Below are 72,089 nucleotides of genomic sequence, written 5' to 3'. Positions count from 1 at the left end.
CCAACCAAACTGAGAATTCCATGCATCCCACCTACACATGGAAATTGTAGAGATATTTATTGGAATGGAATGCGAACTCTCTTCCTGGAGGAACGCATCCTGCTTAACAAATTCCAGAAAGTATTAGACACAGGTTGGCAAGAACCAAGGCTTGGGGACCCCAGAATGTGCATTGGGTTACTGCTGGAGTCTAACTAGCCAACCTCAGTTTGTCATTGAGTGCACTGCTTGGCAAGCTTTCCTGCTGCTTTTCCAGCTAGGACCACCCTACCCATTAGGTCTTTGGCTCGATTCTGACATTCTGTTGCCAAACAAAAAATTTCACCTAAGAAATCCCCTAAATTTACTATTTTTGCCTTTTCCCTACCCCCATAGGATGTTGGAGAATTCTGGAGTTTGATTATGAAATGAAACTCTTGAATCACGTGACCCAGCTGGTAGATTCAGAATCGTGGTCATTCAGTAAAGTTCCTCTAAAGGATTGCCTACAAGAACTGGAGGCTTTGGAACCACGGTGAGTGATTCAGACTGAGTGAAAGACTATGCATAACAAACCAGCTCCATTTCCTATTCTAGAGCATCCGTTAAAGATTCCGCAAAATGCTCTGAGTGCGTTTTGTAAATGATTGACTTTCCATTGTAATTTGCTGGATATTTTCTAGTTAACTGGAAGTGAAGTCCTGTGGGGTCAGTGTGGTGGTACATGATGCACAATGGAGCGGCCAGACTTGGATCTGTGCCCATGCTGAATTCTTGCTCTCGGTGCTGTCTCTGGAGAAATGAGAAATGAATGGCAGGTGTTTCCCCATAGGAAACTTGTGTCAGCTGAGTCATCTTCTCCCATCAGCTAATTTCACACCAACCCTGATGGAAGCCTGGAAGCAGGTCATCCATCGAGTTCCTGTCAGTAGATTTAAATAACTGAAGATTAAGCAGTGTTCTTCCTACTTGATAGCTGAACCTCCTATATGTGTGTCAGCCTGGCACGACCTAGACACGACTCTTGTTTCTGAGTCAGGATGTGGGTTAAAGTTCCATATCAACTTTGAACACGTATATTCTAGGCTGATCCTCCATTGCAGTGCTGGGGTACGGGGGAGAGTTGCATCATCGGAGGTGCCTTCCTTGGGATGAGATGTTATACCATGGTCCGATCTGCCTTTTCAGGTGGACATTAAAAGTGCCTATGGCACTATTCGAAAAGAGAAAGGAGTTTCTCCTAGTATCCTGGCCAACAATCCTCCAAATAAAATTGGTCATTGACTGTTTGTGTGACATTGTTGTGCAAAAATGAACTGATGTTCCGGGACCACATCACTCCCACCCTCGCTCTCCTCCACTGGCTCCCCATCCCCCAGAGGATCGATTTCAAGATCATCATCCTCACCTACAAGGCCATTCACGGCCTTGCTCCCTCCTACCTCTCTGACCTTCTCTCCCCCTACCTACCTGCCCGTACCCTCCGTTCCTCTGGCTCCGGTCTGCTCCACATCCCCCGCCCCAACCGCCCTACCATCGGTGGCCGGGCCTTCAGCCTCTCAGCCCCTAAGCTCTCGAACTCTATCCCCCAGTGCCTTTGCCTTGCCTCCTCCCTTTCCTCCTTCAAGGCCGGTCTCAAGACCTTTCTCTTTGACCGTGCCTTCAGCTCCCCTCTCGAATCTCTACCCCCTCCTCACTCCCTCCCTTCCCTCCCCTCACCCTGACCATTTCCCCCCTGCTCGGGTCCTGACCCAACTGTACAGCGCCTTGGGATGTCCTCCCGACGTGAAAGGCGCTCTATAAATGGAATCTTGTTGTTGTTGTTGATGTGTTCACCTATACATACACAGTCACTACACTTCACAGTGTATCCTATGAAGTACTTTGAGACTTCTTCCTGACATGAAAGGTGTTATACCAAATGAAAGTATTATTATGTGGCATAGAGACTAAAAAGCAATTAGAGGTAGTGAAAACGCCTTAAAACGAAGGCCCTTGCTTGAAGTGAGAAACTATTAGTCCTGTAGCTCAGTAGTTAGAGCACTCGCTTTGCAAGTGAGTTCAATTCCAGACAGGGCGAAACCTTGGGCAAGTTTCCTTACTCCACACGCCTAATAATAATCCCTCCAAAAACCAAAAACAATAATAAATTGGTCATTTTCAATCTACGACTGTTCGTGGGACATTGCTGTGCGCAATTGGCTGCCGTGTTCGCCCACAAATATACAGTCAATTCACTTTACAGTGTGTTCTGTGAAGCGCTTTGGGATGTCCTCCCGACGTGAAAAGCGCTATATCAAATGCAAGGATTATTATTATTAAGAACGTATGTTCTTTGGTTGCATATGTTGGGAGATACTACATTTGAACCAGCTGTACCAGAAATCTTACTTCACTTCAAAACTGCTTCAGTTTTAGCTCAATGGCTTCGTTGAGCAGAATTAATGAAACCATGGATTAATATTTATTTGATTCCCACAATGTCATTTGTTCTAAATTTCTATCTACATACAATACCTTCCTGTAAGCTAAAGATTCATTTCCATCTATTCCGTGCCTATTTGGCTATTGAGATCTTGTGCTCTCCACGTGTGGCATGACAGACTCAAAGCTGTTTCCTACCAATCTGAAACAATCTGTTTCATCGTCAGTGAGGCACAGAAGATTTGAGGCGTATGCATATCAAAACAAGGGAGTTACAAACTGTGCTAAATGGATTTGTTTGAATCATACAAATTATGAACAATTAAATTACTGCATCTAAACTGAGTTTGGAGTGGGAGTTTAAAGATTTGTGATTGTAATGGTATGCATCTATCTAAAATCTTATGATTTCTCACATAAATTCTTAAGGACTCAAGTCTCGAATGGGGACTCCTTCTGGTTGCCAGAAGTGATACCTACCCACAAGATTTCTGCTTCTGGAGCAGAATCGGCTATACTTACTTCTGGTTACTGGAAGCCGTCCCTATTTATGAATTGGAATCTTTATTGAGAAATATTCCATTAGAATTCACCTCGGTTTTAGCCCCTTTTGTAAGCAAGAGTGAGTCCATAATTCAGCACGTTACATATTAAGTTTTAGAAGGCTCTATTTTTCGTTATTCACTTTTGCAAATTGAAAGATATTGAAGGACTGATAAGTCTAATCATCAAAGCTCCTGTGGTGGTTAGATTTTGTCAACCAATGTGAAGGTAAATAATCTATGACTTTCTAAAAAAATATTTTTGAACAATAGGAGAGATAAATTTGATGCAATGTAATTGAGTGCTCCAAGCATCAAAGAGTGGAGCTTTGTGAGAATCTTCCAGTGTTGGATAATCTGAAACCGAAGATGGGAAAGAAATCCTGGTCTGTTTAAACCTGCTTGTGAATGACAGCTTTTCCTGAAATCATCTTTCCGTCTCTTGCACAACGATGTGTGGTTCTTGTGTAGAATGAGCCTTTTGTTACCCCCTCTGAGATTACATGTTTCGTGTCAGTTGCCGAGGTGATGGTAGTAAAGCCCAGAAATAAATGTCAGTGTTTAGCACAGTGCCAAATCTTCTCCACAAAGTAGGATTTGAATAATAGTGTGAAGTTCGATCATCTGTTAAAAGTGTGCCATTTTATTATATGTTTAATTGCTGCATGCTCAAATGTTTAAAGTGCTTTTTTTTAAAAAAAAGCTTTTATTTCAAATACTTGTTAATGGGAACTAGGAGAAAATTGAAGCAAACATCTTGATAATGCCATTATTATCACATTCATTATCACATTCATTCTAGTTGGATGTTGTGCAGCATGATCTGAGTCATTGAGTAAAAATAAAGTTTAAGCTTTGAGGTACACTTATTGCGTTAACCAGTTGTTCCTGCCAATTGTTCCTCTTTTCCTGGCCCCTCCATCATCTTCCACATAGCGGAATACTTTTGAGAGTTGAATAACCTGGGTCCAAATTGTATCAAAATGGTCAGGATTAGCTGTGATGCCCCACAGTTAAATTGTCTTCCAATTTCGCTATTAAGGCTCACACACATGAATAATAGCCACTCAGTCAAGGCTTTTACGAGGATGTCACCAGAGATAAGTGGATATTTGTATCAAAAAACAGTGGACAAGTTGGAGCTTTTAAATCTGGTGATGATTGAAAATGATCTGATGTATGTGTTTAAATGTATGAAACAATTAATAAGGTGGATGAATTCTAGTGGGAGAGCTGGGGGAAATGAGAAAGAAAAAAGCCACTGAGGGGAGGGGACAAAATTGTTAGAATCATAGACGTTTACCGCACAGAAGGAGGTCATTTGGACCATCAAATCTGCACTAGCTCTCAGAGCAAGGTGTTCATTCAATTGCCCTGCCCTATACCCATATCCCTTCAAGCCTCAAGCTTTCATAAACTGAGGGGAAAAAGCCTTTTGCACAAGGCAAACAATAATAATAATAATCCTTGCATTTGATATAGCGCTCTTCACGTTGGGAGGACGTCCCAAAGCGCTTCACAGAACACACTGTAAAGTGAATTGACTGTGTATTTGTGGGCGAACGCGGCAGCCAATTGCGCACAGCAATGTCCCACAAACAGTCGTAGATTGAAAATGACCAATTTTTATTATTGTTTTGGAGGGATTATTATTAGGCTCTGTGTGGAGTAAGGAAACTTGCCCAAGGTTTCGCCCTCTGCCTGGAATTGAACTCAGGTCTCTCACTTGCAAAGCGAGTGCTCTAACCACTGAGCTACAGGACTCCACAATACAAGGCAAGAACCTTGAGGAAGGAACTATGCTTCCAGTAAGACCATCCGGGTTTGAGTACTAATCTGACATTGTCCAACACTGTTTGTCCTCTGTGGATTCCTTCTCTGTAATCGGGAAGAGCTAACGTTTCTCCTAACAGCGAGCTATGGCATCAGGAGCTAAGCCAGGAACAGACTAGGGCATTAATGTGAGTTTCATTATAAGTATGTATGTAGTATGTATGCTTTTTTATTTAATATTGTTAAGTTTAAATAGCACGTTTATGTTAAAAGATCAGTATAGGGTTTCATAGGTTGCAGCAATTTTAAAGTGAAAGAATTTCCATTCTAGTCCTATTTTTATTATTATTATGACTGCATTTAAATAAGGGATCTATGAAAGAGGAAACTGCAGTGTAGTGTATTCTTATTTGAGGTTACTTGTGGCTTTTTGTTTGTGTGAGGCGCAATTTCCAAAAAAACTTCTGGAGAGTCAGAGCATTAGATGATTCACTAATTGAGCTCGTGTTACCCTGTGTGGGCCGCCCTATATCAGGCCACATGCTTCCACGCTGGAGAACAGCACCATGGGCTTCGTCCAGTTGCTTTGGCAGGGAGCCAGGGTGGCTGCATACGCTTAATCACAGTACATTATGGAGAAGTGAGAACCTGCAACTGAGGGGTAAGAGGAAGTAAGAGCAAGTGGGAGGAGTCGTATGTATGAAATGCTACAAAGTGGGACTGTCTACTTGAAGCTATAAACTTTGTTTTACTCTTGGTTGGCCAACAAAAGGTTAAACCAATGAAACATTTTTATGTAACTGATTCTCTGTCTCCAAAAGGGACGCGTTTTGTTAAACTTTGTGGCCCTCTTGTCTTTTTCCCACAGGGAGATGATAGAACATTGTCTCAATTGTTATGGCAAAAGATACACAGATGAAGGTATTTGCTTCATACTTCATACTTCAGTTACTAGAATTTTGAATTACAAGAATCATCCTTATATTTGATATTGTGCCTTTTACATCAGGAGAACTTTTCAAAGCGTTTCATAGGATTTACTATAAAATGTAGTGACTGTATTTTTTTAAGCAAACACAGTAACCGATTTGCAAACAGCAGCCAGCCCTGATATAAATTACAATTTTATCTGGGGAGATATTGGCCACTACATTAGGAGAATCTTTAAACTTTTTGAATAATGCCATGAGATCTTTAATGTCTGTCCAACTAAACAGGCAAACAGGATCTTGTTTAACATCTCATCTCCCAAAGGATGGATGACTGCAGACAACAGGGAGACAGAGTTTATTAAAGTGCAGAGTTTGATCAGAAAGACCTTGTCAAAAACAAAAAAAAATTGATTTTTCTCCCCAGGTGAAAAGGTGCAAATTTTAGACCAGCAAGAATTTATTTTACACAGAGCTCAATGAATATAGTGGTTCTCATTGTATGGTGGTATTTAGGATCCACATAATCCCAACCTGTGCTATAACAAGGCGTAATAGTGGATTTCACTGCATACGCTGACAACTGGTCGGCTCACTTGCTTCCTTCAAACCACTGTGCTGATTAAAATGATCAAGTTCCAGGTCATTGGGACACCACTCCTGTTTGCTGAGCGTGCGGCAGCAAACTAATGACCTGGAATCTGGAGATCAGCAGGCTGGCTACGTACATGCACAGTGAATGGGGTCCACAGTGCAAACACTGTAACCAAATTCGAACTATAAATAGATGTAACAGAGATACACTTTTAACTGGATTGGATTATCAGAAACGAAGTTAAGGCAATTTTTTGTTTTGATGTTCCACCCAGGTTCATCTTAGATGTTTCACTGTGATTTCATATAATTTGTAGTATCAATTTGCATAAATAAGAGTAAATAGGAAACTCTGGAAATCTTAATAGTAATAACCCTTGCATTTGATATAGCGCCTTACCATGTCTTCGAGACGTCTCAAAACACTTCACAGAATATAATGTAAAGAGAATTGACTATTTTGTGGGAAAAACGCAGCAGCCAATTGTGCACAGCTGTCGATAAAACTGGTCGATGAGTATCTCAAAGGGAATCAGATTTCTGCTTGTGTGCAAGCGTGTTTGTGTGTGTGTTTGGGGGGGGGGGGAGAGGGGGTTGTGCGTGTGTTGGAGCAGTTGTTCAAAATTTCCAGAATTTTACTTGTCTTTTCAGCAGAAGAGGTTTTTTATGATCTGAATGAGGATGAGGTCTGCAAGGCAACCGCACTGATGCTGTTACAGAATGCTGTTAAATTCAATCTGTCTGAGTTTCAGGAGCTCTGGCAGCAGAGCGTCCCTGAGGGCATGTCAACAAGACTAGATCAGCTCAAGGTACAAAATGTTACTTGCAGTTCTGTTTATTTTATTGTCGGTCTTTTATATTGGCACTGGATTCCTACTGTCTGACTTTTACCCCACCCTCCTACATATTCTATTTTGTTTTGTCTTAAAATCCTCTTGCTCTGATAGTTTGGTACTGAACCACACATACGAGAAAGAATCCTAGGTTCAATTTCTGGGCTGCACTGATTTAGTTCACTTCAGTCAGGACAGCCTCAGCACTCCCTGGGTTAGCAATCAGATGAAACCCTGGCTTTTTCTCCTCACTATCAGCAGTTTTCCCTCTTCCTCCTCCCTTGCTAGATAGGTGCAACTGCACCTGAACCTGTCTGAACACCAGGTGTACCTTGGTCAAAAATGCCTTTTTTTGCAGCCATTTTCTTTCTATGAGAGAGATTTGTTTCACCAAAGGAGAAACCAAGTGCAGTCACATTTGCAGAATGGACAACTGCACGAAGAACATTATTATTACTCCAACCAGAGCATGGAAGCTTCACAAATCCTCTGCTAAGGTGGACACATTTAGTATCCATTTAGCAATCTAACTGCTTGCTCAAGTTAGGAAATGGATTGCCATGTGCTGGTTTGGGATTTGTGTGCTTTTCTAATGAGTTACTCCATTGTGCAGGGCGCAGCTCTTGTGGATAGAAATTCAAGGCCACAAGTGATTTCTCCTCTTAAGGTGGAGGATCTGTCAGAGAACACCCAAGAGCGTTTCAACACCCTCTTTAACATCAGGACAAAGTGGACAGAGGAAGACATTTCTCCATACATTCAGTGAGTATTTTCTCAGATCATTCCCAGGGGCTCTAGTGTAAAGCTGGCATCTGTGTCTGGAGCTACCACATATTACGTGGCTTAACAAGTGGTGGACATTCAACCTTTTTGTTATCCACCCGCTTCTCTATACAGAGCAAGGGACTTGTGTCACTTGTTTTGGAAGCTTGGGCTTGTAGACTGAACCACCCGAGGGCACTTCCTGCGAAGTGGCAGAATGTCTTGGTTTCTGCACAAGTGGAATGATACAACAACAACATTACATTTGTATAGCGCCTTTCACGTCGGGAGGACGTCCCAAGGTGCTGGACAGTGTACAGCGTTTCAGACCCGAGCTGGGGTCATGGGGAGAGAGGGGAGGGGAAGGGGGGTGACCACTGGCATGGTCGAAGAGGAGGGTTTTGAGGCGGAACTTACAGACACATACACACACAGACACTGAGCTAGGCTAACACACAAACACACATACAATGAGCCGGGCTGACACACGCACAGACACTCTCTCTCAGTATTTCAGGGCAGGTCACTTTCTGTCTGTGTGTCAGCCCGGGTCAGAGCATGTGTGTGTGTATGCGTGTGTTTGTGTGTCAGCCTAGCTGAGTGTGTTTGTGTGTCTGCAGCAGCTCTGTCTGTGTGTTTGTTTGTGTGTGTGTGTGTGTGTGTGTGTTTGTCAGCCCAGCTGAGTGTGTCTGTATGTCTGAGACACAGGCACACACAACAACAACAAAATTACATTTATAGAGCGCCTTTCATTCCAGGAGGATGTCCCAAAGCGCTGAATAGTCAGGTGTCGGGGCCCGAGCATGGGGGAGGGGTGGTGTAGGGGTGAGGGAAGGTGGAGAGGTGGGAGGGATGCCAAAGGCACAGTCGAAGAGAAGGGTCTTGAGACCGGCCTTGAAGGAGGCAAGGGAGGAAGAGAGGTGAAGGGAGGTAGTGGCGGAATCTGGCAATGTTGCAGAGGTGGTGGTAGGCAGTGCCGGTCATGGCACGGATGTGGGGGAGAAAGGACAGTTCAGGGTCAAACAAGATACCCAGGTTCCTGACTGGCTTAGTGAGGTTGAGTGTACAGGCATGGAGGCTGATGCTGCCAGTGCCCGAGGTGCCCGAGGGACGTCCTCCTGACGTGAAAGGCGCTTTATAAATGGAATCTTGTTGTTGTTGTTGTTGTGCAGAGGCGCTGGCGTGAGCCAATCAGGAGGGCCTCAGTCTTGCTGACATTGAGTTGGAGAAAGTTGGCCCTCGTCCAGGACTTGATGTCAGACAGGCAGTCGGTCAGGACGCCAGTAGTCCTGGAGTTCAGGGTGGAGGCAGAGAGATAGAGTTGGGTGTCATCCACTTACATGTGGAAATTTACCCCATGTCTGCGGATGATGTCACCAAGGGGGAGCATGTAGAGGGTGAAGAGGAGGGGACCGAGGTCAGAGCCCTGAGGAACAATACACGAGACAGTGCGGCGGCTGGAGGAAAGGCCGTTTGCCGCGACGAAGTGGAGGCAGTGTGAAAGGTAGGACCTGAACCAGTCCAGGACAGAACCTTAAAGGTTGAGGTGGGAGGACAAGCGGTGGAGGAGGATTAAGTGGTCCACGGTATCAAAGACGGTGGCGAGGACGGGAAAGCAGAGGGAGCCCTGGTCACACATGGTCAGGATGTCGTTTGTGACCTTGACCAGAGCAGTTTCCTTGCTGCGGGCAGCACGGAAACCCGATTATACAATATACAAAAGTTATAAGTGCTTAAAATGCAATGGTAAGTTTCAGTTGTCATTTTAAGAGGAATGCATTTACCAGTTCACAAATTATTGATAAATATATTAAATGAGGAGAAACCTCAAAGCAAAGACTTCAGTGAGTCTTGAAAAATCCAGCTTGATGTTGCATATTGCTTTAAGGCTAAATTGTCAATTAGACATTGACAATGAGAAGCAAGAAGGAAGCATAAAAGAATTTGGGGAAAGTTACTGGGCAGAGTGGTAAAGAGAGTGGAAGTATAAGGTTGAAATAAGGGGGCTATTGAATCTAAACTGTTGTAGATTGACAAATATTGCACTTGCTTTCTGACTCCTCAAAATCCAATCTAGAAATAATCCACAACACAACAGAGGAATTGCTTGTTGTTTATGGGTCGGTCTGAAAGTAGAACCACCAGGAAGTATAACTAGGAAGGGGATGAGCTCAAACAGAAACATGTCTGTGTCACCATTCCCCTTGGTAACTTCATACCCTGAGGGTACCACACAGAGTTCCTTTCCAAACATAGGATTTTTTTTGTGCAAGGAATTCTGTTTATAATAATAATAATAATACTTGCATTTGATATAGCGCTTTTCACGTCGGGAGGATGTCCCAAAGCGCTTCACAGTACACACTGTAAAGTGAATTGACTGTATATTTGTGGGCGAACGCGGCAGCCAATTGCGCACAGCAATGTCCCACAAACAGTCGTAGATTGAAAATGACCAATTTTATTATTGTTTTTGGTTTTGGAGGGATTATTATTAGGCTCTGTGTGGAGTAAGGAAACTTGCCCAAGGTTTCCCCTGCCTGGAATTGAACTCAGGTCTCTCACTTGCAAAGCGAGTGCTCTAACCACTGAGCTACAGGACTCCACTGTTTGGTTTGGACACTCTTAAGTATGCTGATGGGTATGTGACAGACACCAAGGTGACCTCCCCCCACCCCTCAAGAAAACTGCAGGGACTCTTAAATTTATTATTTCTTGTTTGCTGATTTTCTCCATAGTATGAAAAGGTATGAGAAGTGCCCTCTTCAGGTTAATAGTGGCTGTTGCAAGAGGCAGAAATAACCTGTATTTTTATAGAGCATTAACAAGTTGAAATGTCTCAAAACTCTTCATGGTGCATAGTGTTAAGTGTAATGAATGTTTTTTGTAGACAAATGTGGCAGCAATTTTGCATGGAACAATTTTGCAAGTGCCACAAACAGCCTTCCTTGTTTAATGTTCAAATTTATCTGGAGGATTGTTCTCCAGGATACAGGGGGAAAACTCCTTTCTCCTTACGAATAGCTTCATGGGATCATTCACGTCTACTTAAACAAGCGAACAGGATGTTTGTTTAACGTCTTGTCTGAAGGATGGCATTTAATAATAATCCTTGCATTTGATATAGCACCTTATCACGTCTTCGAGGACTCTCAAAGTGCTTCATCGAATATACGATAAAGTGAATTGACTGCACTGTTCAACTCAGCAGGAACTGGTTTCTCAAAAAGATCACTTGCAGTATTTCTGTCATGTGAGAGATACTTCTGATGGAGTAATACTAATTATCGCGCATCTCTCTGCCCCTCTTCTCTCCCTTCCCGCCTGGCCCTTTCCCCACTTTCCTGTAGAGAATCTGGGGGTCCACTTACATTGGAAGCTACTTTGCTGGCGTCAGTTACAGCAGTATTTCCAAATGGAACTCTGTATTGACATCAAGGATCCGACATTTCTCTTGTTCAACTGTTTGTGTTGAATCTCCTCCGGTGCTTAACTATATGAATTTTAAAAAAAAGCTTTATATAAAAATTGGAGTGTGAAGATTGCTGAATTGCAACCATTTAAGTAATTTTTTTATGGTTAAATTTCTTGTGTGTTTTAACAGGGATTTATGTGGAGAGAAACAGACCATTGGAGCTCTACTGACAAAATATGCCCGTTCTTCCATGCAGAATGGAGTGAAAGTCTTTAATTCCAGAAGGCCATTCTGATGGTGTAATCCCAAGTTATTTGAAACCTAACAGAAAAATGGAAATCAAAAAAGTTCAATGAGCTTCTGTTCTTACCACCTACTTTTTGAGTCCCCGGAAAACCAGCATTGTATGTGTGTGTATATATATGATATATATATGTGTGTGTGTATTTGTGTTTAATATTCCAAGTGATAAACAGGCTAAATAAATGTTGAAAATTCATAGCTCTTTAAAAGTATTAAAAAGAAAAGCGATTTTTTGACAACTGGAATGTAAAACTATGCTAAGTTATTGTCTTGGGTAGCCTGAATGATGGTGTACTTCTTGAGAGTCGCAAACTTTCCCCGATACTTCAGAGGACTGATATTCCTGTGGGTGTTTTTAATGTTAGTGCTGTTGATGATGTTCTGACAGGATTTCCCCATTATAATTGCACATCGTCAGTGTCATATATAACATTGTAGAATTTCAGCCTTTGAAATATGACTTGTTGGCTTATATCTTCAGGCTGATTCAGAGTTTGCCTTGAGAAAATCTAGCTGGGGAGACAATTGCATAAATATATATATAATACTAGCTGTACCTATTGCGGCTATGCTTGCAACTAAATGATCCAGTATGGAATGCAATTGCAGTGAAACCCCTCACAAGCCATTTAACATGCCATAAACACTGTGTGTTAACCAAAATGATTGCAGACACTAACTCCATAATTTTTGTATGCTCGTTTTTAGAGCTGGCGTTTTCAGTGATACCATTCAAACACAGACCATGTTACATGCCATAAACCCCGTATGCACACCTTAAGCAAAACTGGCATACATGTGTGATGAGCTTGTTTTCAGCGCCTTGGGAAGTCCTCCCGACATGAAAGGCGCTATACAAATGTAATCTTGTTGTTGTTAGGTCATAGCTCATCAACGATAGGTGATTCTCCCCCACAATATGCCATGACACTCCCCCCAATCAAGATCTTTCTGATGAGGTATAAATCATACCTCTGTCAATCGGTTATTGAGTTCTTGGCTGACAGACAGACATTACCTCTTTATTAGTATATGAAAGAAGAGATAGAGATGGAATATATATATATACACACATATTCAATACAAAATTACATTTGTAGAGCGCCTTTCAAGTCGAGAGAACGTTCTAAGGTTTTGAACTGTCAGGGATTAGGACACGAGTTGAGGGGGAGGGCAGAGAGGGTAGGTAGGTGGAAGGTAGGAGGGTGGCAAAGGCACAGTCGAAGAGAAGGGTCTTGAGGTGTGTCTTGAAGGAGGCAAGGGAGGGAACAAGGTGAAGGGAATGTGGGATGGAGTTCCAGAGGGTGGGGGCAGAGAGGCTGAAGGTCTGCCTGCCAATGGTAGGGCGGACCAGGCGGGGTACGTAGAGCAGACTTGAGATGCTGTACAGAGGGAGCAGACAGGTTGATAAGGAGTTAGCCGGTAGGAGGGAGCAAGGCCATGGAGGGCCTTGAAGGTGAGGACTAGAATTTTGAACTCGATCCTCTGAGGGTTGGGGAGCCAGTGGAGCCGGGCAAGGGTAGGTGTGATGGGGTCACGGAGCCTGGTGTGGAAGAGGACATGAGCTGCAGAGTTCTGGATGATCTGCAGCTTGTGGAGGGAAGAGTTGGGAAGGCCGACAAGTAGGGCATTGGCATAGTCGAGCCTGGTTGTAATGAAGGCATGCATGGTTTCAGCGGCCTGAGGAGTGAGGCAGTTGCGGAGGTGGAAGGCAGAGCAGCTCATGGCACAGATGTGGGGGAGAAAGGAAAGTTGAGGGTCGAACAAGACGCCCAGGTTCCTGACAGGCTTGGTAAAATGGAGTGTGTATCCATGGATGCTGATGCTGCCGATGCCTGAGGTGCGGAGGCGCTAGCACGAGCCAATCGAGAGCCTCGGTCTTGCTGACATTTAACTAGAAAGTTGGCTCTCATCCAGGACTTGATGTCTAACAGCATTCTGTCAGAACGGCAGTGGTCCAGGAGTCGAATCCTCGACCTCTGGTTTGGGGTTGTCGGGGCATGTTAAAAAAGTCAGGAGGAGTGTCTTGGTGAGGAGGAAACTGGTGATGTGGCGCTCGCTGTCCATCACCAGGAAAAATCTGGTGATAAAGTGTGAGGCCGTCTCGGTGTTACTGTACTTGGCCCAGGTTGCCCACAGATATCCGGTCAATTCACTTTACAGCAATTCTGTGAAGCGCTTTGAGACATCGAGAAGACGTGAAAAGCGCTATATCAAATGCAAGGATTATTTATTATTATAGGTCTGGCCTTTGACCAGGAACAACGCCACTGCAGTCACCAGAGAGGTCTTCCAACTGAAGTGGGAGTCCAAGATGGATCATGTCCGCTGAGACACGATGCACAAAACCCCAGAAAATGGGGGGAAAGTGCTCCCTAACGCCTGATCCTCATGGCCACCTTTGTGTGTAGCTGCCTGAGGCTGTGCTTGATTTGATTTCAAGATCCTCATCCTCACCTACAAGGCCATTCACGGCCTTGCTCCCTCCTACCTCTCCAACCTACTATCCCCCTACCTACCTGCCCGTACCCTCCGTTCCTCTGGCTCCGGTCTGCTCCACGTCCCCCGCCCCAACCGCCCTACTATCGGTGGTCGGGCCTTCAGCCTCTCAGCCCCGAGGCTCTGGAACTCCATCCCCCAGTGCCTTCGCCTTGCTTCCTCCCTTTCCTCCTTCAAGGCCGGTCTCAAAACCTTTCTCTTTGACCGAGCCTTCAGCTCCCCTCTCGACTCTCTTCCTCCTCCTCGCTCCCTCCCTTCCCTCCCCTCACCCTGACCATTTCCCCCCTCCTCTCTCCCTCCCTTCCCTCCCCTCACCCTGACCATTTCCCCCCTGCTCGGGTCATGACCCTACTGTGCAGCGCCTTGGGACGTCCTCCTGACGTGAAAGGCGCTCTATAAATGGAATCTTGTTGTTGTTGTTGTTGTTGTGCCTGGAGCCCCGCTACGCCGGCAACAAATACCGCTATGTACTGGGTTTCTACCTGTGCTCGGTGCTAAGAAAGGGTCTTGGGACGTCTTCCCAACTTGAAAGGCGCTATACAAATGTAATTTTGTTGTTGTTTTTGGGTCTGGCAGAACTGCCTTGAAACGTTCCACACAGTTGAAGAGTGCTGAACCACCAATCCTATGTTGAGAAATTCCTGAAGAGCACCATCCCAGACCCCTGTGCAATCACCAAGTGGTGCGTGCGGCAGGCAGTCAAAACAGTTTGAAAGGGGGAGAGGACAGACCTGATCGGGAGGTACCCTGTGATGACAGCCAGCTACGCCTGGCAAAACCCCTCATCACCGGCCCTGACCAACAACCATCAGGACATGGCCTGGCTGGCGATAAAAGGGGCCTCCCCCTCGGGGCTTTCATGCACAGTTGAGGTCTGGGCCAGTCAGCACACTGCCCTGGGGCCGGCTCCAGAGGCCAGGAGACCCTGGACCACCTCTTCCTGGAGTGTTGTTTCGCAAAGGCAGTTCATAAAAAGATGGAATGGATTCTCTCGCGGTTCGTCCCTGGGGACCCGCTGTCATGGCACTCGGTGCTGTACGGCTTGTTCCCGGGCACTCACAGCGAAACGCATATCGAGTTTGCCTGGAGAATCATGAACTCAGTAAAGGAGCCCCTTTGGCACTCCCAAAACCAGGTGTTCTTCTGGCAGAATGAGGGGACGATGAGGGCCTGTCTCAGGCTCGTGCACGCTAGGATCAGGGACTATATACTGAGGGACAAGCTGAAGTTCGGCTTAATCGTGGAAAAGGCCAGGTGGAGCCTGACTACGGCAGGAGCCGCACCGGGACAAACCGCTCAGGGCGCACCCACTGGGTAGCCCATGAGTGCACCCAAAACTGACTGAAATAAACATAGGGTACAGAAGGACACTTGAGATGTAACCAAAGAGCATCCCGAAAATGTATGTACGGTAAACATGTGCACGTATGGTGCCCAGTGCGCCTTATCGGGGTGTGCTGTGGGCACATGGATGTGGTGCACACAGGGGCGACTCCTGACTGTTAAAGGGAGCGTCCCAAAAGACGTGCACAACCTATGTGCAGTGAAGGAAAGTACCGTAAACAACTGAATACTTTTTTGTATCGGGAGAAAGGGAAAAATTGTAACAGAAGATGTTGTTTGTTTTGGATTTCTGTTGTACTAAATATTATATTTATAAATAAATAAATATATATTTTTAAAAAAGCTGATGCTGCCTGAGGTGCGGAAGCGCTGTGTGAATCAATCCGGAGAGCCTCGATGTTGTTAACGCTTAACTGTAGAAAGTTGGCTTTCATCCAGGACTTGATATCTGACAGGCAGTCTATCAGGATGTCAGTGGTCCTGGAGTCCAGGGTGGAGACAGAGAGGTAGTGGGTGTCATACGCATACATATGGAAGTTGATCCCATGTCTGCAGATGATGTCACCAAGAGGGAGCATATAGAGGTTGAAGAGGACAGGACCGAGTTCAGAGCCCTGAGGCACATGAGACAGTGCAGGGTCCAGAGGAGAAACCGTTTGTGGAGACAAAGCGGAGCCGGTGTGAGAGATAGGATCTGATATACACACACATATATATAATATATATATGTAAAGAAGATAGAAGAAGATTGTCGTGGGCACGAGTGGGTTGGAAAAGAAGCAGTCATCACCAACCACAATTGAACAAATCAACTGCATCTCAAGGGGACCTAAAGAGAAATGCTCCTTTACCTGCTCATCTCCGGAGACTCAATTCTCAGATGTGGGTAAACCTCTTGTACTCCATTTAGGCTTCTCCCAAAGGCATCCACATGCTTCCCCATTCAGGTAGGAGAGTGCTAATTCAGTCCACAGGAGGGTGCTGTGCTGGAGATCTGATTGATTCCCAGTTTTTCCACAAGGATAACGTGGAAGGAAAGGCAGGACGAGCAAATAAAGTGTTTAATGTTTAATGAAAATTGTTTTGTAATCTGAAGTCGATAATAAAGGAATAAAGCTGTTCCATATGATGGAAGAAATGTCATCCCACCCTACCTCGGCAACCTCCTTCAACTCTACTGTCCCTTTGCTTAGCAAGCACTCCTGTAGCTCAGTGGTTAGAGCACTCCCTTTGCAAGCGAGAGACCTGGGTTCGATCCCCGGCAGGGTGAAACCTTGGGCAAGTTTCCTTACTCCATACGCCTGATAATAATCCCTCAGGAAAAAAACACAATACATTGGTCATTTCAATCCATGACTGTTTGTGGGACGCTGCTGTGCGCAATTGGCCGCCGCAATTCGCCCACAAATACACAGTCAATTCACTTTACTCTTATTTTGTGAAGCGCTTTGAGACATCGAGAAGACGTGAAAAAGCGCTGTATCAAATGCAAGCATTATTATTAAGCACCGGCCTGCTGCGCGGCCCCCCCCCCCCCACCGTGTTTGCCGGTTGTGGCACGTGGGCTTTTAGCCGTTAAGCCTTGGAAGCAGGAACTTCACCTTGAAGTCCCTCTGACTCGCTCCCCAATCCTCTTTCGACGCACGGCTCGAGATGTACCTCTTCGGCTGCGCTTTGGCTCATCGCTCCCCTCCCCAGCCCCAAGGCTTGCGCTCCGCCCTCGGCACTCGGGTGCCCACTGGCGTGACTGTAGCTTGTCCGCGTGCCCCTGATGTGAAAGGTGCTGTGTAAAGGTGAGAGGCTGTGGTAGTGGCCAAAAGGGTTTACCAGAAATTAAAGCACATTTGTAGCCCAAAGTCCGCTGAACAGTAGCCCAATATCATACGTTGCCTCCCACGGGGAAGTGGCTCATTTGGGTCAGAGCTTTCGAAACCAAGATGAGGCCCCTTCAAAGGAAAGTTTAAATTACACACGGCTTTAAATTGGGGACCGGCCCCAAGACCTTTTTTTTTAAGAAAAAAGAAGCCTCAGTGATGCCCAACGAAAAGCCGCCCAATCGGGCGTGAAGCCGCCCACGTCGGCGCTGGCGAGCGCGGGGCACGTGACCGCCGGTTGGCACGGAAACGGTGACGTTGCCGCGCTGCGAACCGTCGCGAGGCGGTCAGAGGTCACGAGCATCATGGCTGCCACGGGTGGCGGTTGGGGGGGAGAAAAGGGCGGCGTGAGGAGAGCCTGAGCTCGGCCCCCGGCCCCCGGCTACCGGCCCCCGGCAACCGCCGCTCTCCCCCCCTCCCCCCGCCCCTCTGTACCGGCCGGGGGTGAGCAGCGGGCGCGCGGGGAGCGGATCGCAGTGAAGCGCGAGCGGCGACATGAACAGGAAGAAGAGCGATAAGGGGTTTGAGAGTCCGCGGCCTTATAAACTATAAGTATTTTAATATAATTACAATTCAGTGATCCGCGCGCGGGCGGTGGGTGGGGGGGGAGTGGGAGAGAGGTCTCTCTGTGTTTTTCTTCGGCTCGTCTCTTGGTGCCTTCACTCGCGCGACAACCGTCATCCCAAACGCTTCAAGAGGAATAATACTAATAACAATAATAATAGTAATCCTTGCATTTCCTTGCAATAACCCTTTCCTCCTACAAGGCCGGTCTCAAGACCTTTCTGTTCAACCGTGCCTTCAGCTCCCCTCTCGACTCTCTACCCCCTCCTCGCTCCCTCCCTTCCCTCCCCTCACCCTGACCATTTCCCCACTGCTCGGGTCCTGTCCCAACTGTGCAGCGCCTTGGGACGTCCTCCTGACGTGAAGGCGCTTTATAAATGCAATCTTGTTGTTGTTGATATTGCAGGTTATCATGTCGTTGAGACGTCTCAAAGCCCTTCACAGGATAAACTGCAAAGTCCATTGATTGTGTGTTTTTGCGAGCTCTTTGCGATCTAATCCGGAGTATCCGGAGTAGACTGTGTCCCGGAGCTCCAGTTATATCTCTACTTACAATAATCCTTGCATTTGATATAGCGCCTCATCACGTCTTCGACACACCTCAAAGCGCTTCACAGGATACACTGTAAAGTGTAGCGACTGTATATTTTGTCCACAAAATATACTTACCACTGAGAGCTCAGCTCAGATGCAGCGTAGATAACAATAAGAGTTTCCTTTTTGATACCTTAACATCCCCCATCCCCTCACTCCAAACTATGTGGTTTTAGCTGGTTAGACTCCAACTGTATTCCCAATGCACACTTTAGGTCCGCCAACCGGCACGTTCGGATTTAGGTAAGCAGGGTGAGTCCCTCCAGGGAGACAGAAGGGCAACTTTGCAGTTTCTCTAAACCGGACACAAGGGTTCATTCCCACATATCACAAAAACAGAAGTTGCTGGGAACACTCAGCAGGTCAGGCAGTTTCCATGGAGAAAGGAAAGTGAGTCAATGTTTCGGGTCCACGACCCTTCGTCAGAACGGGGGCATGTTTGAAGGGAGAAGCTTTTAAGGGCTAACAGAGAGGGGGGAGGTAAGGCAAGGAATGCAAAGGAGAAAATGGGGTAGAGGACAGGGGATGATGGGATAGGGAGGTGTTAATGACGCAAAGCAAAGAGGGGGGATTGCGGCAAAACGTGAATAGAGGTGTTGATAATGCAAAATAAAGGTGGGGGTGGGTGGAATTGCAACAAAACGGGCAGACCGGAGAGAGAAAAGGTATGTCTGGGACCCAGATGTTGTGTTAATGGCTACAGAAGAGAGAGAGAGAGAGAAGGTAAGCTGTTATGATCTGCTATTATGACCATGAACAGCGAGCATAACGAGGAAGGTGAGCTATTATGACCATAGCAGCTCACCTTCCCCCCCTCCCCATCTTCTGTGACCATTACCGCATCATCTAGATCCCAGGCACACCTTTTCGCTATTTGGTCTGCCTGTTTTGTTGCAATTTTCCCCTGCCTTTTTGCATTATTAACATCTCTATTCCCCTGTTTTGTTGCAATTCCCCCCCTTTGTTTTGCATTATTAACACCTCTTTAACCCATCATCCCCTGTCCTCTACCCCATTTTCTCCTTTGTCTTCCTTCCTCTACTCCCCTCTCTCTGGTAGTCTGTTAAAAGCCTCTCCTTCCCAACGTGCCCCAGTTCTGACAAAGGGTCATGGACCTGAAACATCGACTACCTTGCCTTTCTCCATAGATGCTGCCTGACCTGCTGAGCTTTCCCAGCGAACTTCTGTTTTTCTTTAAGATTTCCAGCATCTGCAGTATTTTGCATTTTACAGTTCAAGATCCTGGTCCTCACCTTCAAAGCCCTCCACGGTCTTGCTCCCCCCTACTTCTGCGACCTTCTCACCCCCTACCATCCTGTTCGCTCTTTCCGCGCAGCGGGCTCCAGCCTGCTTCATATACCCTGGCTTGCTCGCCCCACTATTGGCAGGCGGGCCTTTTGCCGCTCTGCCCCCACCCTCTGGAACTCCATCTCGCAGACCCTCCATCTCGCCCCCTCCCTTGCCACCTTCAAGACCCATCTCAAGACCTCTCTTTGACCGTGCTTTCGATCTCCCTGCTTCCCCCCCGGCCCTCCACCCTCCCGCACCCCTACCCCTTGGGTTCATAACTGTCTGTCCAGTGCCTTGCAACGTCTTCCCGACGTGAAAGGTGCTATACAAATGTAATTTTGTTGTTTTGTTTAACGTGTTTCTATACCTGGAGTTCTAGTTCCATCATCAGTTTCTCCCTCCGCAAACAGCTGCCACCTGTGGGTAAATAACCCGACTGGTGTCCGGTTAATGCGTCTGATCAGACGCTGTACAATTTCCATTAAAACCGGACATTTTGGTCCAAAACCGGACAGTTGGTAACCACAGGAGAGAGAGTGCAATCAATTCCAGATATGGAAATTTCTGTATGTAGGTTGGCTTACATAAGTAGAATTCTCAGTCTGGTTTGGATACTCTTAAACATGGTGATGGGTTTTTGCATATGACAATATAATGTAGATAATACTCATCCTGCTTACCTAAATCTGAAGAGTATTTGTGAACAAATTGGCTAATCTGCTGCTTGCCTTCAAATACACGGTTGTTACATTTTACAGTAGATCCTGTATTGTGCTTTCAGAAGTTTTGTTAATAATAAGGTGCTATATCAAATGCAAGATACTATTATAAGTGATATATAAATCTATTTCCCACACTTGCAACAAAATGCTAATAGCACTTGTGATAAATGTTTGCTCTTTTTAGGTCATTAGTGTAAAAGAGAACTATTTTCACTGCAGAGTTGATGAGTGATTTTTATTATTAACTGTTTGTGTATGGAAGCTGATGGTGATCCACTATTAATTGGTGGTATTGCACCAGTTATCACCAGGATTTCAGCAATCTTAATGCACTAGGTTTAAGAATAGGATTTGAGTAGTGCAGCAATGTACATATGAAATGTCATACCATATGGATTTTATTTGTGGGTGGGGGGGAAAATCTTGCAAAATACAAAAGTTGTGTCTGGAGAATTTTTTTTAAAGTATGTAACTGTTAGAAAAGCACCGGCTGCTATAGGTCTCTCACGAGTGCTGTATTTGGGAAAGCAATGTTTTTAAGTTATGTTTGTGAATCGCCACAAAAAAGTGCAGTATAATTGGGAGTGAATGACATTGAAGAGCAGATCATATTGGAGCCCTGATTCTGAAACCGCCTGAGGAGGTGGTTCAACAGTACTTTGGTTCATGCCACTGTTAATGCACCAAGTATCAATTTATTCAGGTGTTTGGATGGCCCAGATGTATTAATGGATTATTTTTAACTAGCTGTATCCGTTGCATCTTCACTTGCAACCAAAGGATACATTATTGGAATGTAGATTGATATACAGACAGACACACAGACAGATAGCACCTTATCACGTCTTTGAGAGGTCTCAAAGCGCTTCACAGAATATGTAAAGTGAATTGATTTTGTATTTTGTGGGTGAAACATGGCAGCCAATTGTACATAGCAGTGTCCAACAAACAGTCATGGATTGAGTGACCAAATTATTATTATTATTAAGAAATTATGCCTGATAATAATCTCTTAAGAAAAAATAATAATAAATAAAAATAATTCTGTCACTCAATCCACGACTTTTTGTTCAACGCTGCTCTGCGCAATTGGCTGCCGCTTTCGCCCACAAATATACAGTCACTATACTTTACAGTATATTCTGTAAAGCGCTTTGAGAAGTCTGGAAGACGTGAGAAGCTCTATATCAAATGCAAGGATTATTATTATTACCCCCGGAAAAGCGATCCGCCAGTCGACTTCCAGCCGGCTTCCTTCTCATTGCTAGGTAAACACAGGAGTGTGGAGTCAGGAAACTTGCCCAACATTTCACCATGCCAGAAATCAAACACAAGGTCCTCTCACTTGAGAGGAGAGTGTTCAAATCACTAAGTTACAGGACTCTCACAATAAATGTTTTGGCACAATACAGTATTCAACCATGTTTGTTAAGTCGATTGGTGGATCGCTTTCTGGGGGTAATAATCCTTTTTTTAAAATAATAATAATTTGGTCACTCAATCCACGACTTTGGGACGCTGCTGTGCAGAATTGACTGCTGTGTTTTGTCCACAAGACTACACAATCCCTACACTTTACAATATATTTTGTGAAGTGCTTTGAGAAGTCTCATAGACAACGCGCTATATCAAATGTGAGGATTATTATTATTGCTAAATTCAGCCAATTTACATTTCTTTATATTGCATTTCCCAACTTGTATTGCACCTTCCATATTGTTGTCACTCAACTCATTTATTTTTTAAAAATTGCCAAAATACTTTTTAAAATTATTTTTCTTGAATATGTCAGAGCAGAACTTATGAATCTTCTTTTAAAATGTACCCCATCCCACCCCCAATTTGTGTTGAGTGCTATGAGACATCCTCCAGACATGATAAGTGCTATATAAATGTAAATTGTATTAGAATGCCCCATAGTAAAATCATAATCACCACAGGTATATATTATTTTGAAAGAAATACTTTATTTTTCTAAATATTATTTGGAAACAATTAGAGTAGATGGAATGAACTATTTTTGCAGTCACATAAACAACAGTGTTGGAGTGTTTTTGTTATAATGTGTATTTTTATAAACATTGAAATTGTCAAAAGTTTGTTAACTGACCAATGAGGTTGTGTGTGACCTTATCCTTTGTTTCTAGTTTGGTTGGAGGTGGATTAGAATTCCCAGGCACGTTCTCTGCAATTTTCCCTTTGCCTTTCTGTCTTCTGCTCAGCATTGGTCAATGTGTGACATACATGCCTGGGATTATAAACTCTGCAATGTGAAGGATGAACAGGCAGCCCAGTAAATTACGTTGCCTGTGTTTAATACAATTCTAATGTATTTGCTATTCTAATGGGAGCACTTGCAGCACACCATATGTAGCAGCTTAGAGAAAGCTATCAGCAAATGCCAACTTTCAGTGAGTTGCAGTAACGAGTCCTCATTTACTTTCTTTTTTATTGTCTCTTTACAACTCACCAGGTGGTCTGCATAAATAATATAAACTTCCAGAGGAAGTCTGTTATAGTAAGTAACTGTTCAATTCATTTACACTTTTTAAACTGCCTCCTTGTCCTCCTCGACCTCTCTGCTGCCTTCGACACTGTCGACCACTCCAACCTCATACAACGCCTCTCCGCTTTACTCAATCTTCACGGACCTGCCCTTGCCTGGTTTGATTCCTATCTCTCTCACCGTCTCCACTTTTGTTGCCTCTAACGATTTCTCCTCCAGCCCCTGCACTGTCATGTCTGGCGTCCCCCAGGGCTCTGTCCTTGGCCCTCTCCTCTTTAATATCTACACGCTCCCCCTTGGTGACATCATCCGCAGACATGGGGTCAACTTCCACATGTATGCGGATGACACCCAACTCTATCTTTCTGCCTCCACCCTCAACTCCAGGACCACTGCTGTCCTGACAGACTGCCTGTCGGACATCAAGTCCTGGATGAGGGCACATTTCCTACAGTTGAACGTGAACAAGACTGAGGCCCTCCTGATTGGCTCGCGCCAGCACCTCTGCACCTCAGGCTCTGGCAACATCAACCTCCATGGTTGCACACTACTACAGCTCACCAAGCCAGTCAGGAACCCAGGTGTCTTGTTTGACCCTCAACTGTCTTTTCTCCCCCACATTCAAGCCATGACCTGCTCTGCCTTCCCTCACCTCCGTAACATCGCCCGACTCCGCCACTACCTCACCCCTTAGGCTGCTGAAGCTCTTGTTCATGCCTTCATCACCTCCAGGCTCAACTATGCAAATGCTCTGCTTGTTGGCCTTCCCAACTCCTCCCTCCGCAGACTGAAGATAATCCAGAACCCTCCTCTTTGACCATGCCATCGGCCACCCACCTTCCCCTCCCCTCCCACACCCCCGACCCCAGCTTGGGTCTGAAATGCTGTATTCTGTCCAGCGCCTTGGGACGTCCTCCCGACATGAAAGGCGCTACACAAATGTAATCTTGTTGTTGTAATGAATAAAGGTAATACTATTTCAGATTCATTAAATAGGACTCATGTTCTGTGTTTGTAGGGTTATGTGGAGTTGACTATATTTCCATCAGTTGCCAACCTCAACAGAATTAAATTGAACAGCAAGCAATGTCGGATTTACAGAGTAAGAGTAAATGATTTAGAAGCTGCTTTCATTTACAATGATCCAACACTCGAAGTCTGCCATCATGAATCAAAGCAGTAAGTATGACCTTGCTCTAACCTGAACCATTTACTTTTTTTCCTATAGTCTCATTATGTCCTCATAAATAATATGATGTCAATCCATAATTTCAAAGCATGGCTCAAAACGTACTTCTTTCACCGTTTGTTAGGTCAACTTTCCACTCCCAAATCCCCTTGGCTGCCACTCCCAGCTTGGGTGCTCATCCAGCATTGTCGAGTGCTTTGCCACATCCTCCCAATGTGAAAGACGCTTTATAAATGTACATTTCACATCTTGGGGTGATAGAAAGAAGGGGAACAAGTTCTCTGAAATGGCTCCAAGAGGTTAATGGTTGAACTGCTTTTGTAAAATAAATAATTTCAAGAATATATTTCCTGCAAACATTTTATGGTAGAAATGATAACTCTTAAAGTTCTGAAATATGCTTAAGGCAAACAATAGTAATCAACAAAGTATAATTTAAGATGGTGCTTAGTGATTGAAAACTAATTGTGGTTATTTTTACCGTTACCTTATTTTCAGCACATGATTTTTATGCGTATTTTAAGCAATGACATATATTGTATAATAGTATTTTGTAAATTCAGCCTTTGGCCTGTGAAATTATAGCATGGTGAGCTGCTTAGCCCAATTTCAGTCATTGCTGGGACATTTGTAAATGGAACTAAAAATGCTCATTGTTATCTCAGTGAAACCCTGTTTCAGTGTTCATTGTTCTTGCCACTTCTCCCACATCTTTGGGGTAAATGGATTGATTGGTTATCCATGATTGTTAATCCTGATACAGGAATCTGTAGTGGGGTGGCATTGATTGGTCATGTATGAGTATGGAGAGAACAGGTGTGTCTGACCAAATGGTCTTTCTTACTACAGCATCTTATCTTTTGATTACCATTAGTGTTTGCATCTTTGACCTGGTTAATTATCAGCTTTAACTGTGGTACCTTCTTTTCAATTTTAGGAGAAATCTAAATTATTTTGCCAATGCCTATACAGCAGCAGTCAGTGCTGTTGACCCAGACACTGGAAATGGAGAACTGTGCATCAAGGTTCCATCTGAACTATGGAAACATGTTGATGGTGAGTGTCTGTTTACTGAGGGCATGCACATATTTTTCGTTAATTTTTCCCTTCTGAAGATTCTTGTGTTTCCTGGGACATAATCCCATGGGTACCAGCAGTGCTTCTACTGAAGTAGTTGTTTCTATAACTGGACAGACAGTAAGTGTCCACAGGCTGCTGAGCCATGGGGGCATTGTAGCCAAGCATGATCTTTTCAGTGACATCATTGCTTGATTATTAGAAATCCTATCCAATTTTTCTCATCTCTTTTGTGTTTTACAGACTTTTCGTTTGGTAATTAACATAGGCATCATGCATTTTACTGATTCTAGTAATAATACCAACTGTTTCAGATACTGAATTTTTATTATCTGACACCTTATTTTTGTGATTTATTCAAGTTGAACTGGTACTACTTATATACACTATTATGCATTTTCCAACCATCTCAATCAATCTTAATTCTAAAATACATATTTTAACAAGTAGTCACTGTATAACTTCAGATTATTGACACGTGTATGTTTGATTGGCAAGTTGAATTTTTTTTAAAAGACAGTAACAGTAAGAGAGTTTTGGCCTGTGCTGTTTCTATTAGATAAACTATATATTTTGTTCCTGTTTGACATCATTAGAGATGAAGGTCTTGAAGGTATATATAGAATTTTCCTTGGACCAGCCAAAGGGAGGTCTCCATTTTGTGGTGCCCGATATGGAAGGCAGCATGGCTGAGAGAGGTGCACATGCCTTCTCCTTTGGCTATGAAAACTGTACAAGGTGAGTAACCTTATTTTTTTTAAAAAAAAGTAATTATCATGAACAAAATTCCTTTTAGATAACATACATTATTTTTTATGTTGGAAGCTACTGTTACTAAAATGCATATTGAACAGTAGGAATTTAGTAACTTTTAATGAGTGATTGAACCTAATAATAATAGTAATCCTTGAATTTGATGTAGTGCCTTATCACACCTTTGAGACGTCTCAAAGCGTTTCGCAGAATATAATGTAAAGTGAATTGACTGTATATTTTGTAGGCGAATCGCGGCAGCCGATTGCACACAGGAGTGTACCACAAACAGTCGTGAATTAAGTGACCAAATTATTTTTTTTGAAGGAATTATTACCCTCGGAAAGCGATCTACCAATCGACTAACAACCGGGGTCCTATTTACTGCTAGGTAAACTGAGACGTGTGGAGTAAGATAACTTGCCTAATTAGGGTTTTGCTCCGCCCACGTTTACAAACTAAAATTTGAATGTTATTTGGCAATCGTATTATTACATGTCAAGCAGCATGTATAGAGACTCTGCGGTGCTATCTCACCATTCACTGACATTAACAATTATCTCGTTATTTCTCATGAAGGTTGCTAGTGTTTGTACTCAGTGGGTAGTTTCCACTAATATAAAAAACTTAAATAGTGTCACTCCCTTCCACTTTGAAATGGGAATGGATATTGCTCAATACTTCTTGATTGATTTGAATTAACTTTCACAACTGCCAAAATTGTGTGTTTGATAAATTATTTTAAAGGATGAAGAATTGGGAGGGGGAGTAAGTAGAGATGTACAATTGTTTTGATTTTTTTTCTTGGTTGCAGGTTCTGGTTTCCCTGTGTTGACTCGTACTCTGAACTGTGCACGTGGAAACTTGAGTTCACAGTTGACGCTGCTATGGTCGCAGTTTCAAATGGAGATTTGGTGGAAACAATTTATACCCATGACATGAGGAAGAAGACTTTCCATTACACTCTGACTATTCCTACAGCAGCTCCAAATATTTCACTAGCAGTTGGTCCCTTTGAAATTCTGGTGGATCCTTACATGCATGAGGTAAATAGACAATGCTAAGAGTTTTAAATTTGGAATGTTTGAAGATCATTTGTAGCTTAATCTTTTATTACAAAACTTAGATTTCTGTAATTTGGAGGCACTGAATGGATTTTTGGATGTGGCATGTTCATAACTGCAAAGGGAGAGGTGCATTCATTAAAACTGTATGATCTATGCCTTGTTTCTTTCTACTTCCCTCACAAAATTAGTGCGAGACAGTCATCTCCTATGTCTATTCAGTGGAACTCTTTCTCAAGACAGTCAGGTTTCTGACCCATTATTAAGCTTAAGAGTACTCAGTTTTTGGTCAACATCTTTTATTCCCCCCCTTTCATGCTCCAAATCACATTTGAACAGATTTTAAGCTAATTTATTTATTCTAATTTATTCTCTGTAAAAGATAATGTAAGTTGTTATATCAGCTATATTTCTGGACTGTATATCAGAAATCAAATATATTTCTGGACATTATGCTATTTTTTAATTATTTTATTCCTAAACTTTTAACTCTTTAAATTTAAAAATAAACATCTTTTTAGGTTGGCTTGAAAATTGTGGAGTCCTGTAGCTCAGTGGTTAGAGCACTCGCCTTGCAAGCGAGACACTTGGGTTCATTTCCAGGCAGGGCGAAATCTTGGGAAAGTTTCCTTACTCCACACGCCCAATAATAATCCCTCCAAAACGAAACAATAATAAATTGGTCATTCTCAATCCACGACTGTTTGTGGGACACTGCTGTGCGCAATTGGCTGCCGCCTTTCGCCCACAAATATACGGCCAATTCACTTTACAGTCTATTCTGTGAAGCGCTTTGAGACGTTGAGAAGACATGAAAAGCGCTATATCAAATGCAAGAATTATTATTATAAAATGTTCCTATTTCAAACCATTTTTTGAAAAACAATTGTTCAATTATTTTCTATTTTTTTCCTCTCCATTGGCATACTTATAGTCCCCATCCTCCCCATGCTGGGGTCTGGTTTCACCGATGTGGCTGGCCATTGTTCAAATCTGAGAATTAGCAGTGCGTGCTCTGGGACGCTACCCCGAGTATAAATACAAGTTGTTGTTGCTGTGTGACGGCAGGCTGCTCAGTTATATTGGGCATCACAGCTGAGCCTACCTCTCATCAACCGGTTTCCACACACGCAATACCAGTAGATGCGGAAGGAGAACTTGGATTTTTAACCTCCCTAACCTAGGAAAAACAAAGGCCATGTTAAGCCTCCCCCCAAAAAAGGCTGGGACCAGAAAATTCAGCACACACCCAGACGAACTAGCCAACTCCTGGTCTGTAATGTGCAGCTACTTCTGCAGCATTGATGGCTGCCCCTGTTTCAGCCTTTTTAATAATGTATTTATATATATTTTTGCTGGGAAATAATACTCCGTTTCACAGAAAATGCGTCCGAGGACATTAATACCTAAATACTTCCTAAAGCTTTGATACGTCTCGACAACGTGATAAAGCACTATTTCAAGTGCAAGGATTATTGTTGTTATTAATAATAAAAATGATTGATTGAGTTGACAGCTAAAACATTGTTGGCATATGGGTCAGTCAAGGGACGTGAGTTGTCTTTTGGAAAATAATTCCTTGCTATTATCAAAAGGTACACATGGGGGCAGCAAAAAACAATGAATAAGGATATTTCAATGCAAATGGGCAGAATTCAACAGAAACTGAATACATTAAATGATATGATAATTACAGGAGGATGCATGCAATAGGATTATCAATGCTGCAAAATTCATTAACCGGTATCCTGCCTTACTTTCATCATAGTTATTTGTATTGTTTCATCTGCCAAAATCAGATTCATAGTATTTGGTTTGGCATTCAGGAATTGGAACTAGGATTTTCAACATAGCAACAACAACTTGCATTTATATAGCACCATTCACGTGTGGCAGCATCTCGGAGCGCTTTGAACCAATGGTATGAACATGTGGGATTTGTGGTGCCTTTTTAAAATCTGTTTGAATTATCCAGCAGCATTTCTGCAACTTAATCAAGAACATAAATAGATCTTTCTTTGTTTCAAAATGCAATGAATTAGGAAATATTTGATAGCTTCTTACACTTCTTTAATTCTTGATATACAATAATAGTTTGCTAGAAATTTATTTTTATTTCTATTTATTGATCTTCTGAAAGAAAGTAAATTTTGAAATTGTAGAAAGCCAGTTCAGTATTCAAAAGGGTTAAAACTGGCCAAACAATAGTCATCCATATATTTGATAGTATACATTGAATTGCCACAAAGGCAGCTTTAAGTGAAATTTAGATTTGAGTACAGCATTGGTAATTTTAATTTAGTATGAAAGTATACTTTTATTCATATAGCCACATTTCTATTTATTTTTGGTTTGTCATTGCTTTCCAGGTAACGCACTTCTGTTTACCCCAGCTGCTTCCTCTCCTCAAACATACCACATCCTTTCTTCATGAGATTTTTGAATTTTATGAGGAGATTTTGACCTGCCGATACCCATATGCCTGTTACAAGACTGTATTTGTTGATGAAGCTTATATAGAAGTTGCTTCCTACGCATCTATGAGTATTTTAAGGTGAATCCATTCTAATGCTTTGCACGGAATTGGTGGCAGATGTAATGGCTATGTATTTCTAAGCAAATATGGCAGCCAATTTGCATGCTTTCAGGGAGCATCTAGCATTTTGCACCATTGGAGTGTGGTAGTGTCCTGGAAGTTGGTTGGTTACTCATGTTTTGGCTCAGGAGGATGCACGCATAGAAGACGACAATAGAAGGAAGAAAAAAAAATTGGAGGAAGGAAACTTATTTAAGCATGAGAGTAAAACGCAGCTGATTGATCATAGTGACTAGTTTGTTCAATACTTTTGTAGAAGAGCTGTTTTAACTCTTTACATAGTAAAATATGATTTGATTTTACTTACTAAATTGACAGTGTATAATGCATTATATTTACGTGTCCATTGTTTTTGTTTGGGTCATCCGGGTGTCTTGACACTCGCGGAAACCCATCACCATGCTTTTAAGAGTATCGAAACCAAGCTGAGATTTCCGTGCAATCCACTTACACATGGAAATCCCAGAGATGAATTGTTGGAATGGAATGCGCACTCTCCCTAGAGGGATGCATCCTGCTTACCCAATTCCAGAAAGTATTAGGCAAAGGTTGGCAAGAGCCAAAGTTTTGGGACTCTAGAGTGTGTGTTGGGGTACTGCTAGAGTCTAACCAGTTAAAATCAAATAGCTTGCCATTGATATTGCTGTCTGGCAAGCTTTCCCACTGCATGTCCAGCTAGGACCGCCCTACCCGTTAGGGCTTTAGCTTGCAGAGTTAACAGAAGCTGAGTGGGATAACTCCATGCCCCAGTGACTGGTCTGCCCATCCAGGTCCTGATGATGAGCGAAGCTGGCTGTGCTGTCATCAGCAGTGCCCTGGAATACTGCGGACCTGCCTGATCAGGAATAGGCCTACCGAGACTGCCACAGAGGGCTGGCTCGATTCCGACATTCCATTGCAAGGCATATCACCTTGTAGCCAGTTCAGTTTCAAGGAGACCCCGCTTACCTCCTTCCTCCCCCAAGGAGGATAATCACACATGTTCATCGAAAGGGATATGTGCACATTGCCGTTTCTTTTTATTTGTAGTCTATAGTAGCTTATCAGTCCCAATGTGTTTATTATTTCCTAAAAATTGTAGTTCTTTGAAAACATTGAATTTACAAACAGCTCTAGATAGTCATCGCGACTGCTGTGCATTGGGAGTGTAATGCCTGAATAGGAAAGGTTGGCGAACTTCAAGCCAGTGATATCAGTTGATAAAATACAAAGCCAGTCTTGTTAAAAATTCAAACTTAATTTCTGTCACCTTTAGCCACAGTATTTGTTATGTCTAGGTAAAATGTCTGTTGCTTGCCTGAAACCTTAGCTTCTATTTTCTCATCTTTCGTTCAGCACAAACCTCCTGCACAGTGCCATGATTATAGATCAGACGCCGCTTACCAGACGCTGTTTAGCACAAGCTTTGGCTCAGCAGTTCTTTGGCTGCTTTATTTCCAGAATGTCGTGGTGAGTAAATAAAATAGAGAAGTAAAAGACCCACAGCTTACTGAATTTGTCCCATAAATGGAGTTTTGCAATGATTGCTTTAACACAAACTGGACACTGCAATGTTTGAGAAAATTAGGATTAAAAAATATTTTACAAAATAAGCCTTATTTTAATCCAGTTACCTGTTATAAGTTATGCAGATGAAGATTTTTGTCCCACAACCATTGATATTTAATTTTTTTAATATACAATACACCGAATTCTACTATGTTTTTTGGAAGACATATATCTTTGGTTTTGCATCTTTCATGATGGATTCGTTTTTGAAAATAAATTTTTGAAAATTATTCAACTGTCCAATTCTATCATACTAATAATTCTTGCATTTGAAATGCAAATCCAAATTCAATGACTTCATAGTTTAGTATTTTTATTCAAATTCGAAAAAAGAAGGGACCAACAGTACAAAATTTTTTTTGAAATCCCGACTCTTTGTGGGACATTGCTGAGTGCAATTTGAAATTAGAACGCAATTTACACTCAGACTGTTTCAGAAACAGTCAGGATTTTTAAAAAAATGTTGTGCTGTTGGTCCCTTCTTCTAATAGTACCATGGGATTTTTAATATAACAGGCCAGATTGCATGCTTTTGGTTGAACATCTATGGCACTCTAACATTGCAACACTCTCACAGCATTGCTTTGCATTGCGAGAGCTAAGCCTAGACTATGAACGCAGGCATGATATGAGATTAAGATTAACAAAAGGGCCCTTCAGCCCATTTGACATCATCTATCCAGAATACTAGACCTACTGACTTCTCATTATAACATCAAAGTTTTTCTGAAAGGATCCATTTTCATGGCTACTACCACCCTTCGGTAATTCATTCCAGTTGTTGTTCACTCTACGTGAAAATAAATATTTTCTGGTTACCTCTTGGCCTGTGATGGACTTCTGACCGAAATCTGATCATTTCTCCCACATGCTTTTTGAATATTTATGCAGTTACTGAATTTTGATCAGGAACATTATACTTTCTGGTTGATTTTGTTTCCTCTTTCCTTTTTGCGCCCATTCCCCAAGTTGTTGGGATCAATTGTGATTCCTCCACTGCCACACTGGTTGATATTGTTTAATTTAATCCAATCAGAGTTTAAACCAGGACCTTCTCATGGCATATTTACCTATTGGGGTGTTTGGAGTCTCCTGAGATGAGCATGGCTTTTGACCAGCAGCTGGTTGCCTGCTGACATCATTTGAGTGACTTTTTATAACCTTGAAACCCAGCATGCCAGGTCTTCAGCAGGCCGGTGATGAACAGAGAAAAACAAGTTTTGTATAACTAGGGGAGTACATTTTGTGTGTGGGAAGCAGTTGATAGTCTTCCAATAATATTTGCCCCTAATTTGGTTCCTTTACCATGCCAAACACGAGCATGATTGAGGTGACAATCCATTATAAAAAACAGGGTTGCCGATTTTCTTCCTTGTAATTTTCCTTTTTTTAAACCGATCCCCACTATGACAACATATACCTAGGCATTTATCACAAATAGAGGAAGGAGAGATTGGTGACAGAAAGTATAGTTTGGTTCCTGTTGGCATTATAATTATTGTAAATTTAGTGGTTGATAATCACTAGTCAGTTACTCTGTTAGAAATTGCTTCTGTATACAGTGAGTAGCCTGCTAACACTCTAGGCCAGTGGTAGCCAACCTGTGGGCCAAGAAGAAGCCCCACCGAACATTTGCATGAGTAGCTAAGTCGATCGATAGTGTGCTTTAATTTTTTTTCTTGATTTATAGCATAAATCAAGAAATATTCAATCAAGAACATTTATTTTGTTGGTTGACCTAAAAGTTGTCCACCACTCGTCTAGGCTCACACATGAAGAGTTGCCACTTGGATGAAGTACCAGATGGATGGTGCACATAGAACTATATCCCTGTGTGAGTCGATACCTTCAGAGGGGAAGGGGAGGGAGGAAAGAAACATTAGGTCCATCTGCTAAAGTAAGATTGTTATCTGTGACTAATTGCAGTCCAGGGCCAGTTTCCCTTTGAACATACATCTGGTTGCAGATGCCATAATGTAGAAAACATTCACAGTTTGAAACTGCATTTAAGTTCAATGCTCAAAGGGTTAATGGAAATGCAACAAAGAGCTTGTTGTGCAACTGATAAACTGTGTGTGTGTTTTATATTAAAGATAAAATGACATAAGGAAATCATTTAAAGATTATATTCCTTGGTGGTGTAGCCAATCTCAGTATGGAATCATTTATATGGTTTGCAGCATGCCAAGTCAAATCAAGCATAGACCAAAAGAGTTTAAAAAAAACAGTTCTACTTTTTATTGCTTATTGGAACCCACAAGTACCTATAATGTATTATATAAAGCACCACTCACTGTACTGTATTAAAAACAAGGAGCTGCATTTGGGACCATGTCTTCATAGCCCCACTCACTATCATACATTAATTCAAATGGTGCGGAGTAGTAAGAGAGGACTTACTGTAAAACGGGTTCTGAATTACAACTTTTCGAGCTCCCGAAGTTCTTATGTTACAAACACTTTCTTCTTTTCCTATCCAAATATTTTCTTTTTAAATGTCACTGGGAAAGTAGAAAATAAAATATTTTTCTTGGACTACTTATTTTTATTTTTTTGAGCAATGCTTTTCCAACTTTGCTGCTTGCAGGTCAGATGAGTGGGTGTTGAAAGGGATCTCGGGATACATTTATGGCCTTTGGATGAAGAAGACCTTTGGTGTGAATGAGTATAGGCACTGGATCAAAGAGGTACATTAAAAGTAACAACTAAAGATAGAAGTGTTAGATGACCAATACTGATAACTAGTGTTGCATTATAAATCAGGTCATTTCGCTCACCAGAAGCCTTGTTAAATATGAATAAAGCCACTGGTAGATACATAGAACTTTTACTTATAATATTTTGTTTGAATGTAACATATTTTGTGTTTGTAATCATTTTAATCCACATTTACATTTGAAGTGTTACAACTGATTGCAGTTAATTATTTATGTTATGGTTTTATATATTCTCAAACTTCAAATGATTAATAGAAGGTTAGATTGCTAAACTCTTTAAATCTGTCTTCTGATGATAAGTGGAACAGACATACATAGTTAGATTTTTATTAAAATTGGATCATTCCTAATATTTTCGGATGCAGCACTCATGTATGCCTTATGGTCATGACATAAGGATTTATCTCTGAATGAATTGGATATATCATTGGTTTAATGTCAATGTATAAATTCAATTCTGGATTTGAAAGTTATTGCAGTGTGGTTTAATAAAGTCTACATTGCCTAGCAAACAAAAAATAGACAATATTTTTATATATTGATGGTTGCATAGGAATGTATGTGAGAAGGGTTAACGTTTGAAATGGTATTCTCTGAATACTGTGCAAAATAATTTGCTTATTGACTTTTAAAAAGTTGTCATTCTTGGGACTTTTCTTGAACTTTGTAATTACTTGCCAGCAAATGAGATTTTGGAATTCCTATGATTGCTGTCTAAATGCACTAGGAATTGCATAGGCTAAGCTAACACTCCATTGCAGTGCGGGAAGGTGAGGTGTTGCATTGTTGGAGTTGCCACCCTTCAGATGAGATGTTAAACCAACATCTGGTCTGTCTGTTCAAGTAGACGTTAAAGATCCTATGACACTATTCGAAAAGAGAAGGGAGTTTCTGCCAGTGCCCTGGCCAACAACAATAACAAATTACATTTGTTCTCATCGGAAAGAGTCCCAACAATCCCCCAAGTATAATTAGTCACTCACTCCATGGCAGTTTGTGGAACGATGCGGTGCCCATCCGTTTGCCATATTACGCCCACAAAATCCACACAAAACCACTTTACAGTATATCCTGTGAAGCACTTTGAGACCTCTCGATAAGGTGCTATATCAAATGCATTGATTATTATTATGTATTGAGTTAATATTTATTTCCTGTTGGATGACTTAACATATTTTACAAATTATATATTATTAATCAATATGAAATGTTTAATTTTTTTGTTGGAAATAAAGTGCTCTGAAAGATAATTCTAGGAACAAGTAATGGTTTTGTGGGGCAATATTGATGGGCTCAGTGACCCCCTCCTGTTTTCTCTTGAAATGCTTTACGGGTAAATCCATTTTGTAACATTTCTGTTGCATAATGTGCTTCTTTTGAAAATTGGATGTTAAAAGTGAAGAAGTGTACTACGTTTCACCTTGAAAAAAGTAAACATTCTGTTGCTAGTATGATCTGTGTATGTATCTTGCAGGAACTGGACAGAATAGTCGAATATGAATTGAGAACCGGTGGCGTTTTACTGCATCCCACGTTGACTGGGGTGAAAGAAAAAGAAATGTAAGCAAGCTCATGTTTATTTGTAATTCTCTGATCTGAAAGATTTCAGGAAGGTTTTTTTTTCTGTTTGCTCTTTCCTTGAATATAGTTGCAACGGTCCAGTCTGGTAGATGTTTGCAGTGCCTAATGGGCTCCGTACGGAACATACAATTCAATTAACTGTAATGTTCTGAGATCCAAACGTAGTTGACTGGTGCCATGTGTAGATGGGGGTCAAAATTACAGTATTCCAAAATGCATTCTCTTCCTTGTTAAAATATGTTTTTTAATATCTCCCATTTCAGAATAATGGCCGTGCCCATTACTGACTGAAAATGCTCAGTATTGTCACTGCTTTTAAAGTGAGAGCAAATTTCAGTTGCCGTTTTAGAACATATCGATTTATATTGTTTTCTTGTATTTTTGTGCAGCAAGGCCTAGTAAGATAGATGATGACTCTTGACAGACTTAATTTCCAGAGACAACGGCCGCAAAGATAGCACTGATTAGATTTAGATTCTTTTAAATCTTTTTAAGCACAGCACCTGCCACTGAAGGTTTCAATCTTGCATTGTAGCATTTCCAAATAGCTTGCAGGATTATCATTTAACTAAATTTGTATTATAGAGATTGCACATGAACATCTGCTTGTGTTTTGAAAGCAGCAGCTTTTTTGAGCAGCAATCCAAGATGGTGGCTTCAAGCATTTTTAAGTTGGTTTGGGGCACTCTTCATAGGGACTTTTCAAAACACATTTTAATGCTGTTCCTTAAAAAGAAATACCGCAATTTTGACCCCAATATTTGCAGTTGCTTTGGTCTGTTTGTATTATTTACTAGTTACTTTCAATTTCTACTGCCCAAAATGTACAAAGAACCCTTTTCACAATGTTTATTGACTTTAAACCACTTTACATTTTGTGATTTTTAACTCTGTTTTTTGTATTAGTCACTTGGAACTAGCAATCTTTAAGCCTTCTGTCTCTACATCTTCAATTGTTTTCCCTTTCCTCCTCCCTGAGAGTGGTGACATACTTAGTTTGGTTCTATGGGCATTGAAAGACCTCTAGACGTGACTAGATCATGTGTTAATCTAGCCAGTAAGTCAGCCTATTTGACTGAGAGTCATTATGACTGAGCCAGATCCTGTCATCATCATTCAGTGTCCACCAAAAGGCACTTTCAGGCAAGAGCCACATAGCTTATTAGGAGGTGCAACTCTGATTCTCTTCTCCCTCACTTCTTCCCTAACCACACCCCCTCCTTGGATATTGAGGTTAATTGTGCTGCTGCCACCGCTATCCTGACTAAGATTATATTCTGGTAAATTGAACTTGGAACCTTCATGATCTGTACAGCTCAGTATCCTATCATGTCGTCTACTCACCGAAGACATATTTAATTGATAACTGTTTAAAATTCAATTGAATTAACATCAAAAGTACGTTGATCGATGATTATATGTACAGCTGAACTGTAGGATGTATTGAATCCAGACAGCTACGGGTATGTAATATTAACAAACAGGCAGCCCCAATACTGTAGTTTGCTGGTTTGAATCTCAGTTTATGCTGAGTCTGGGGATCTCAGCTGGGGCTATGTGGGTAATCTAGATTGTCCTCAGCTTTCCCAGATTTAGGGAGCAGAAAATCAGACAGGATTCTTGATCCTTGCCCCTTTTCAGGACCCTCTACTGATAATGTGCATGTATGACAAGGAGAGGTCATGGTTGCCGGTGACATTCTCTGCATCAAATGGCTTGCCAACATTCACGGTCAAGATTCACACATGAACAGTGGTGCGGGGTACTGGAGGGCAAGCAGTTACTAGTGGAATTGCACCCCAACATGAGGAGGCTGGGGACCAGGAATAGAGACGAATGGGGAAGAAATTCATAACTCATCACTCCGAGGAAAAAGGTCTTGGTGACGAGTTATCCGGAGTGGTGAGTTAGGCATATATAAAGACGTAAATTAATGCGGCCGGGATATTGACAGCAGGATGGTAGTGACAAGTGGTATTTACTTATTGTGTGGTAGTGACAAGTATTTAGTTATTTGATATCTCTACCCCCTCCCCACCACCCCACACACACACACGTTCTTGTGTATCATTTATCATCCGCATGTTAAACTTTCTTCTTCAAATCAATAATTTTTTCATTTTAAAATGCACAGAAAGTTATGTTTGTAACCAGGATCAAGTTATCAGAGCTTACTGTAATTGGACACCATTTTTTTTTAAATTAAGACTTTTGTCTGTTCTTCAGCAATAGTAAATGAACCTGTTGTACCAATGATATTTAAATTTTTCTAAAACTCTTTACAGGCCTGCTGCAAATCTGCACTTTTCAATCCGGCATCCTCATACAATGTCCTGGAGGTATTACAAGATGTTTCAATGTAAAGCCCACCTGGTGCTGCGACTCATTGAGAACAGGATCAGTATGGAATTTATGCTGCAGGTATATAAAGGTAGTGGGGGAAGAGTTGGGCATGTTCTGTTTTCCGCATGTAATTATTTGTGTCCTGTTTTCTATACATGATACAGTATTTAGTTATTTGATATCTCTGCCCCCCCGTCCCCCCCCACTACACACACACATTTCCAAACTTGGTAAAATGTTTAATTGGCAGATTTCGCGGGCTAATGGATTTTTCATTCATAGAAACTGTGAGGATTTAGAGCCTGGCTGATGTTGGAGCGTTCTGCAAGTGCCAGCTATCTTCTTTGTATGAATAAGATATTGCCTTAATGATCTGCTTCTGAGCGGTGTTTTTGTGTGCCATTTATCTTCATGTTAAACTTTCTTCTTCAAATCAATAACTTTTTAATTTTAAAATACTCAGAAAGTTCTGTTTCTCACTTGTTGAGGAAGTTGTACTTTTGAAGTTGAAATTTCGGTGTTATCTGTTGGCAGTTAATGTGGTGCCTCTTGAAAATCTTCTCAATCATCTATAAGATAGCAAAATAAGCAATATAAGCACACCTTAAATTTCAGTCTCTTAGAATAGTTCTTATGCAGCATAAGTGGAGGGTCGGAGGGTAACTGAAGACGTGGTCAAAGAGGAGGGTCTTGAGACATACCTTGAAGGAGGCAAGGGAGGGAGCCAGGTGAATGGACTATTGGATGGAGTTCCAAAGGGTGTGGCAGGGAGGCTGAAGGCTGGATCGCCGATGGTCAGGCAGAAAGGGAAGGGGACGTGGAGAAGGCTGGAGCCTGCTAAGCGGAGGGAGAGGACAGCAGGGTGCCAGTGGGTAGCAATTGGAAGTTTTAAACTTTTCCCTCCTGCTGGAAACAGAATAAGCTCATGAATTAGGAATTGTTACAATGTTTTCTTCTCTACCTCCCCACCCTTCCTCCCCCCCCCCATCGCTAGTTATTTGTTTTGTCAGCAAAGATGAAGGAACATAGGAAAAAATGGATGGGAATCGGTTAATCTCACTGAAGCTTATCCCTACATCTTGGCATTTCATTGATTTTGAATAACACCAATGTTCTTATCATTATTACTTTGTTTGTTGAATTCCAAATATTTATCGCTCTTTAATCAAAAGATGTTTTCCTGCTTTTTATTCTCAACTTTCATTTTCACTGTTTTCTATTTATCTTGCTTTCTTTGTTTTGCTTTGAAACAATATACTAAGTTTACCTTATCTAAGCCTTTGAATGGTTTGTATACATTCACCTTTTTAAAAAATATTTCTCGCAGTGTACAAAGTAGGTCTTTTTAAATTACCATTTTGCTTGGTGAAAGCTGACTCATATTAACCCGATGGAGAAGACTGTTGGGTGGTGGGAGAATGAACTGTAGACACCCCTCTAATAAAGCTTATAAAGTGCTCAAAACTTGAATGCGTAACAAATCCAATATATGTTCTTTTTACTGATTTAGGTCTTCAACAAGCTGTTGAGTTTAGCCAGCACTGCATCATCCCAGAAGTTCCAGTCTCACATGTGGAGTCAGATGCTGCTGTCAACAAGTGGCTTTTTGAAATCCATCTCTAATGTGTCTGGAAAAGATATCCAACCTTTAATAAAACAGTGGGTGTATCCTTTGAGTTTTTAAATTCTTTTATTATTTCAACAAAATACATTCTTGTTCGTTTATACTGTTCAGAACTTTAGTTCTGCACTGCATGTCTATCCTTTGGCTTCACAGTACAAACAATTTCATTTGTTCCAGATACCTCTGCAAAATACAAACCCAGGTTCTTCCCTCAGCTCAATTAAATATTTGTGAGTTGTAAAGCCTATGTCATCAATGCAACAGTTGGTACCACATTAAAAAACTCTTTTAGCTTTTCATGTTTTGATATAGAAGTGGTAGAATTCAGTTGCAATGCTAAATCGATGAAAATACCTTAATTATACACAATAGTGACCAGAGTAGCGTTGTGAAGTTCTTCGGCAGCTTCGCATTTAATAGGAAAAGAAACATTTTGGAGTTGGAACTGAAGCAAGATTACACATCGTTGGGCACCCAGAAATATGTGGTAAGGTTATTTCACAATGCATTATTGTTGGAAGGAGTGATACAGTTTAGGATTTTTTATCCAAAAAATTATGTATCTTTTCAGAATTGGGGAAAAAGTCATTGTTAATAACCTTGGCAAATACTTTTCCGCACTTTATTTTTTTGCTGACAGAACAGTAAAAGTAAATCATTTGTCATTACAGTTTTGCACTGTCTGTCTGAATTCTCATTTGTTTTTGTATTTTGGGGGAGAGAGATTCTAAATTTATAAGATAACTAACTGTCCCCGTTGCAGTTTTGTTTGCAACCAAAGGATCCAATATGGAATGTAGATTAACACACAGACAGACATTTTGTCTTTATCTGTACTCACCTGGGAGGACTCCTGTGGGAGGACTCAGTGGGAGGACTCGATACTTTAAAACTGTAATTTTCTTATTGCCGCGGCTTAGCTTCGTCTGTGTTCTTTATTTTGTTCCTGCCGCCGCTTGGCTATGTGCGTGCTCTGTGACGCACATAGCCACAGCGTCACAGTCAGCCAACGCAGCCACCAGGAGTAATTGCAGTGCGTGCGTACATACATGCTCTGTGATGCACGATGCCAAAGCGCCACTTTGACTCGGCAATCACCGGGTGCAGCAAAAAACGCAAAACTGAAAATAACTCAAGAACGATAGGAGATACCTGAAAAAAATATGCCCGTGTCACTCCTAGATGCAAGATCTTTCCGATGAGGTATGAATCATGTCTGCATCAATCGGTTATTGAGATCCTTCTTGAAGCACAGACAGAAATTATATAGATATATGTAGATTTGCTGTCTTATTTCAGGCAGTACAACCATCTCATAGATGACACATCAAGCCTTTAAAAAACACTAACATCCCACCCAGTAAGTGTTGCCATCCAGTGGGCAATGGTGGGCATAATAGAGTTTCAATTGACAGAACACTTGCACATGAAGCTACTGCTCTGTTGCAGTTTTGCAAAGATAGTTTTGGCACCAGATTAAGACTTGTGGTTCAAAAAAGTGTTTTGTTTGACTGAGTGGGAAACCAGATAGGTAAAATGGGTGAGAATTAGTTTTTCACAATACAAAATTCAGCAGTTTATTGGTTAAAATTGGTATGTAAACTTAGATTTGTAGATTATTTGAACATTATAAGCAAGTACATTTTAGTAGTGATCATTTATAAATACAAAGTTTATTTTGTTTTAGAAGGGTGTTGTATTTTTTTAAACAATCACCTATAACAATGATAGCAGTGATGCTGCTGCAGTACAATCTTAAGCTTTGTAACCAATTTGAAGTTCGAGACTGTTGAACGATGCACATTCCTACTCGTTTTCCAGCTGGATCTCCAGAGTTTACTGCAACAATTACATGCTTAGAAGTAATGCTCAGTCATTTGAAACAAATACAATCAGATTCTTTAACAAATATATTAAAGGAATGAATTTCTCAGATTGTTCAACATAGGTGCTATATATAGAAATCCTAAAGTATTCCCCTTTAAATATGTGAGTTTTGAAATTATGTATAACATTCTGAAAAAGTCCTTTAACTTTTTCCAGGGACCACTGAAAGTGACAGTTCAAGAACTGGATGGGTCATTTAATCACACTCTGCAAATTGAGGAGAACAGCTTAAAACACGATATTCCTTGCCACTCCAAGAGCAGACGGTAAGATCACATTACCCCAAAGAAATAATCTCAAACATTTTGTCCCAATAAAAATAAACTTAAAATTGTTTCACACTGTATATGAGATTGTTTTCTTCTTGTTTTGTCAGATACCAGCAAAATGAGAACTTGTAAGATGTTATAATAATAATAAACCTTGCATTTGATATAGCGCTTGTCACGTCTTCTCAAAGCGCTTCACAGAATATGCTTAAAGTGAATTGACTGTATATTTGTGGGCGAAACACGGCAGCCAATTGCGCACAGCAGTTTCCCACAAACAGTCGTGGATTGAAAATGACCAATTTATTTTTGTTTGGAGGGATTATTATTAGGCGTGTGGAGTAAGGAAACTTGCCCAAGGTTTCGCCCTGCCTGGAATTGAACTCGGGTCTCTCGCTTGCAAAGCGAGTGCTCTAACCACTGAGCTACAGGACTCCACGGTAGGCGGTATATCGGATGCAAGCAAGGATTGTTAAGAATTAGTATTATTATATGTTCATAACCCTAAAGAAACAAAAATTTTCTGCTCATTAATTATTTTACATGATGCAAAACTGATATTACAATCCACAATGTAGTGCTTTAAGCCTCTTGTAATCAACAGTTTATTGTCACTTGAGTCTCAAGGTCCATAATCCCCAAAGATAATCCTGAGCAGTGACAATACGATTGTATTGACAAGCTCTTTAAACCTGAAAAAAATACTGGCATGAATTTTGAGAATGTTTTGACAGAAATGTTATTTTGAAATATAATTCCCTAATGCAGGTCTATTTTATTGTTTTGTTAAAAATGGATGTCTTTTTTCCCATTCAGAAATAAGAAAAAGAAGATCCCACTGTTGAATGGGGAAGAAGTGGACATGGATCTTTCTGCAATGGAGTAGGTCTTTTTTTGTCATTCTAAAGTAATTATATTCAGGACAATTTTAATAGCGACTTTGATTTTGAGAGAAAATTGTAAATTTCTTCTCATGAGTTTCTCCCCTGAATTCCTTTGGTTCTTTCCTGAAACCTTTTTTTAAGCTCCTATTTTCTTTTCACTGGGATGCGGTCCCAAGAGCATGAGCTGTTCTCTGGTACCTCGGCCTAAGTGAGTTTGAGTGGTCATGTAAGTTTTGACAGTCTATTCAATCATGAGAGAATCAGAGCCCAATATAATCCTGTCCTTACCTAACTTTTTCAGATGTACACCTTCCAGCAGGGGTCTCTGAATAGTTATCAGGAGCTGAACTTTAAAGCAGTGTGAATGAAGCTAATTGTAGCACCGCAAATACTCTGACCACGATGAGCTAATTTAGCACAGATTGGGATTTAAACCTACAACCTTCTGATTTGTACAGATAGTCTATCACGAGGCAGTACATTTACCTACAAAGCCATTGAAGTAGCTGAGTATTTATTTTAATCAAATTGCATACCATCTCGACAAATATGCTGATGTGTCACAGATAGTTGAATTCTACAAAATATATGATTATGCGCCTCGTGTATTTATAGTGCTGATTCTCCATTGCTGTGGATAAGGATCGACCCAGACATGTCTGTTTTGAGAAAGGTGGAATTTGAGCAGGCTGATTTCATGTGGCAGTACCAGCTCCGCTATGAAAGGGATGTAGTTGCACAGGAAGAATCGATTTCTGCGTTAGCAAAGTTTCCTACTCCAGCATCTCGTCTAGCTCTAACTGATATTTTGGAACAAGAACAGTGTTTCTACAAAGTCCGAATGGGAGCTTGCTTTCGTCTGGCAAAGGTGAGAACTGATGGATTTTGTAATATGTTAGATAAATGTGTAATTTGCTCAGATCATTGCTAAAATCTGTTGAGTCCAAAAACTAAACCCCACCATAGATTTTATCCATAGCACTTAGAGATTAATTGGTAATTCATTTTATGCTTTGTGAGTCTTTACTGACTTTAAAATTTAATTATTGTGACATTTTAAAACATTGCTTCCCTACCCTGAAAAGTCAGGGTCAAAGGAAAAACCATGAATGCTAGGAATCTGAATTATTGGATGAAATGCTGGAAATGTGCAGCATTTGAAACGGAAAGCTGAGTTAATGTTTCAAACACAGTACATCAACTGAAACTAGAAATTAGGTTAATCGAACTCTAATAAATATTCAGATTTTTTAGGAGTAAAATATTCCAATGCAAATTATAGAACATATACAAAATATAATATATGGCTTGAGGCGAGGAACATGATGCTTATTTTAACCTAAATTTATTGTAGATTTATCAATGAATTTTCAACAGATTTTCTAGTTTGTGAATAATACACCAGGGTAAGAAACAAAGCAAATAATGTGGAAAATGTAATTAGTTTCGGAAGAAATTGGATCTTTTGGGTAGCTGGGCTGTTAGGTAGCATATATTTGAAGGAAATAAAGATTTTGTACAGTATGCTGATCAGGAAATAGTTGGGAATCTTTTTGGATAAATAGATAGTCCGCTAGTGTTTTATGGCAATGGAAAAAAGCTAATAAAGTACTAGGGTGCATTAGCAAAAAGCAAGAGTGCAAATGCTAAGAGCTCATCTTAGTGTCGAGCAAGACATCATTGAGTCCTTTTCTCTTTTTGTTTTTCTCATTTTAGGAAGGATTATGTGGTTTTAATTGTGCCAGTTCTTAATGGGAGTCATTAACCACATGTAGGGCACTCTGACCCGCAGGAACTCTGGTCCAAAGTGACCTGCTTTTAGAGTGGTATTCCTACGGGTTGGAAGAACTCTCTTCCAGTTGCTGGAAGAAGATTTTGTTTGCCACTTGGGAGGCTTGTTAAAAACAAATAAGGGCACATGGTATTAATGAAAAGGTAGCAACATGGATAGAAAGTTGGTGGGTGATAGAACAGAAGGTGGGAGTGCATGGTTGTTATTCACAATTGAAAGATGTAAATAGTGGTGTCCCCCAGTGGACAGTGTTAGGACCATTGCTTTTCTTCATTTATAATCAATGATTTAGATTCTGGTATAAGGCGTAAAAAATTTAAGAAGCCAGATGACACGGAATAGGGAGTATATCTAACAATTGAGAAGATTGTAAGCAACTTCAAGGGGACATAGACAGATTAATTGATTGGGAGAGAAATGGCATATTTAATGCAGACAAATGTGATAGTTAAACATTTTGAGAGGAAGATTAAGGAGAGCAAGTGTGCATTGGATGTGTATACAAGAACTGAAGAATACAAGTTACGTATTCATCTGCTCCATCATTATTCAAAAGTATGCGTTAATAATCTATTAAAAAGTAACCAAAGTCTATTTGAACACTGTAGTATCTCACAAGTACTATTTCCTCATGTTTAGAACTGTATAATTGCAGATTGCAAATTCCATGGTGAGCACTTGGACAGGGCCACCAGCCATGAAGTCGCTGTTCACTCGCATGTTCTGCTGCAAGAGTTGTACAAATATCGTCAAGACCAACAATTTCATGAACTTTCAAAGCTACTTTCTGCAGAAGGTAAGATCTATTTTTAAAAATAATAAAATCTTGATACGCTGTGAATTTTTTTTATGTGAGTTAGCTTAGTTAATGAAGGACTCCAATACTCCTTGTTAAATTAAGTTGACAACAAACATAATTAATATTTGGCATATTTCACTATACACTGAGAGATGCAGTCCAATGAGCCAGAATTTCCGGCTAAGTGTAATTGTAATTCTGATACTGGGATTTACCAGCATTTTTTGACAAATGTTGCCACGAACATTGTAATTGTTTGAATCCTGTGAGCAGCAGATTCATACTGAGTCAAAGTTGACACCTGGCCACTGAAAGCCAGCAAGCTAAGTGAGAGTGGGCTGGGGAGTCTGCACGTGGCCTGCAGAAATGTTAAAAAAAATTCCCTTAACTCTCCCACTTTTTCTGACCCGTCTTTTTCATGCCTACCATTCATGTCGGCTTTCCCCCTTTTTAATTACTCGTTGTTAGTTTGTGTGTGTTTATGTGTGTGTCTCTCTCTCTCTCTCTCTCTGAATTTAAAATGTTCTCTTTCATCTTTTTTCTCTTTTCCTTCTCATTTTCTCTGTTGCCCTCATCTTTCCCTGGCTGCTCTGTCTCCCTTTTTTTGCATTATGTTGAAAAAGAATTTCAAGCCAATTTTTTTATTTTTATTTCAAATGTTCTGTGTTTGTCCTTTCTCTTGTTTGGGGTCACTGCACATTATTCCCCAATGAGAGAAGGCTGCCAAACCCTTCCTTTGGGATAAGTGAAAATGAAGTAGCAAAATGGATGACCAGGTTTAATGGATCATTTGGCTCCTACGTTTCTTTGCAAATTCTGGTCTGTCTCCAACTGATTCAAACTCCTCTGCCTCTATCCTCACCCATACCAAACTCTGCACTTCCATCATTCCGGTCTTGCCAGGCTCCATTGGCTCCCTTTGCAGAATGGATCTATTTTTCAAGATGCTCAGATTTGCCTACAAATGTCTTAATACCCTAGCACCTCCCAACCTCTTCAACCTTCTCACTACTCACTATTTACTCGCCCCGATTGCTGGGCTTTCTATGTCTCACTCAAACCCTCTGCTCCACCATCGGCTGCCGTGTCTTCAGCCACCACACTCTGAACCTCTTGAATTCTCTGCCTCAATCCCTTCTTCTTGTCCCCTCTCACATATCTTCAGATCCCACCTTTCCACTTCCACTGTGTCCTTGGTCACCTCCCCTTTTTCCCTGGCTCGACGTCAAATTAAGCCATTATCAGCACTCCTTGAATCTAAAACCACATGAAGGGTGCTATATAAATGTAACTCTTGCTGTTGTATACAGGTTCAGGGAGGTGTGCAATGGTAGACTATGTTTAAGCCTCAAATTACTCAACTTTTATCACAATGGTTTTTTTTCACACAAGTGGCTAGGTACAAATTAACTGTGCATGCTTTTAAATCTTTTTTTAAAAAAAAGCTGTAGTTGGTTATGAGATGGGTTGAATTACTGTATTTGAATTGTAAAGAAACTGGAAGAAATAACATATATTCTATAATTGTGTGCACACACAATAAAGAATACCAATTATGACTTGTATTTTAGTTCTTTATTAAACCTACTGTGTTACTTTTTCTGCCCACTCGTGGGTATCCCTTCCTTGTGCCATATAAACTGAGTTGACCTGTTTCCCAACCCTTTAACTTTTCCAAGAGGCTGTAGGAGTGTAGACTAGATGGAATTTAATGTTTTAATAAATGTTTTATATCTATAGAATATATATAAATATAATTAACTTTCTCTACATTTCTATCTCTTTCTCTGCCCCTTTTTTCTCTTGTCCACCACTTCTCTGTCTACCTTCCCATTCTCATTATTGACCAGGTCCCGCTCCCTCTTTTTCCTTCACATTCTTTCTCTTTTTTTCTGAGAGACTTCCTCCTTTAGGAAGCTCAAATCATGTGAATATGGAGAGGAACTGGGGCCAGCCTGGATTCTTTAGTCTCTTTTATTACTTTAAATTTTCTTTTAGTGTTCTATCATAGACTCCTCCCCAAGAAAGATTTTTTAAATTACAATTGCCATGCGTTCTGAATCCTGACTATAGGCACAAAGAAATGTTCATAGTTCATAATTAATGAGATGTCAGAAAACATATAATATATTATTAAAGTTAATCAATAGACTTTACCTATTTTTCACATATATATAGTTTCGCCCACAAATATACAGTCAATTCACTTTACAGTCTATTCTGTGAAGCACTTTGAGACGTCTAGAAGATGTGAAAAGCGCTATTTCAAATGCAAAGATTATTATTATATTTTTCCACAGACTATGCCAGTTGCAATGGCATTGCTGAGGGATGTCCATAACCAGTGTCCTAAAGAAGTGCTGGCCTTTATTTTGGATCTAATTAAATACAATGACAACAGAAAGAATAAGGTAATGTATCAGCAGAATTGTTTTAAGTGGGGGGAAATGCTTATTTTTTGGTATTTTAAGATTGAATAATAATTATTATTTCTCACTGCTCTCGTATAATTTGTGTTTTAAATTCAAATTTTGAAATGTAGTTTTAGAAAATGGTGAATTTTGTTTTCAGAAATATTCTTAGTACTTTCTAAAGTCCAATGTGTTCAGCATAAAACCACCTGCTAGTATGAACAGTTAAACCTTGCAGTTTCCTTGCATCCTTTATATTTTGATTTGTGCTTCCTTTTCCCTTTTCAGTTTTCAGACAATTATTACCGTGCTGAGCTTATAGACGCACTTGCAAACTCAGTGACACCTGCAATTAGCATCAATAATGAAATTCGAACATTAGATAACCTGAACCCTGATATCCGGCTGATTCTGGAGGAGATCACCAGATTTCTAAACATGGAGAAACTGCTTCCAAGCTATAGAAACACAATCACTGTCAGGTACTATTACTCATTGATTCTGGATACCCCCTGCTACTTTTAAATTACTCTTGTCTGTTTCTTAAAATAAGGTTTTCTCTTTTTGTTTTGCTGGGCTACGCACAGAATCCAGTCAAGAGGATAGGGAGGAGAACTCCCATCAATGCAGGCCTCAGTCAAGGCCAAAATAGGCAATACGGGAACATGGCAGGACAGGATAACTAACCTCTCCAATTGTTGTTCCCTCTCTTTCCTCTGTTTAGTGTTGGCTCACAGACCCAAAGGAAAGTGAAAGTGAACGGGATTGTCTCCCACTGTTCCATACCTCACTGTGCCCTAGTATCTATAATGCATTAGCTGTACTGTTTCAGTTTTGTTTAGGGCGTACACTATACACTTTATGGAACACCTTTCACATTTGGGAGGATGTCAAAGGTTTCTACAAAAAAAATGGTCAAAAGCACAGTCCAAGGGGAAAGTCTTGAGGGGATCTTGAGGGAGGAAAGAGATGGAGTGAGTCGTGGGTACTCCAGGATGGGGTTCCTAAGAGTGGGGGCAGAAAGACTGAAAGCTTGACCGCCAAGAGTGGGGTGGGAAACGTGAAGCAGGCTGGTGCCCACTGAGCAGAGGGAGCAGCCGTTTGTAGGTTTTGAGGAGGTTGCAGAGGTAGAATGGGGCAAGGCCATGGAAGGATTTAAAGGTTAAGATTTGAGCAAACCTAACCAGGTCTATTTGTGTTACTGGTAGCTCTGGAGGCTTGAACACATATTTAACACATATTTAATTTAAATCAAGTGCTTTAGCTGTTGGACCACCAAAAACACAGAGCAATTATATAAAAAAAAGTATTCATAACATTTGTGTATTAATTTATAGTTGCCTGAAAGCTATTCGAGTGCTGCAAAAGAATGGTCATATTCCTAGTGATCCTTCACTCTTCAAATCATATGCAGAAAATGGTCACTTTGTTGATGTGCGCATTGCAGCCTTGGAAGCAGTTGTGGACTACACGCAAGGTATGGAATTCTTGTTTTCTTAAGTTAAAATTGTTGACTGTTTAATGCCTTCCAAAGCAAATATTCTTTGTAAACATTGAATAGAAAAATGCCCTACATTTGTTTACTATTTTGAATTGTCCTGTGTGATTTTATCAGCCAGTTGTAACTCAGAAATATTAGTGTGGTGGTCAATAAAGAAATACTAATCTATATTAAAAACTACATTGCCACCTTGTTTAAAGTCAGCACCTGTAATTGTATGATATTGGGATCAAAAAGACTCAAATCACAGAAATACTGGCTCATCGTGTTGGATACAAGACTTCCCACTGTAAATTACATTTTCTGCAAGGAATTCCATGTACATCATGTTGACTCGTGAGAACAACTGAGGTGGTCTCAAATTGTAGTCGAAGTTTTGCAAGTCAGCGTGACAGCTTTGTGTTCAAATGCTTTTTCAATGCGAGCGTGTTATTCGATTGTACTATTTACATACTTGTACTTCTAAAAACTTGTACATGTAGAATGCTAACAAACTGACAAATTACAATTGTATAATGCCTCTCACGTCTTGAGTACGTTCCAAGGCTCTGAACTGTCAGGGGTTTGGACCCGAGCACGGGTTTGGGACCAGGGGGATGAGGGCAGGGAGGGTCGGGATAGGAAGGTGGCCAAATGCGCGGTTGAAGAGGAGGGTCTTGAGATGTGCTTTGAAGGAGGCAAGGGAGACGAGAGGCCAGATGAAGGGATTGGGGGATGGAGTTCCAAAGGGTGGTGGCAGAAAAGCTGAAGGCCCAACCACTGATGGTGGGTGGACCAGACAAGGGACTTGGCGGAGACTGGAATCTCCTGAGCAGAGGGATGGACAGGTTGATATAGGTTAGCAGGTCACAGGGTTAGGAAGGAGCACAGCCATGGAGGGCGTTGAATTCTGTCCTCTGGGGAATAGGGAGCCAGTGGAGCAGGCAAGGGTAGGGTTGATAGGGTCACGGAGTCTGGTGTGGGAGAGGACACAAGCTACAGAGTGCTGGATGACCACCATCAGCAGTTGAGCGTTCAGCTTCTTTGCCCCCACCCTTTGGAACTCCAACCCCCGGTCCCTTTGTCTGCCCCCTCCCTTTGCCTCTTCAAAGCACATCTCAAGAATATCCTCTTTGACCTCGCATTCGGCGACCCTCCTACCCTCCCTGCCCTCCACCCCACCAGTCCAAATCCCTTGTGGAGGGAAACTTCCAGAATCTGAGTGTAATTCGCAAAACTAAAAGCTGTTCCTGAGCACTAATAAACACCTCAAGGAGTGCTCTGTTGTGTGTGATGTGCAGGAGCTGTTTATTGCCTTGTATGTTCTGGATTGCCTACTTTTATTGTTTATGAACTGCTGTAATTTTCCATTAAATATTCAACAACTAGATTCTTGTTATAAACATGGCAGTAGTGTAGCTTATGAACTAAAGCTAGCTGAAATTGTTTGGTAGTAAATCCTTGCCATATGGAAGTGGATTGCTTAGTTATTGTCCCCAGACTCTGGTGCTTTATTAAAAAAAAGCTTGCGTCTCTTGAGTTGCCTTTTCCAAACAAAACAGTTATTTATTGTATTTCTTTTTTCATTTAAGTGTGATTTTTGTTCTCCTTTCCTCACTTTTTAAGGATTGTACTCTTTATTATACAACCTTGAGAGCTTGATCATGCAACATCAAATATTTTATTGACAGGGATTCCATTCACCATTCCTCTAATTAATCCGAACAGAAACTTCCCAAGTGTTTAAAATTTAACTATGTAAGAACATATTACGTTCTTGAGGCAAGGGGTCAGGAATTATGTAATTCTTAGTTATTTAATATGTGTCCTTGCATTTTGTTTGTGTGACAGGAAATTATTAGGGAGTCAATCTACAAGCTTTTCATTTATAGTTCATGTCACGTGGAAGGAGTGTTTATTATCAGAGTAAATAAATTGCATCATTTGCCTTTAACTGTTTAGGTCATTGCTGTTGTAATAATAATGGAGACAAAAAAATGTACTGGTGTTGACATTACATTATTGCATAATCTTTGCATTTGGCATAGAGCCATATCACATCAGAAAGATGTCTCAAAGCGCTTCACACGATTTACTATGAAATGGAGTGACAGTGTATTTGTAGGCAAATGCGGCAGCATAGTTGCAAACAGCAATGTCCCACAACAGCCATGAAACAAATGACTGATTTTATTTGGGGGATTGTTGGCCAGGACGCTGGGAGACCTCCCTTCTCTAGGGAGTCTCTAAATTGTTGGAGGAGCAAGTATTGGAGCAACAATAAAATGGATAAAAGAGAGTAATTAATTTGGAAGACTAAAATTGCTTCCTCCCCATAGATTTGGACAACTAAAAGCTGCTTTTAGTTTAACTCTGAAATAAGGAAAGCAAATTTTAGTTGGGTTTTAATTGGTGTCTAAAATGGGAAATTCATAAAATGATTTGTAGTTACTCATACTTGCAAAAGTGACTGTAATGGTAATTGGAAGTGCCTCCAGCTTGAGAACTTTATCCCAACACAATCTGAAGTGTATCGTATTGGAGCAGTTCCTTGGTGATATTGGGTTACCAGTAGGAGTCAGTATTTGCATATCAGAATTGCTATTTGCAAATCTATTTGCCCGGATTGCATTTTAGACCCCAGTGTTTGTATTTCTTCCTAATACTTAGTAAGTGGTCTACATATGTAATAATTATAATCCTTGCATTTGATATAGCGCTTTTCACGTCTTCTAGACGTCCCATCTAGATCTCTGTTTGGTTTGATTACTATTAAGCTTGGTGATGGTTTTCTGAATGTTTCAGAACACAGCTGACAAAAAAAATCATCCTAATAACTTTTTGGAAAAAAATACATTTTATAGAAGCACTTGTAAAATTTTATTTCATAAAATTTTTAATTACACTAATATTTGTATTTCATAAATATAAGTAATGTTTGAATTATCTTCATGATCAAAGCTCTAACCAAATGTTTTTGCTCAGTGGACAGAAGCACTGATGAACTGCAATGGCTGCTAGATCTGGTCCAAAATGATCCTGTGCCTTATATAAGGTTAGTTTTGCTAGAACGCATTTAGTTTTTGTTATTTTAAATAGACTGTTTGGTGAGTTTGAATAAATGAATATTCGGGTCAATTTAGTGATACACTTGATATTCATCATATCGATGAAATCATATCGAATGTAAACGCATGTGATGGAACTCTCTTCTCCAAAAGGCTGTGGATGCTGGATACATTAACATTTTCAAGACTGAGGTGGAAAGATTTTTGTTACGTAGGCGTATCAACATATGTGGGGCAAAGGCGGATACTTGGAGTTATGGTACAGATCAGTGGCTCGAGGGGCTGAATGGCCTATTTCTGTTCCCAGATTTTGTCTAAATTCCAATCTGACTTTCTTATCCATATTTGCTTTTCCTTTTATATTTATTTAAACTTAAATTATAATATTTAAGAAGTTTATGCTTTACCTTTATATATTTTCTTTTAGATTCAGTTCAATCACTTCACTAACCTGTTTTCTCGTTCCTTATGGCTTTCACCATTGATATTTGAGGTTGAAGCAGTTTTAAAGAAATTGGCTTTTATTAGCTGAAAACAAACTGCAGAGGCTGTTTTTTCAGCCAATCAAAAACACAAAGACTGAACATTGGCAGGGTCAATTTAAAGACATTACTGGTCAACTCTTGACACGTAAAATGTTATGCTTAGAAGTGCTACTGATTGAGTAAATTCATGTGTAGTACCCTGACCTATTGTGCACTGACAAGTACATTTCTCTATGGTATAGTAAGGACCAGGACAATGGGTGCAACTTTAGATCCAGAGGGTATGATGATATATAATATATAGGAGATATAATTGAAAAAAATGCTACTATTCCAATCTGCTTTCCACGTAATTGCAAATAATCCTATTACTCTTCCATGGTCTTTAACACCTAACCATATTAAAACCACATACCAATTTTCCATTTTTTAGTTGATTGAGAACCATGGAATATGCCTTCTAAGAAACTGATAGCTATGGTTAAAATGAATCATTCTGACTTTGCACCCTCTCTGTAACTACATACTTTAAAAGTGTTCATTTCAATTTCAACTACAATCAGTCAGTTAAAATTACAGTCCTTTCTACAAACCATACATTTAGTTTCAGTTCTAGCTAGCAATCTGAAGAATTGGAAAGTAAAGCTTTGTCTTTATTGGCCAGAATGCTCAAAATTGTATGCAATTTCTTCAGAATTAACAGCTCTTTATAGTAGTCTGCACCTGCCTCCCTAAATCTCTGAGGAATATGTTGAAAGGAGAGTTGTTGCCAACGGTTTGTCACGTGCCTCTAAGCAGCCAGTTCAGAACAGTGTTGGTAAACCGGCAAACTATCCTCTTTGCTGAAGATATGTATTGCCTGGGAAAATAATGCGGACATAAATATGTACTCTTTCATACTTTCAAGCTAACTAATTGCTTAAATGTTACTTGCCTGTATTGTCGAAGAAAGCCAGCAAGGTAGATAAAATGAATAACCATCAGAAAAATTAATGGCTGAACTAAAATAGGTTTACTGAGTGATTTGAGTTACTTATATTTTTATTCTAAGTGTACAAATGTCCTGCAACATGTCAGGCTCATAAAATATTTGTTCCCATCTTTTAAAGGGGTAAATTGTGTGTCCGAGTGTCTATTTAGTGACTCGCATGTACTTGAAAATGGATCTTTATTTCATTCATTATAGGCATAAGGTTTTGAGCATGCTGAATAAGAATCCACCGTTTACCAAGAGTGCAGAATCTCCTCTGTGCAATGAGGCCCTGGTGGACCAGCTCTGGAAACTAATGAACTCAGGTACATATGCATAACCCACATAAAGAATATTTTGTGTGGTTAGCATTATCTGATTGTTTTCTTTATTGCAATGTTTACTCCAAATAATATTTGAAAAAATTATAGCATGGTAAGTAAAGTGAATGTAAATAAATTGCAAATTTGTACAGTGTTAAGGTGATATTTCCCTTCATTCTCAGTAGTTTAAAGTTTCTTCATTGTCCTTCATTCAGTGATCTTTTATGACAGGAAGAGGCAGAGAATGACATCTTAAAAAGCATTCTGGTGATGTCACAAGACATGGCTGAAGGCAAATTCACTTTGACTTGATTCTGAATCATGCTTTTTCTGGGAAATCATATGTATAGTAATCAGACTCATAAGGCTTTGGCTCAGAGCTGAGTTTTCATTGGAGCTGAAGGCTTGCAAATTTGTGCTATGCGAAGGATTTTGTGGAGAAAGCACAGGTTACGTTGTGGGTATGTTTTACCAGCAGTGATGTAATGTCCATTAACATCCTTGTCCACTGCAACTGAAGGCATGTACTTTGTTACAATAAACTGTTTCCAATTTCCTAAACAAATGGTCTGAGAAAAATGAAAATGGAGGTAGATAATGAAAGATGGACATGTTAGAAAAAAAAGTTGGATAGGTAGAAAAGAGTTAAAAAAAACTAGGTTAAGTTGAGATGAAGATAAGGAGAAAGAACAAGCTGTAGGTATTGATGATTTTGTTTGATAACTCTGACCAATAAAATTGGTCTTCATTTCTTTGCTGACGTTACTGTGTACAATTTGGCTGCCTCATTCACCCACAATAAAATGCACAGTCACTCCACCTTACACTATAACTTGTGAAGTGCTTTTAAGACATTGTTCTGATATAAAATCCGCTGCACTAAATGTGAATATTATTATTTTGCTAGGATGGGCAAATAATGGTCTTAACAGCATTAAGGTTGATCTTCTTAATGTATGTATGGTCTCCTGTTTTATACGGTGTTCTGCCCAGAACAACCATGCTCCTAAAATCTACGGGACACCATACCCAGTGACCGTGCATTATAATTTTTCTTTCTCAGATCAGAAAGACCCTCAAGGCTGATCTGTTCCTGCAGTACTTGCACATTTGATGGGGCTTTTTTTACTTGTAAAATATGTAACCAATCTGCTGCGTCACTAGTGCAATACCCTCTTGTGTAGAATAGTTCTCAAACAGAAATGTTCCAACCTAGTTCTAAAAATGTTCATTCTGGACAGCTGGTTGTGAAATAGTTACGTTGTTTACTCATCAACTGTGGTTCTGATGTGCTCAATAAAAATATCAGTCACTGAGGCACCATAAACTGTCTAGGTTTAGAGCTTTTAGTGTTTAATATTATGAAAGCCTTCTCCAGGTGTTTTTTCTTTCAGGGTAGTCTTTCAAATTAAAGGGTACAGTTTCTTTGAAGTCTGTTCAGTGCTTGAATGGAATACTGTATTTTGGTTTGGTTAATTCAGTAGTTTCAAACCCGTACAAAATTATAATTCAGGATTTAATGGAGAGTGGTATTTTCACTGGTTTGCTCTGTTTACTGAAGACATTTAGTTTTGCTGTTTCTTTAGTGAACAGTGAATTACTGAATGAAATCTATTTTAACATTTTCACTTCACAAAGACAGTTTTCCACCAGAAAACACTTACTGAAGTGATGCACGAAATACTGATACAGCACAATCATAGGTCAGTGGTCTTATCTACTTTTCAGATTTTCTAAGTATTTGATTATTCAGTGCAGCATTTTAGGTCCAACTTATGAGTATATCAGGTACACAAATGGCAGATCTTAGATCAAAGGTGAATGTCATGTCTAGAATATTATTTTTCAATAGTTGCTCGATTGAATTTCACTTGTTCCATGTATTGGATCTTTATACATGCAGTTCTAAGTGATTTGTTTCTTTAGTAACCATTAACATTGTAATGCAGCATTTAAAGACTAGTTGCACTTTTTTTTCCACACACAGTTGGAAGGTACAAAGTAAGGTACAAAGATGGAAAAGCAGCTGGATATGCCAGAACAAGTTAATTTGTTGGTTTTGCAAGGCCTTCATCATAGTTAAAACCCGTACTGACTTTTTTTTAATATAAAATAAATGTGAGAAACGGGCATTAAAATTTGCTGTTTGGTTTCAACCCGGTTTACACTGAACTATTCACCAGAAAAACATCAATGACGCCATCTATTACTTGCACCCGGAGTTGCAAGCTATAAAGACCTTCATAAAAGACAAATTCTTGTCAATTTTCTCATTTCACCTGCTGAGTGTGCTTGATTCCTTTTTTCTTCACAGGTTCCAGTACTTTGTCTTTAATCATTTTGTAAGCTTGTAAATGTTGGCAGGTTAATCAAATATGGATTAATCAAAAATTATAACCAAGGCCAATCCTGTCCTCAACTAACCAACCTCCAAAACTTGTATGACCAGCGAGGTTGCTGGTTAAGTATTGGGAGCAAGAACCCTGCCTGATTTTCCTCTCCCAAAATGCTGATGTAGAATATTCGGCCCTCTTTCTCCCCCCATCCTCCAGCCAGATCATTAATTAGGGAATGGCCAACTTGTGGGCTGTGACTATTCTATGCATGTGCAACGTGAGCCACGGGCCACAGGTTTGCCCTCCTTAAGCTAACTCAACAAAGACCAGGATAGAATGGGACTTCCCATTCTGTATGCTCAGATAGATATTCATTAGACAATCGGGGAGTCAGATTTAGGCCATGTGTGATGATGTAAAATGGATTAGATAATGTGGTTCAAGTAGACAAGAACACACATCTTTCAGGCCTACTGCTAGTGAGAAAAAAATCCATTAGCTGCATACAATCTTGCAAGAGTTTATGGCTTCTGTAACTTGGGTTAAATATCTCCATCAATAACTCAATATCCATCAGCAGGTGGTTCTCAGGCTCACCATTCCGTTTTAAGTGAGTTTTGTTGATATATGCAATTTCTAAAATGCACTCATTTATTTAAGCTATATTATTATTTTTTATTATTATATTAGTTAAGACACAAAATATTGAATATATAACCTTGGTGAGCAAGCATTTCTTACTTTCTGATAATTAGTCAATTTACTGACCTTGACAGTATCAGTTTATATTGCAGAAGACAAAGCTAATTATTTACCAATTCCATCATCCATTCCAATAACTATGGTACTATCTCTGTACTTGAGATACATGACGACGTGAAAGGCGCTATATCAAATGCAGGGATTATTATTATCTCTGATGCAACAAAAAGCACTTTTTTTAAAAAAAAGCAATAAACCTAAAGGGCAAACATGTTTATCCATTTTTTGGCATCAACTGAATGTACTTTAATCCAGCTGAGTACAAGTAATTAACATTGACCTATTCTTTTAAACTCTTTCAATCAGGGTTACTGCTGGAACCATAAAAGCAATGATCCAAATGATGCAATGCCTTTTAACCCAGAGAATGGAAGGATGTAGGTCTCCTGGGCACACTGAAAACTGGAGTAAGATCTAGAAATTTCAACTCATTCCCAAATTGACAGTCAAAAGTACACACTTATCCTGAATCTGGCAGTACATTTGATAGTTTGCTGTCTCAGACTGGGAGTTGAGAGCAAGATTATCTCTTGTCAGGAGCACACTTCTCTGAGATTAGATCTGTTGGCAGACCAATATGGAAGCAGACAGCATTGTCATTGAGTTTTATAATGTTAAGAGTTGATGTTATTATCATTTTACGGAATAACCCCACTTTCACAAAACTTGCCAATAATTATTTAAACAGATTATTTTTACACAAGAGTTTTAGAATATGGATTGCTTATCATAAATGTCCGTTAGATCCAAATCCATAAGTGTGTTTAAAAGAGAATTGATAACTTATTTGAGCAAATTGCAGAGTAATGGGATTGGAGGTAGATTGCTTCAATGAGGACGATACTGCAGTACTGTATGAATACGGATATGATGGCCTTTAGCCTGCTATATGCTTTATGATTCTATGACTTGGCTAATTGAACTGACTGGTACTGTTAATTATGTCTTGTCTATTATTTAATAATATGGTTTTAGGATGAATTAATGGCATTTAAAGCAGTTCAGGATTGAAATTAATACACAATCGTTTTTCTGATTCACAAATGTGACCATCTCCAGACTCATCAACAATATCAACAAAATTACATTTATATAACGCTTCTCACATCAGAAAAATGTCTCAAGGCGCTAGACAGTTAAGGATTTGCACCCAAGCTGTGGGTTGGAATCAAGAGAATTTAGCTGTAAAATTCATCAAATTAGAAAGGATTAGAATCATTATGCCACATCTATTTTATTTTGAACCTCTCACAGCCATTAATTATGTGAATAATTTGCCATTATCTATTTATATTACAATACAATAGAATGATGTGTGTGTGTATACAATATATATATCCACAATATATATATACACAATATGTACATATATATACACATGGCTAATAACTAAATGGCTGCTTCTCCACTCCTAAATGTGGTAGTGAAGTGTTATTGAAATGTTGATGAAAATCTTTAGTTGCACATATTTAGGTATCAGGTTGGTAGCACTCTTGCCTCTTGAGTCAGAAAATAAACATTGTGTCGGGATTTTGAATTGTTTAGGCTGGTACTCCACTGCAATGCTTGGGGAGCAAAGCATTGATGGAAGTGACGTCCTTGGGAAAGAGACATTAAACCGACAACACATCTGCCTGCCAGTGGATGCTAAAGATCCCATGGCACTATTTGAAAAGAGAAGGGACTTTATAATAATGCTCCTGTGGCTCCATCTTTTGAGTTTCATAATACAGGTAGGGCATATTTTAAGAAAGTAACTCACCTCAGGACAGAGGTAATAAACCCCTCAAGTTTCTCTGTGGTTGTTTGTAAAATCATTTCATCTCTTAAAGTGTTCCTGCCATGTAACACAATCCAGCCTTTGTGTTATCCTATATGTTCTGTTTCAAGTTGAAAAACTGTAGCACAAGTATTGCATCTGGGATGTATCAGTACTCCTTGATCTGTTTTGTGATTGTTCCAGCATTACTAATGCACTGTTTCACAACACTTGGCTGATTAACAAAGGCTTGCATATAAACTTTGTTTTTATAGTATCATCTTACAGTAAAAGTGGGGTATTTTTGTTTTGTTAATAATGTGTATGATTTAATGAGGTTATTGGGAGACCACTGGCAGTTTACTAAAGTCCTTGCTGTCAGATTGATTTTAATTGTTCTCTGGACTATGTTTCAGAGTACAAAAATGTATATTTCTTAAAACCACTCTGCTAATGGTTAATCCTTAAACCATCAGAATTATTAGACATTTTAAGAGGTAAAGGAAGGACTTCAGGTGTGATCTGAAGACAGGAAGGAGGAAGCGAAGCTGAGGGATTGAGGCAAGGAGATAATAGGTTTCAGTGAAAGCACGGCACCGATGGTGGAGCGGAGGGGATGAGAGATGTACAAGAGGTTGGAGCCAGCTGAGCGAAGGCGGCGGGTAGTGGAGTGGGGTATAAGCATATTGGAGAGGTAGGGTGGTGCCAGAACATGAAGTAATTTGCACACAAGTATGAGGATCTAGAAATTGATCAGTTCTGTAATAGAGAGCAAGTGGAGCCTGGTGTGGTCTGGGGTGATGGGGGCACGGAGTTCGGTGCGGGTGGGGATATGTGAGGCAGAGTTTTTGAATTGAATGGATTTTATGAATGGTGGTGCTGGGAAGACCGGTGAGGAGGACATCAGAATAACTGAGGCAGGAGTTGACGAATGCGTGAGTAATGGTTTTAGCAGTATCGGATGTGAGGTATGGTCGGAGGTGGACGATGTTACTAAGGTGAAGGAAAGTAGAACTGACCAGGGCAGGAAGGATGTGAACCTCTTGCCTAAGTTGTGCACAGGTTCAGTAAGTCTGAGGGATAGGCTGGGGAGGTTGAGGGTCAGAGCCGCAGGAGTGAAGATGTTGATGGGAGTCAAGGAATGTATCTTTCGTCTTGCTATCATTCAGCAACATTTCAGCTATAATTTGCCAAGTTCAGTACTACAGTACTACTGTGCGCAATTGGCTGCTGCATTTCGCTCACAAAATAGTCAATTCGCTTTACAGTATATCCTGTGAACCGCTTTGAGATGCCTAAACAACTTGATAAGGTACTGTATCAAATGCAAGGATTATTATTATTAGCATTATTACAGGTTTATTGAGAAATAATTTAGAGTTGATTAGCAACGCATTGTACCTATCTGCGTATGAATGGATAAGTAAAATGCACTTATTTAACAAGAATCAACCATGATCAAAGATATTATTTTTCATTAAAATGTAATTTGTTAGATCTGGAGAAGAAATTAAATGATTTGTATTTCCTGCAAAAACTTTGACTTAATATTTCCTTACTTTTTACTTTACCAGAGCTTACAGTTAAGTGTTCATATAAACTCTTAGTAGATTTTGCATTCTCTTTCATGTCAAACTTTTGACAATATATCAATTTATAAGAAATAATGATTCTTACATTTGATTTAAAGCCTTTCGTGTTACAAGGACATCTCAAAACATTTCACAGGATATAATGTAAAGTATACTGACTGTATTTTAGAAACAAAAACAAATTTAACATTAAGCCCCCCAAAAGGTTCTTAGTGCTTGCTCAGAACGATGTTATAAAACCAGAACCTCTACCTTAAGAATCTAATCTTTTTGGTCTTGGGCGTATTTAAGCTGAATAATTGAGTATACTACCCACAGCCTCCAACTTTTTCCATTAGCCCACTTCTCTCCCACATCCAGCTCTTTCCCCGATTTCCCCTCGTCTAAAATTAACTTTTGGCAGTCAGACTGCAGGTCTTGGCCCTAGCTTGCTCTATCAATAGAAGCTAACTTTGTTTTGACCAAGGAGAGCGGAGATTTCAGTCCTTGGGAACAAGTTATTGTTATGTAACAAAAAAAATGTAGAACGCAATGTGGAGCCTGAAATTTACAAATTAAAAAGCACTTGCTTCAGGGATATTAAAAAGTAATTTTAGGTAATATTTGATACCTAAAAAAGAATCAGCAAACCACTTACCTGAAGAGAGGTAGTGCTGCCACCTGCTGGTTTATGCTGACGTGACCTTAGGTCGGAATTAACCTAATCGGTGCCGCAATTTGGTTTCCACTTTGTGATAACCCACAACAGTTTAAAATGGATGGTTTTTAAGATGCTCGTACTCGCTTACAAATCATTTCATGCCCCAGCACTTGTCTACCTCACCAATCTGCTCACGCCTGTTCCATTCACTCGGTCTTGGGCCTTCTGCGAATCCCTCCACTCTACCATCGTTGGCCGTGCTTTCAGCCACTATGACTTCTGGAACTTCCTGAGTCCCTCCGCCTGCCCCACTTTGAACATACTACAGATCACATTTGCAGTCTTTACTGTTTGTCTGTGCCTCTAATCACCAGCCCTCTCTCTCGGCTGGTATCAAACTTAGGCATTGTTTTGTTAAGTACTACGAGATGCTACCCCCCCCCCCCCCGGCCCCCTTGAAGAGCTGTATGTAAATACAAGTTGCTGCTGTTGTATAATAGTTCCACAGTGAGGTGCTGGAGTGCATTGAGGCACCTTATTCTTAGCTTCGTGTTTTGTGTTAATTTGAAGGCAGCTCTGTGGGTACAGTGGGTAAATTTGTAACTTGATGGTTTTGAATCCTGATCCGTGCTGAGTTTTCTGGTCTCAGCCTGGGCTGCATGGACTGGGAGAGGAAAACCAGCCACAACTCCTGCTCCCTCTGCCGCAGCCAATACTGGTTGTACGTGTGTGTGTCAGCCAGGTGGAGAAAGTTTGGGTATGGCTGTAACACCCTCTATAATTGAGTAGCCACATTTGCATGGGATACTGGAGAGCAACCTGTGGAAACACACCCCAGCAAGAGCAGGCCAGAGAGGCAGATGCCATTGTTGAGAAAACTAGAAAAATTAATTGGAGACACCAGTTATTTTTTTAAAAATGCCTTGAAGATTATTTGAAAAATATCTATTCCCCTGTACAGGGACTTCGCATGACTGGAGACTGAGATGTGATGGTGTGGACATGTACTATACCTTGTTTGGCCTTAGCAGACCTTCTTGTCTCCCTCTGCCTGAGCTTGGCCTGGTCCTCAACCTCAAAGAAAAGAAGACTGTGCTGAACCCTATCATTATCCCTGACCCGGGAGCAAGTAATCCAGAGGCTATGGGCAATCCAAGTATTCATGGACCAATGGCTGGTTACCAGATAAGTGTAAGTAATTTAGAATAATATATAGCATTTAACTTTGCTCATGTTGGTACAAAACTTAATGAAATTTTGTATCACATTTCATTTCCATTCCAAGGTCATGTAGCAGTTTAAATGGAGCAAGCTGGATAATTCTGCCTTCTTCCTCCTCCCCCTAAAATTAATTATTCTGTTGATGCATTGCACTCCGTGTAACATTGTGATGGAGGGAAAAGCAATCTAGTTCAGATAGCCTTGGGATGTCTTCCAGTTCTTTGCCCAAGTGCCCATTTCTTCACGTGTGAGTATGGACAATAACGTTAGCAGACTGCTTAGCCATGAGAGGGAAGAATTGCATCTCAGACCAATCTTCACTGGACACAATATATAATATGCACAATTCCAACTGGCATCCCAGGAGCACATTCCCCTGCCTCCCCTCTCCCCACCCCCCCCCCCCCCCCCCCCTCCCAGATAGACTGGAAGTGCAGAAATCAACTACTATGTAGTGCTGACTCCACTGGACCAAGTACGATTGGCCCAAGTAGACTGGGGTTCAAATCTGGGATTGTGGTCTGTATGCTTCAGGATCATGCCACACAGTAAATTTATCTGGAGCCATCAGGAAAGCTTCAAACTACTTCAAATAAATGCGACTACGTCTTTGATTTAGAATAGCTGTTTCGAATCAGGTTTATAAAATCTTGTTAAAGTAAGATGCGTTTGGCTTGTCCAGGAGGAGGACCATCTTGCCAAAGATTCGATATCCAGTGGATCTGGAATTCAGCAGGGCGTAAAGAGAAAGGCTGAGACCCCACTTGGTTCCCCACTGGAACCTGGCCAGATCCTGGAGAAAGATGAAGACAACAGTAAAGTCAAACTGAAAATTAAAGTAAGGAGGCTGTGTATTTTGTTGGTTTATTTATGCAAGCTAAGAATTAACCACAATAGGAATTAACAATAATGTGTTAACTGATTTTCCTATTGTATTAATTTGTGTTATGCTTTTATGTTTTAAATTGTTTTAAATGTGTCCACTTGTTTTAAATGTGTCCACTATTGCCTCTGAATCAGAAGATTGTGGTTCAAGCCCCACATTTGAGCCCATATCAAAATACCAGGCTTGACTATGCTAATTCCCTGCTCACCGGACTTCCCAACTCTTCCCTCCACAAACTGCAGATTATTCTGAGCTCTGCAGCTCATGTCCTTTCCTGAACCAGGCTCTGTGACCTGATCACCCCCATCATCACCCGGCTCCACTTGTTCCCCATCCCTCAGAGGATCGAGCTTAAGATCCTCAGCCTCACTTTTAAAACCCTCTACCTCTGTGACCTACTAAAACCTTGCTAACCTGCCCACTCCCTCAGCTTGGCGGGCACTGGCCTCCTTCATGTCCCGCCATCCTGCCTGCCCCGCCAATGGCCATCGAGCCTTCAGTCTTTCTGCCCCTACACTCTGGAATACCATCATGGAGTCCTTTTCCTTCACCTGGCTTCCTTCATGGTCAGACTCTAGACCATCCTCTTTGACTGTGCCTTTGATCATCCTCCCATCCCCTCTTGCCCTCCACCCCTCTTGATTCCAACCCAGATCTCGGTTGTTTGAATTGCTTCACAAAATTGATTGGCAAACCCTTGACTGTCCAGCAGCTTGGGACATCTTCCTGGGGTGAAAGGTGCTATATAACTGCAATTTGTTGTTGTTGTTATTGAACTTGACACTGGGACTGTGCTGCATTGTTGGAGGGACTTTGGATGATCTGTCTATTCAGGTGGGAGCTAAAGATCCCTTGGCACTATTCAAAAAGGGAATGGAAGTCCTCCTAGTTTCCTGGCCATCAATGCCCCAGAGAAAATTGGTTATTCACTTTGTAGCTGTTTTTGTGATATTGTTGTGCGCAACTTGGCTGATGTGTTTGCCTACAAGTACACAGTTTACAAAAACACATTTTACTGTAAGTTCTGTGAAGCAATTCAACAATGATAGGAGGCAACAACAACAACTTGTATTTATGTAGTGCTCTTCAAGTAGGATTGCGTCTCGAAGCACTTTACAGTGGTGGGGACTGATGTCGAGCAGGGGAGAGGGAGGAAGTGGGAAGGTGATCATAGGTGTGATCAAAGAAGTATGTTTTAATGCAGCACTTGAAAATCGATAAGTGCTCCGAGATGCCATCCAGGGCGTAGGGCGCTATATAAATGCAAGTCATTGCTGTTAGTAGAGGGGGGCAAGCCAGAGAGTAGAGGGCGGAATTTCCAGAGCTACTATTCCAATTACAGAGATTATTTATTATTATTAATTGATTGGTACTAATACCTGATGATGCTTGCTCCTTATGAAATACAAGTCGTGCTACAATATATTTTGCGCTTATTTTATTTTCAGTTTTCTAATTCTCAGGAAGATGAGGAGATTGATATGGAATCTGTTCATGATAGCCAAGCTTTTATTTACCACCACTTGAACATTCTTGAGCGTCCATCCACTCCAGGTAAGAAGAATCTAAACAAATTGGTCCACAAAGCATGTATAAAAAGACAAAGTAGAACACAACAGATTGCAGTATGATGCTGTTTGTAAGAATAAACATCCATACTGCTGCTGTATATGTATATGCTAAGTACAGTTTTATATGTGTGTGTGTGTGTGTGTGTGTGTATATATAATATATATGGTTTGTTTATGTGACTTATTACTGCTTTGGTGAAGAGTGGATTTATTTATGAAAACTAATTCATAAATCAACTTTTCTGCTTTTCTTTTTAACCCCTTTATATATACCTTAGTTCATACTTGTGATCTGATTTTCTGATCATGCATTTTAGCCTTGAGATTTGCGACTCTTGTGATTCATTTGCTAATTTTAAACCACAGAATGCTGCAGAGAACTTTTCACTAACTTAACCAGTCCATAAAATTGTTTACAAACAATTTTACAACGTATGCTTTCCTGAGCAGCTCTCTACTTACAGAGGAAAAAACATGCAGAACTATTATATCTGGTTCTAAATATACCTGAACTTCAATCACTGACAAACAAGCTTCCTCAGTTGCTCTGTTGGGGAGCTACTGTCCAGGCTGTCACAAAAATGCCCATTTGAGCAAAAGATAGTTGGCTGCCTGCCTTTGGAACTATACTTAAGCCTGATTCAGTGCTTTTGGGAAGAAATTAGATGAAATAACACATTGGCATACTTTATAGCTAGGCGTCAATGTTTGAAGCAAACTATGCTTCATTCTATAAATTACAGTTTGACCCTGTGAGAGTTTGAAACGAACAGCTGCAACTAGGAATAATGCATATTATTAAAGTGCAACTCAGTAAAAAGTAAGCTGCCTGACAATTCTTTGGTTCACTTAGTTTCTATTTAATTCAGAATATGCACCTTGAGTTTCTACAATTATAAGATCCAAAATGATGCTGGAAACAAATCAGCTTAATTCCATTAATGGCACTTTTTCTACTGTGTCAGAAGGTTGTAAATTCAAGCCCTATGTTGGTTCTTTACATACCAGTGTTGTACAGGTTGATGGCTGAGATGTTAAACATGAGATGTTAAACTGAGGTTCAAACTGAGGGCCTTGTGATACTATTCAAAGGGAAAAGGTAGTTTCCCTTGACCTCCTGGCCAGCAACCTTTCAATAACCATAACTTGCATATATATAGCGCCACTCATGCAGGTTGGCATCCCAGTGCGCTTGAAAGTGGCAGAGTAAGACACCAAGCTTAGGGAGATGACCGTAGGCCGTCGAAGAGGAAAGTCTTCAGGTACAATCTGAAGGAGGGGAAGGAAGTGGCAAGGCGGAGGGATAGAGGATGAGTGTTTCAGAGCTTTGGAGCATAATGACTTAAAGTGTGGCCACCGATGGTGGAATGGAGAGTATGAGGGACATGCAGGAGGCTGGAGCTAGTGGGTTGGGGAGTAAGCCAGTAACGAGGTACCAGGGCATGAAAACTAGTGTGAGGATCTTGAAATCGATTCGTTCAGTGATAGGGAGTCAGTGGAGCCTGGCTGGAACTGGTGTGATGGTGCTACGGAGTTTAGTGCGGCTGAGTATACTGCAGCAGAGTTTTGGATCAGCTGGATCTCGTGGATGATTGGAGCTGGGGAGACCAGCGAGAAGGGATTTGAAAAGTAGAGTCGGGAGATGACGAACGCATGGCCAAGTGTTTCGGCTGCATCTGGCGTAAGGTAATGTGGCGAAGGTGGTCCTGGTCAGGGACTGGATGTGGTGTCGGAAGGACAGCTGTGGGTTGAATCTGACGCCTGGTTCGTTTACTTTGTGATAGTTGTGGGATCTTATTCTCCACAGAATAACTGCCATGCTTGTCAGCAGTTCCCGGTAAAATTCTTTGAGACTTTTCAAAATTATTGTTACTATATTAATTGGAAAGATTATGATTTTAAGGGACTGATGGGAATTTACTTTGGGCTTTTTTTTAAATGGACTAGTACTTATGCACAAGATCGCAGCTAAAGAGACACTTAGTGATGTCATACTACTGATAAAAAACTGGTTCTCCTATTTTCTCTTTCTAAGCACTAATTGACACTTTCATATTTCATGCAGAGAGACTCTTTTATGACAGGTGGAGAAAGTAATTTGGCAAAGTCTCCAATAGATGGTTTTGTTTTGCTTTGTCTGAAAGCATTGTTTGCACAACTAGGCATCTTGCCAGCATCTCCCGTCACGTTATAAGATGTCACATTACATTCCTGCAATACTAACTGCATAATAGTTTGTATACTGCTGTGAAGATCATAACTGCAGTTCATTAGGGTATGCAATTCCAGATATTCTGAAAATACAGTCATCACTACGTGCTCATTCTAGTGCCAGGTCTTTGATGGTTCACACAGCAGCTATTATAGACACCCAGTTAAATCCAGCATCCAGAAAGATGCCTGGAAAGCCAAACATTTTATGAGGCAGTTAATGGCAATTTGAGATTTCAATCTTGTTAACATGAATTTGCAATATCCATTCCATTTGTAGATTTTTTTGTGTACTTATATTTTTACGTGTTAAAATGCCTGTTCTTATTTCTGCTGAAAATCTATATTTTGTGATGAATTGGCATAATTTCATTTATTTGAATAATGCGTTCCGAAGTTTTCTGCCATCACATATTTTATAGATATGTCATTAGTTTGAACAAAATATTTTATTGCTAGGTTATATTTGTATTAAATTAATAAAATAACAACTCTTCATTCAGTATTTAGAAAGTTGCATCTGTGAGTAATTTCATTGTATAATTGGAGTAGGATAGGTTGACTTTTAACTAGCTAAATGCAGATGAAAAAAGAATAAAACACCCTAACCCTAAGAGATACTTTAAAAAAGGGCAAAATGAATAAGTATGAATATTTGCATTTGTGACATATTGAGGATATCTCAAGTTCTCTCTCTTAAAACCAATTACATTAAATTATAACACAATTATTAAAGTTCTCTTTTTTAAATACATGTTTTTGTTCAAATGGCAGCAAAGGGTTCTTAATCATAATTCTTTTGTATCCATTGATTTTCTTTTTTTTAAAGTATCGATGGGTTGAGCCATCTCAATAAAACTCAATTAATGCTTACTGCTGATAGATAGAAATGAAAGAGAATGAAACTTCTATTAATACAAATGTTTATTATTTACACAGGCAAAGAAACGGCAGCCACAGAACCATCTATTATCTCATTACCAACTGTCCCACTTCCTTCACTGGTTAAAGATTCTAGCTCATCTAAGCATGGCGAGCACCACCATCACCACCATCATGAACACAAGAAAAAGAAGAAGAAACATAAACATAAGCACAAGCATAAACATAAACATGAAGGAAAAGACAAAGAAAAGGACCTATTTGCATTTGTTAGCAGCCCAGCGAGTGGACGGTCTCCAAACTCTCCTTCAATTTCGGACTAAAATGAATGGTGAACTGCCTCAGGAGGCCGATATAGCAACAGTTTTCAAATGAGGTGCACTGGAAATACTACTCAGCAAAATGATCCCTCCTTCCTGAAATCATTATCGTTTACAGTGCAAGAAACCAGAACTGTATTCATTACTAGGGTATAATCTATGTATACAAACTGACTGAAACTTGGTTCACTCATTCCATGTGTTCAGCTGACCTAAATTGGCAGCTTGTTGTTTTTCTGACAAAACAAACACTCCTGTTTTTCGAGATTGGTTTATACTTTGGTTATATATTCCTGCATTATTCTTCTGCAGAAACGTCTTTCCAATAGATCCAAGCTGATCTAAGAGCAATTAGACTGTTAGGATAAGTGAACATTTATGGTCATCAATAAATTAAACATCTTGCAATGCAATTTCATTTACATTGCTGTTAAAACTGAAACACAACTGCAGTTTTTGTGCAGTTTTAATGATGGGAGTGTTTGGATCTGTCTGTTGCAGTTCCAAACGTGTTGTTTCGAACGAAAAATGGTTCGCTTTAAAACCTTGTAACATACAGTGAACAATAACTCAGTATTTACCAAGCAGTATGTACACAGTAATTCTTTGTCACAGTCCACTGGGATTACAAAATAAAATTGTGACTCAGTTGAAGGATGTTTTAATTTAAAAAAAACCAACAGGTTTCTGTGAGCTTGTGCTGATTTGGCTGGCAGTAGTATTTGCCTTCAAATTTAACGTATGATACCCTGTCATCTAATTATGGCATTGATTATTTTACTTCCACCAAAGCTCATGGCACAAGGCATTTTTAACAAAAATGTGATTGTATTGCATTTCATCTGATTTTATTAGAACATTTTTGGATCTCTGTAAATAGATAACAACATTTTCCATTTTTAGTTTTTTGACTATTGTAGCCGATGATGGAATAATTGCTTGCATTTTTATACTGGTTTTGTGCAACAGAGTGCTTACTGATTTTGTTTGTAGATTTACTGTGTGCATACAACATACTATGAATCACTGAATTTGCTGCAACAGTCCATCTCAGCACCAAAAACATTTTCCACATAGGTCCAAGCAAGGTAGACAATTTTTTTAAACATTTTTTTATATAAAACTATGTACTGAACTTTGTAATCATTTGATTCTATGGTGAAATCCTGACAATGTTAATAAATGATTGCTTTAGCAAATATAACTTTTAAAAATATTAATACTTTTATTTCAAATCCTGCATAATTATCACAAAAAAATTAATTTGAGAAGTTCAACAATTCTTTAGCTGTAGATTGAGTTCTGGTTTGTACCTCTAAATATACAGCACCTATAGAAATAGCCAGTTAATTGTTTATATTTAAATTATTTAAACAATTGTGGTCTTAAAAAAAGGTATTAACAATCTGATACGCGACAACGATACCATATGTTTTTAAGTGAGAATATCAGCTGCAATAGTTAATGAAGAAAAAACAGTGGATTTAATGTATGAATACAAAATGACTAAGACTCCTTTTGGGATTAATCATATAATACACAAATTCAGCAGGGATTAAAATTTAGATGGAGTTTGTCCTTTACAGATTGTGAACAAGTCCTCAAGAGCTGGTATTCATTCCCTTCGAGTCTGAGGTTGTGGAAGTACGATAATTAACTGTTGGATCTTCAGGTCTCCACACTTTACACAATAATTAATTAATGTGGGAATTTACTGTGAGCAGCAGCCTCTATTCAAATAAACAGAGGGCCGCATTTATCTGAAAATGACTTATGCAAGGTTACGAGTTCAATGAAACAGCTGGACCTCCCAGCATGTTCTCGATGTATAATTTCATCCTAAGGAAAATTAGCTGAATTGATATAGTCTAACACAGTACAAGGCTGTAACTATGTAATCAACAACTGAATTATCCTAACAGAGGTGCTTCCTGAACTGGGTAAATGTCTTCCACTTTGATAACACTGAGAATCTCTCAGGATTATTCTATTTTGTTCCAATTAGTTACCAGTCAATTGGCCAATAAAGCGTTAAACATGATCAATATCATAGAATTATACAACACAGAAGGAGGCCATTTGGCCCACGTTGTCTGTGCCAGCTCTTTTAAAAGAGCTACCCAAATCAATCCCACTCCCCTGCTCTCCCCATAGCCCTGCAAACTTGTCCTCTTCAAATAATTATCTCCTACTCTTAAAAGTTGTTATGGGATCAGCTTCCACCACCCTTTCAGGCAATGCATTCCAGATCCAAACAACTCACTGTGTGAAAAAATTGGAATATGACTTTCCTACCATGTCTGAAATTGGGGTAGTATGTACTAATTTGACGAAAAGCTTTCCAAATCTAATAGCAATCCAATAGTTATAGCAGAGCTATAACCCAACACTCATCCAATCTCTTTTCCAGAATATATCATTGATTTTCATTCTCATTTGCTAGCCTGAAAAGGATATATTGGGTTGTGTATTTAGGAGCATTTTAAGTTCTTTTGTTAAACCGGGATGTGGACTTTGACTTTATTTGATGCTGCAAACCTTTGTGAAGTCCACAAATGGCAAGTTGCTGAATTTAGAATCGCTTTGAAGTTTAAGCTTCAGGGATAGTTCTGGAGAGAACTTAGGACACGGACAGTACTTTATCTTACACTCTGCCAGATTCAACATAAAACACCCTGTATCTGAGAAAATTACTATAAAGCCATAGAAGGGTAAACGTGGGACTGTTAGCTGTTTGAAGTGATAATTGCCTTGTGTGATAACTTTTACCATTGCTGATTGCCACAAGGACAGAATTTGTGATGGTTTTGTTTTGTTTGTCAGCCTGGCTCAGTGGTAGCACTCTCACCTCTGAGTCACAAGGTTATGGGTTCAAGCTCCATGTCAGGATGTGGAATCACACAGCCTAAGCTGACACTCCAGTGAAGTGCTGGGAGTGTGTTGCATTGTCAAAGGTGCTGTCCTTCGGATGAGATGTTAAACAGCGCTCTGGACGCCGCCTGTCGTGGAGGGCGCTATATAAATACAAGTTGTTGTTAAACAGTGGTCCCATCAGCCTGTTCAGTGGATGTTGAAGATCCCATGACTCCATGCAAAAAGAGAAGGGAGATTCTCCCCATGTTCTAGCTAACAATCTCCCAAATAAAATTGGTCACTCACTCCATGGCTGATTGTGGGACACTGGTGTGTGCAAACTGGCATCTGTGTTTTGCCCACAAAAATACAGTCAATCCACTTTGCGTTATATCCTGTGAAATGCTTTGAGATGTCTTGATGTGATAAGGCGCTATATCAAATGCAATGCTTATTATTTGACACTAAATGAGCCCTTGGTGACAGATTACCTTTCTGACAAATAGTTTCTCCATTGGCTTTTTCATCCGGCCTGAGGTTTGCACAGAAGTCATTTACAAGTTTTCTTTGCTTCAGATAATTTGAGAAGTGTCTTGTACAGATAAGATAGATATAAATAATGAGGGTTTTATAGCATTACTTTTGGCACAGCTGATTTACCAGCTGCAAAAATGAGAGAACAAGTTGTTTTTTCCTTTTCAATTCAGAAAAAAATCTATGTTGCATCAAGACAATAGTTCTAGAAGTTTGCCTTGCCGATTTTGGAAACAAGGTTCATTCCAATATGAAGATACTTTAGTCTTGAACGAGTTACTTGTCAGAATGGTGTCTATCTGATCATTAGTAACAGTAAGATAATATACATGTTTCATAAGCACGTGTCCTGCATGAGACTCGAAGCTTGCAATCTCTCTTAGCCTTAAGACCACATTTTAAAATATAAGATAATGCAGAATTTTGAAAAATTCATAAATTCAGTCTAATTTGAAAACTAGTTCTATGTAATTTTGTTTTGAAAACACTGCCAAAACTGGCTTCCAAAGTGCAATTGACTGCTGCATTTCGCCCACAAATATAGTCAATTCACTTTTCAGTATATTCTGTGAAGTGCTTTGAGACATCTAGAAGATGTGAAAAGCGCTATATCAAATGCAACTATTATTATTAAGACTTAATTTAAGAATTTTCCAAGATTCTGCACCTCTTAAATTTTAGGCTTGATTATTCCAATTCCTTGCTTGCTGTATTT

At 40.3% G+C, this 72,089-nt stretch overlaps 2 protein-coding genes across 5 annotated transcripts in view; both read left to right on the top strand.

The window, feature by feature from the left end:
* dscc1 (DNA replication and sister chromatid cohesion 1) overlaps nt 1–11,790 on the top strand; it is a 19,042-nt gene extending 7,252 nt beyond the window's left edge. Inside the window, exons 5-9 of one of the 2 annotated variants that reach the window (XM_042332472.1) lie at nt 376–514; nt 5,587–5,639; nt 6,896–7,050; nt 7,688–7,836; nt 11,441–11,790. In XM_042332472.1, coding sequence (XP_042188406.1) covers nt 376–514; nt 5,587–5,639; nt 6,896–7,050; nt 7,688–7,836; nt 11,441–11,546 — 602 coding nt within the window. In that variant the 3' untranslated portion in view covers nt 11,547–11,790. Of the gene's footprint in view, nt 1–375; nt 515–5,586; nt 5,640–6,892; nt 7,051–7,687; nt 7,837–11,440 lie in introns of both variants that reach the window. The other variant, XM_042332471.1, reaches the window with a different exon arrangement.
* Nucleotides 11,791–17,708: 5,918 nt separating this feature from the next.
* On the top strand, nt 17,709–69,201 carry taf2 (TAF2 RNA polymerase II, TATA box binding protein (TBP)-associated factor). 3 transcript variants are annotated; one of them, XM_007907518.2, is made up of 26 exons: nt 17,709–17,819; nt 22,905–22,959; nt 23,966–24,126; nt 25,074–25,192; nt 25,810–25,951; nt 26,781–27,012; nt 29,400–29,584; nt 30,962–31,075; nt 33,762–33,861; nt 35,366–35,451; nt 37,758–37,893; nt 39,326–39,480; nt 39,812–39,926; nt 41,483–41,592; nt 42,412–42,477; nt 43,095–43,347; nt 44,927–45,067; nt 47,371–47,481; nt 47,770–47,963; nt 48,819–48,958; nt 51,947–52,016; nt 53,701–53,810; nt 61,858–62,087; nt 62,800–62,955; nt 64,467–64,557; nt 67,725–69,201. In XM_007907518.2, exons 1-26 carry the CDS (start codon nt 17,767–17,769, stop codon nt 67,988–67,990), a joined length of 3,591 nt encoding a protein of 1,196 aa, XP_007905709.1. In that variant the 5' UTR covers nt 17,709–17,766; the 3' UTR covers nt 67,991–69,201. The 3 variants fall into 3 exon arrangements, with proteins under 3 accessions (XP_007905709.1, XP_007905708.1, XP_007905710.1); XM_007907517.2 differs by having other exon boundaries at nt 64,452–64,557; XM_007907519.2 differs by lacking the exons at nt 17,709–17,819; nt 22,905–22,959; nt 23,966–24,126 and adding an exon at nt 24,906–24,952 and having other exon boundaries at nt 64,452–64,557.
* Nucleotides 69,202–72,089: the final 2,888 nt, after the last annotated feature.

This window comes from Callorhinchus milii, unplaced genomic scaffold (assembly GCF_018977255.1).
Source record: "Callorhinchus milii isolate IMCB2004 unplaced genomic scaffold, IMCB_Cmil_1.0 Scaffold2, whole genome shotgun sequence".
Lineage (NCBI taxonomy): Eukaryota > Metazoa > Chordata > Chondrichthyes > Chimaeriformes > Callorhinchidae > Callorhinchus > Callorhinchus milii.
Note: the sequence above shows the minus strand (reverse complement) of the source record. Positions and strands in the feature narration are given on the sequence as shown.

Bases quoted from the DNA above. Each gene is read 5' to 3' on its own strand.
- taf2 (XM_007907517.2), top strand. From the start codon at position 17,767: ATGAACAGGAAGAAGAGCGATAAGGGGTTTGAGAGTCCGCGGCCTTAT. The intron at 27,013-29,399 runs GTAAATAGACAA...ATTGCTTTCCAG, and splicing joins TGGATCCTTACATGCATGAG to GTAACGCACTTCTGTTTACC. The intron at 47,964-48,818 runs GTACTATTACTC...ATTAATTTATAG, and splicing joins AGAAACACAATCACTGTCAG to TTGCCTGAAAGCTATTCGAG.